Raw genomic sequence first — 72,089 nt, forward strand, 5'->3', positions numbered from 1 at the left:
CCTTTACTGTTCAAAGATTTATCTGTCCTTGCCTTAAAAACATTCAATGAGGTAGCCTCAACTGCTTCACTGGGCAGGGAATTCCACAGATTCACAACCCTTTGTGTGAAGAAGTTCCTCCTCAACTCAGTCCTAAATCTGCTTCCCCTTATTTTGAGGCTATGCCCCCTAGTTCTAGTTTCACCCACCAGTGGAAACAACTTCCCTGCTTCTATCTTATCTATTCCTTTCGTAACCTGATATGTTTCTATAAGATCTCCCCTCATTCTTCTGAATTCCAATGAGTATAGCCCCAGTCTACTCAGTCTCTCCTCATAAGCCAACTCTCTCAACTCCAGAATTAACCTAGTGAATCTCCTGTGCACCCCCTCCAGTGCCAGTATCTCCTTTCTCAAGTAAGGAGACCAAAACTGTACTCAGTTTTCCAGGTGTGGCCTCACCAGCACCTTATACAGCTGCAACATAACCTCGCTGTTTTTAAACTCCATCCCTCTAGCAATGAAGGACAAAATTCCATTTGCCTTCTTAATTACCTGCTGCACCTGCAAGCCAACTCCTTGAGATTCCTGCACAAGGACACCCAGGTCCCTCTGCACAACAGCATGCTGCAATTTTTTACCATTTAAATAATAGTCCATTTTGCTGTTATTCCTACCAAAATGGATGACCTCACATTTACCAACATTGTACTCCATCTGCCAGACCCTCGCCCACTCACTTAGACTATCTATATCCCTTTGCAGACTTTCAGCGTCCTCTGCGCACTTTGCCCTTCCACCCATCTTAGTGTCATCTGCAAATTTTGATACACTACACTTCGTCCCCAACTCCAAATCATCTATGTAAATCGTAAACAATTGCGGTCCCAACACTGATCCCTGAGGCACACCACTAGTCACTGATCGCCAACCAGAAAAACACTCATTCACCCCCACTCTTTGCTTTCTGTTAGTTAACCAATCCTCTATCCATGCTAATACATTACCCGTAACACTGTGCACCTTTATCTTATGTAGCAGTCTTTGGTGCGGCACCTTGTCAAATGCCTTCTGGAAATCCAGATACACCACATCCACAGGTTCCCCATTGTCCACTGCACATGTAATGTTCTCAAAGAATTCCACCAAATTAGTTAAACATGACCTGCCCTTCATGAACCCATGCTGCGTCTTACCAATGGGACAATTTATATCCAGATGTCTCGCTATTTCTTCCTTGATGATAGATTCAAGCATTTTCCCTACTACAGAAGTTAAGCTAACCGGTCTATAGTTACCCGCCTTTTGTCTACCTCCTTTTTTAAACAGTGGCATCACATTTGCTGTTTTCCAATCCCTCTCCCCTCTCTCACATTCTCACACATACTCTCTCAAACTTAATGTTTTGAACATTCTTTCAATCACATGCACACTCACTCACACACACTCACGCACACTCACACTCACATTCACACTCACACTCACATTCACACACATACACACACACATTCACACACATACACACACTCACACACACACACTCACTCATGCACTCACTCACACACACACACACTCACACTCACTCACATACACACTCATTCACACTCACTCATACACACACAGACACACACACGCATTCACATTCACACACACTCACCCACATTCACACAAACACACACACTCACACGAACACACTCTCACACACACACTCACACTCACATAAACACACTCACACATTCACTCACACACACACTCTCATACTCTCACATACACACACACACATACTCACACTCACACACACACTCACACACACGCATACACTCATATACATACACATGCACACACAAACACACTCACACGCACACACTCACACACACATATGCATACATTCACATACACACACTCACACACACACACACTCATACACACTTACACACATATTCATGCACTCCCATACACACACTCATACACATACGCATACACTCACACACACATACATACATACATACACACACACACTCACGCACACATTCACACATACACACTCTCACACACATTCATACACACACTCACACACACCTGCAGGTATGTGGGATAATTTTTCAGAAGATAAGTTGATTAAAGCTCCTTTCCTTTCCACATTACAGCATTAGAAATTCCTAAATGGAAGATAAGGGAGTTTAGATGGACAAACTTCTTGCGTTGGCAGCCTGCTGTCCGGGTTCATTGGGCCTTGGGTGACACGAGCGAGTGAAGCTCCCTAGAATTACAGCACATTTGAATAATAACTCACCAAGTTTATTCTGCTCATGATCCAGGAGAATGAGATACTCATCCTCGTCCTAAAATTTGCTTTCCGTCATATTATAAAAGTTTAAATTTCATTTATTAGTCACAAGTAGATTTACATTAACACTGCAATGAAGTTACTGTGAAAATCCCCTAGTTGCCATACTCCGGCGCCTGTTCGGGTACACTGATGGAGAATTTAGCACGGCCAATGCACCTAACCAGCACGTCTTTCGGACTGTGGGAGGAAACCAGAGCACCTGGAGGGAATCCACGCAGACACAGCGTCTAAACTTCACACAGACAGTGACCCAAGCTGGGAACTGAAGCCAGGTCCCTGGCGCTGTGAGGCGGCAGTGCTAATCACTGTGCCACTGTGCCGCCAGTATTGTAGATGAGTGTGTACAGATCGCACAATGGAACCAGGTCCCTTGTAACCAAGTGAGTAATGAAACAGAACACAACTATGCTTTTTTAAAACAATGAGTCAATTTGTTCTCCAACTTTACAATTGTTTCAAACTCTAAAGGAATAGAAACAGGAAATGGTGGAAATACTCAAGAGATGTGTCAACAGTTCGATAGGGACAGTGTAGAGGGAGCTTTACTCTGTATCTAACCCCGTGCTGTACTTGTCCTGGGAGTGTTTGATGGGGGACAGTGTAGAGGGAGCTTTACTCTGTATCTAACCCCGTGCTGTACTTGTCCTGGGAGTGTTTGATGGGGGCAGTGTAGAGGGAGCTTTACTCTGTATCTAACCCCGTGCTGTCCCTGTCCTGGGAGTGTTTGATGGGGACAGTGCAGAGGGAGCTTTACTCTGTATCTAACTCCGTGCTGTACCTGTCCTGGGAGTGTTTGATGGGGACAGTGCAGAGGGAGCTTTACTCTGTATCTAACCCCATGCTGTACCTGTCCTGGGACTGTTTGATGGGGACAGTGTATAGGGAGCTTTACTCTGTATCTAACCCCATGCTGTACCTGTCCTGGGACTTTGATGGGGACAGTGTATAGGGAGCTTTACTCTGTATCTAACCCCGTGCTGTACCTGTCCTGGGAGTGTTTGATGGGGACAGTGCAGAGGGAGCTTTACTCTGTATCTAACCCCGTGCTGTACCTGTCCTGGGAGTGTTTGATGGGGAACAGTGTAGAGGGAGCTTTACTCTGTATCTAACCCCGTGCTGTACCTCTCCTGGGAGTGTTTGATGGGGACAGTGTAGAGAGAGCTTTACTCTGTATCTAACCCCGTGCTGTACCTCTCCTGGGAATGCTTGATGAGTACAATGTTGAGGGAGTTTTAATCTGTATGTAAATAATGCCTTTCAAGAGGAAACATATGAACATCCTTGATCCTGTTCTGCTGTTCAATGACATAATGAGTGATCCGTTTCTTAACTCCAATGAACTGCCTTGGTCCTATTTCCCTGAACATTGAAGGCGTTATCTAACTGCGGTGTTTAAAATGCATTTGATAAGGCCAAATGAACAAGAAAATTCTGTATTCGAACATGTTGCCTTCAGAGAGATGACCTCAGGAGGACCCAAAGAGTTACACCAGCTGGCGAGTTACCTTTGCCGTAATTTCACTGTTATCAAATAGAAAACACGGTGGCCAGCTGAGGCAAAGCAAGATCCCACAAAGAACAATGCGACATTGACCAGATAAATCTTCTTCCTGATGTGGAGAAATTTACAACCAAAGGGGAACGATTTTAAAATGAGAACTTGTCCGTTTAGGAGTGGCATCAGGCAGAGGTTTACCTGCAGCCAGCACAGTGCTGAATCCCTCTGTGGAGGTGGATGATAATTAGAGGAATGACAGCCGTTTGTAACATTGAAGGCTGCAGGTAATGAGATCAGTTTAAAGATCTTGACGCAGACACTGCACTGTCCCCGGGGGAACGCTCCTCATTCACTTCTCAGCCACTCACTCATCTGATCTTAAGAAAATAACATTGCTGAAGAGAGCAGATGTGTGAACACCGTCAGAGAAACACACTCCAGTCCATCCAGCCTCTCCCACAATACTCTGACATTTGCTGCCACAGCTGTATGTTTGATTTGATTCGATTTGATTTATTATCATCACATAGAATCATAGAACCCCTACAGTGCAGAAGGAGGCCATTCAGCCCATCGAGTCTGCACCGACAACAATCCCACCCAGGCCCTATCCCTGTAACCCCACGTATTTACTCTAGCTCGTCCCCCTGACACACTAAGGGCCAATTTAGCATGGCCAATCGACCCAACCCACACATCTTCGGAGTTTGAGAGGAAACCGGAGCACCCGGAGGAAACCCACACAGGCACGGGGAGAACGTGCAGACTCTGCACAGACAGTGACCCGAGGCCAACTTATTAAAAGGTAAGAAGTCCATTCAAAGGTCTGATGACAGCAGGGAAGAAGCCGTTCTTGAGTCAGTTGGTACGTGATCTCAGACTTTTGTATCTTTTTCCCGACAGAAGGTGGAAGAAAGAATGTCCGTGGTGCATGGGGTCCTTGATTATGCTTTTCTGAGGCAGCGGGAAGTGTAGACAGTCAATGGGTGGGAGGCTGGTTTGTGTGATGGACTGGGGTTCGCTCTCAACCCTTTGGAGTTTCTTGCTCTGAAGCCACCAATGGAAGCCATGGGAGAAGCAATAAAACACATGAAAATCTGGAAGAATAAAATGTTTTGTGAGATTCCTCTCCGTACCCTTTGGGTGATCGAAACGAGTCCAGGGAAACATTTTGCACTGATCATTCTAATCTGCACCATTGTCCAGTGCAAGGCGATATTTGCCAGCTAGTTATTTAATTTGCCACGAGCTAGTGTGAGGAGCTGGCCAGTTAGGGAGATTAGAAGGGTAAATATTAAGGGTTACGGGGTTGAGGTCTGGTTGAGATGCTCTATCAGAGAGTCGGTACAGACTCGATGGGCTGAATGGCCTCCTTCTGCACTGTAGGGCTTCCATCATTTCAAACTGGGACGAAGAGAGATTCCTTCTCTCAAGTGATTGTGAATCTTTGGGATTTTCTCCCCCGGAGAGATGTGGTTGCTCAGTTAATGAATATATTTAAGATAGAGGTCGATTAATTTTTGGACACCGATAGACCTAAACCTTGAACCAAGCTTCTGGTCAGCTGTCCCAGCACCTCCTCAAGTGGCTCAGTGTTTGAGAAAACCCGACTGCGAAACTCCCGGGGGCACTTTGCTATGTTAAAGGTGCTATATAAATGTAAGTTGTTGCAATTGAAAGGGAGATGGAAATGGACGTACAGGGGAGAATTTCAAAAAGTGCAGATGATGAAATGTAAACAATGAGGAGGTAAGTCGCAACGTTGAGGAGAACATGGAATGGTGAAATGGACAAACATGTGGCAGGTGACATTTGTTGCAGTGAAGTGTGAAGTGAAACGTTTTGGTCAGAAGAATAAAGAGGTACTGATACCATTTTTTGATTTCCATAGAATGCATAGAATCTCTACAGTGCAGAACAAGGCCACTCTGCCCATCGAGTCTGCACCGACCACAATTCCACCTAGGCCCTATTCCCTATTCCTATTTGATTTGATTTATTATTGTCACATGTATTAGTATACAGTGAAAAGTATTGTTTCTTGCGCGCTATACAGACAAAGCATACCATTCATAAAGAAGGAAAGGAGAGAGTGCAGAATGTAGTGTTGAGAAAGATCAACTTAGTGCAAGGTAGATCCATTCAAAGGTCTGATGGCAACAGGGGAGAAGCTGTTCTTGAGTCGATTGGTACATGACCTTTTGTATCATTTTCCCGAAGGAAGAAGGTAGAAGAGAGAATGTCCGGGGTGCGTGGGGTCCTTGATTATGCTGGCTGCTTTTCCGAGGCAGCGGGAAGTGTAGACAGAGACAATGGATGGGAGGCTGGTTTGCGTGATGGACTGGGCTTCGTTCATGACCCTTTGTAGTTTTTTGCGGTCATGGGCGGAGCAGGAGCCACACCAAGCTGTGATACAACCAGAAAGAATGCTTTCTATGGTGCATCTGTAAAAGTTGGTGAGACTCGTAGCTGACATGAGAAAGTAGAGGCGTTGGTGGGTTTCTTAACTATAGTGTTGGCACGGGGGGACCTGGACAGGTTGTTGGTCAGCTGGACAGCTAGAAACTTGAAGCTCTCGACCATTTCCACTTCATCCCCGTTGATGTTCTCCACTACGCTTCCTGAAGTCGATGACTATTTCCTTCATTTTGTTGGCATTGAGGGAGAGATTATTGTTGCCGCACCACTTCACCAGATTCTCTATCTCATTCCTGTACTCTGTCTCATCATTGTTTGAGATCCGACCCACTATGGTGGTGTCATCAGCAAACTTGAAAATCGAATTGGAGGGGAATTTGGCCACACAGACATAGGTGTATAAGGAGTATAGGAGGGAGCTAAGAACACAGCCTTGTGGAGCACCAGTGTTGGGGATGATCATGGAGGAGGTGTTGTTGTCTATCCTTACTGATTGTGGTCTGTGAGTTAGGAAGTTCAGGATCCAGTCACAGAGGGAGGTGCCGAAGCCCACGCCACGGAGTGGTGAGGGTAGTGGATGAGGAGCCAATCAAACGGGCTGCTTTGTCCTGGATGGTGTTGAGCTTCTTAAGTGTTGTTGGAGCTGAACCCATCCAGGCAAGTGGAGAGAATTCCATCACACTCCTGACTTGATGGATGGGCTTTCAGGAGTCAGGAGGTGAGTTATTCACTTCAGGACTCCCAGCTTCTGAACTGCACTTATAGCCACGGTATTTATATGACTAGCCCAGTTCAGTTTTCTTGTCAATGGTAACCCTCAGGATGTTGATAGTGGGGAATCAGTGATGGTAATGCCATTGAATGGATGGTTGAATTCTCTCGAAGCTAGTCACTGGCACATGTGTGGTGTGAATGTTAGTTGCCACTTCTCAGCCCAAGCCTGGACATACCAGTGGGGAGCCGCAGTGAGAGGATCTCCAGCACTGTGTCCGTCTCTGTGGCTCGGGAGGAAAAGGGGGAGAGCGGGAGGGCGATAGTTATTGGGGACTCGTTAGTTAGAGGGATAGATAGGAGGTTCTGTGGCAGCAAAAGAGACTCACGGATGGTATGTTGCCTACCGGATGCCAAGGTCCGTGATGTCTCAGACCGTGTTTTCCAGATTCTGAAGGGGGAGGGGAAACAGTCACAAGTCGTGGTGCACATTGGTACCAATGACATAGGTAAGAGAAGGGACGGGGATTTAAAGCAGGAATTTCTGGAGCTGGGCTGGAAGCTGAGAGCCAAGACGAAACATGTGGTCATCTCTGGTACGTTGCCGGTACCACGTGATAGCGAGTTGAGGAACAGGGAGAGAGTGCAGTTAAATATGTGGTTGCAGGGATGGTGTAGGAGGGAGGGTTTCAGATACGTGGATAATTGGAACACGTTCTGGGGAAGGTGGGACCTGTACAAACAGGACGGGGTGCACCTGAACCAGAGGGGCACCAATATCCTCGGAGGGAAATTTGTTACGGCTCTTCAGGGGGGTTTAAACTAATTTGTCAGGGGAGTGGGAAAGGGAGTTGTAGTCCAGAAGTCAGTGAGGGTGGTGAGGTATTGGGGAAGGTATCAGGGTCAAGGGTGGGTACTGGTAGACAGGAAGGTGAGTTGAAGTGTGTCTACTTCAATGCAAGGAGCATCCGGAACAAGGTAGATGAACTTGGGGCGTGGATTGGTACTTGGGACTACGATGTTGTGGCCATTACGGAGACGTGGGTAGAACAAGGACAGGAATGGTTGTTGGACGTTCCGGGGTATAGATGTTTCACTAAGTGTAGGGAAGCTGGTAAAAGAGGTGGAGGAGTGGCATTGTTAATCAAGGATAGTTTAACGGTTGCGGAAAGGCACTTCGTGGGGGATCTGCACACTGAGGTAATATGGGCTGAAGTTAGAAATAGGAAAGGAGCGGTCACGTTGCTAGGAGTTTACTATAGGCCCCCAAATAGTAATAGAGATGTGGAGGAAGAAATTGCTAAGCAGATTATGGATATGTGTGGGGGTCACAGGGTAGTTGTCATGGGGGACTTTAACTTTCCAAATATTGATTGGAACCTTTGTAGGTCAAATAGTTTGGATGGGGCAGTTTTTGTGCAGTGTGTGCGGGAGGGTTTCCTGACACAATATGTGGATGGGCCGACTAGAGGTGAGGCCACATTGGATTTGGTACTGGGAAATGAACCGGGCCAAGTGTTAGATTTGGTTGTGGGAGAGCAATTTGGAGATAGTGACCACAATTCGGTGTCTTTTGTTATTGCAATGGAGAGGGATAGGGCCGTACGGCAGGGCAAGGTTTACAATTGGGGGAGGGGTAATTATGATGCGATTAGGCAAGAATTAGGGGGCATAAGTTGGGAACAGAAACTGTCAGAGAAAGGAACTAATGAAAAGTGGAACTTTTTCAAGGAACAAATACTGGATGTCCTTGATAGGTATGTTCCTGTCAGGCAGGGAGGAAATGGCCGAGTGAGGGAACCATGGTTCACGAAAGAGGTGGAATTTCTTGTGAAAAAGAAGAGGGAAGCTTATGTAGGGATGAGGAAACAAGGTTCAGATGGCTCGATTGAGGGTTACAAGTTAGCAAGGAATGAGCTGAAAAAGGGGCTTAGGAGAGCTAGGAGGGGACATGAGAAGGCCTTGGCGGGTCGGATCAAGGAAAACCCCAAGGCTTTTTACTCTTATGTGAGGAATAAAAGAATGACCAGGGTGAGGTTAGGGCCGGTCAAGGACAGTAGTGGGAACTTGTGTATGGAGTCAGTAGAGATAGGCGAGGTGATGAATGAATACTTTTCTTCAGTGTTCACCAAGGAGAGGGGCCATGTTTTTGAGGAAGAGAAGGTGTTACAGGCTAATAGGCTGGAGGAAATAGATGTTCGGAGGGAGGATGTCTTGGCAGTTTTGAATAAACTGAAGGTCGATAAGTCCCCTGGGCCTGATGAAATGTATCCTAGGATTCTGTGGGAGGCAAGGGATGAGATTGCAGAGCCTTTGGCGTTGATCTTTGGGTCCTCGCTGTCCACGGGGATGGTGCCAGAGGACTGGAGAATGGCGAATGTTGTTCCTCTGTTTAAGAAAGGGAATAGAAATGACCCTGGTAATTATAGGCCGGTTAGTCTTACTTCGGTGGTTGGTAAATTGATGGAAAGGGTCCTTAGGGATGGGATTTACGACCATTTAGAAAGATGCGGATTAATCCGAGATAGTCAGCACGGATTCGTGAAGGGGAAGTCGTGCCTCACAAATTTGATAGAATTTTTTGAGGAGGTAACTAAGTGTGTTGATGAAGGTAGGGCAGTTGATGTCATATACATGGATTTAGTAAGGCGTTTGATAAGGTCCCCCATGGTCGGCTTATGATGAAAGTGAAGAGGTGTGGGATAGAGGGAAAGTTGGCCGATTGGATAGGTAACTGGCTGTCTGACCGAAGACAGAGGGTGGTGGTCGATGGAAAATTTTCGGATTGGAGGCAGGTTGCTAGCGGTGTGCCGCAGGGATCAGTGCTTGGTCCTCTGCTCTTTGTGATTTTTATTAATGACTTAGAGGAGGGGGCTGAAGGGTGGACCAGTAAATTTGCTGATGACACCAAGATTGGTGGAGTAGTGGATGAGGTGGAGGGCTGTTGTAGGCTGCAAAGAGACATAGATAGGATGCAAAGCTGGGCTGAAAAATGGCAAATGGAGTTTAACCCTGATAAATGTGAGGTGATTCATTTTGGTAGGACTAATTTAAATGTGGATTACAGGGTCAAAGGTAGGGTTCTGAAGACTGTGGAGGAACAGAGAGATCTTGGGGTCCATATCCACAGATCTCTAAAGGTTGCCACTCAAGTGGATAGAGCTGTGAAGAAGGCCTATAGTGTGTTAGCTTTTATTAACAGGGGGTTGGAGTTTAAGAGCCGTGGGGTTATGCTGCAACTGTACAGGACCTTGGTGAGACCACATTTGGAATATTGTGTGCAGTTCTGGTCACCTCACTATAAGAAGGATGTGGAAGCGCTGGAAAGAGTGCAGAGGAGATTTACCAGGATGCTGCCTGGTTTGGAGGGTAGGTCATATGAGGAAAGGTTGAGGGAGCTAGGGCTGTTCTCTCTGGAGCGGAGGAGGCTGAGGGGAGACTTAATAGAGGTGTATAAAATGATGAAGGGGATAGATAGAGTGAACGTTCAAAGACTATTTCCTCGGGTGGATGGAGCTATTACAAGGGGGCATAACTATAGGGTTCGTGGTGGGAGATACAGGACGGATATCAGAGGTAGGTTCTTTACGCAGAGAGTGGTTGGGGTGTGGAATGGACTGCCTGCAGTGATAGTGGAGTCAGACACTTTAGGAACATTTAAGCGGTTATTGGATAGGCACATGGAGCACACCAGGATGATAGGGAGTGGGATAGCTTGATCTTGGTTTCAGATAAAGCTCGGCACAACATCGTGGGCCGAAGGGCCTGTTCTGTGCTGTACTGTTCTATGTTCTATGTTGTCCAATTCTTGTTGGGTTTGAACACAGGCTGCTTCGATGTCTGAGGAGTTGTGAATGGTGCTGAACATTTGTGCAATCATTGGTGAACATCCCCACTTCTGATCTTACGATGGAGGGAAGGTCATTGATGAAGCAGCTGAAGATGATTGGGCTTCGGACACTCCCCTGAGGATCTCCTGCAGTGATGTCCTGGAGCTGAGATGATTGACCTCCAATCACCACAACCATCTTCCCTTGTGCCGGGTATGACTCTAACCAGCAGAGGGCCATGGGGCCATAGAAATCATAGAAACCCTACAGCACAGAAAGAGGCCAAAATCGGGGATCACCAAGGGGCCAGAACTGGATGAGTGGAGGTTATCCAGAGGGGTGTGGGACTGGAGGGGATTCATAGATAATTCATAGAACCCTACAGTGCAGAAAGAGGCTATTTGGCCCATCAAGTCTGCACCGACCACAATCCCACCCAGGCCCTACCCCCATATCCCTACATATTTTACCCGCTAATCCCTCTAACCTACGCATCTCAGGACACGAAGGGGCAATTTTAGCATAGCCAATCAACCTAACCCGCACATCTTTGGACTGTGGGAGGAAACCGGAGCACCCAGAGGAAACCCACGCTGACACAAGGAGAATGTGCAAACTCCGCACAGTGACCCGAGCTGGGAATCGAACCCAGGTCCCTGGAGCTGTGAAGCAGCAGTGCTAACCACTGTGCTACCGTGCCGCCCATTAAATATCAATCCAGTGCACTCATATCACTCTGTCCAGCCCACCTGTCTGTACCAGACCGTGTAGTGTGTCAGCAACCCCGAGGGAAAAGGTTAACCAGCTCAAGAAGCAATCTGTTCCTCTATTCAACTCCTCCCCCGCCCCACACCCACCCCCCCTCCCCGAGCCCATCACCACATTATTAATCCAGAAACTCAGCTAATGTTCTGGGGACCCGGGTTCGAATCCCGCCACAGCAGATGGTGGAATTTGAATTCAATAAAAAATATCTGGAATTAAGAATCTACTGATGACCAAGAAACCATTGTCCCATCTGGTTCACTAATGTCCTTTAGGGAAGGAAATCTGCCATCCTTACCCGGTCTGGCCTACATGTGACTCTGAACAAGGACAACTAGGGATGGGCAATAAATGCTGGCCAACCAGCAACACCCATGTCCCACGAATAAATTTTTAAAAATGATTTTACACTGGTGGGTTTCTGATATTTTGGCTCCCACTGGATTAATCGTGCCCACGTGCCACCCAACCCACTGTGGACCGGATGGGAGAATTCCACCCTGAGTGACAGTGAGTGGGTTCTATATTCAGATGGCGCACTGGGTCCAATTTTATCCATCAGCCTTTCGGAAAGACAAGGGATGGGATTTTCCGGCCGTGCTCACCCCAAAACCAGAAAATCCCGCCCGATGTCAACGGACCTTCGCATGATCCCGTCCTGATCGCTACGATTCCCATGGCGGGTGGGACAGGAAGTTCCACCCCTAGGTGTTGGAGACAGTGCCAAGAATTGCAATTGTACCAGTGATATGGGACTTTATTGAACATGCAGAGACTGCAGAATTTGAGGTTGTTTTCCTTCAAACACAGGGGTTTAGGGGAAATTCGATAAAGATGTTTGAAATCAGGAAGGGTTTTGATAGAGTAAATAAGGAGAAACTGTTCCCAGTCGTGGGAAGATCGGTAACCAGCGGAGAAAAGAATTGGAGGCAACAGAAGGGAAGATTTTTTTGCACAGTGCGTTGTTGTGATCTGGATGGCACAGTCCAAAAGGAAGATGGAAGCAGATTCACGTTTAAAATGGAAATGGATAAATATGGGAAGGGAAAAATATTTGCACGTCTAGGGCGGCACGGTAGCACAGTGGTTAGCACTGCTGCTTCACAGCTCCAGGGACCTGGGTTCGATTCCTTGCTCGGGTCACTGTCTGTGTGGAGTTTGTACGTTCTCCTCGCGTCTGCGTGGGTTTCCTCCGGGTGCTCCGGTTTCCTCCCACAGTCCAAAGATGTGCGGGTTAGGTTGATTGGCCAGGTTAAAAATTGCCCCTTCGAGTCCTGAGATGCGTAGTTTCGAGGGATTAGTGGGTAAATATGTGGGGGTAGGGCCTGGGTGGGATTGTGGTCGGTGCAGACTCGATGGGCCGAATGGCCGCCTTCTGCACTGTAGGGTTTCTATGGTCTGTGGCGAGAGGGGAGGGGGCAGTGGGTCCCATTGAACAAAGAGCTGGTACAGGTCCAATGGGCCAAATGGCCTCCTTTCTTGCGGTCTGATTCTATGTTGAATTGACAAAAACATTCAGCTCCTCTGCTGATGCGTAGCAAAGAGTCCGCACTACTGACTCAAACAGAGGAAATAAAACTTTATCTGTGAGCATCAATTGTGCTTATTGTAAAACCATTACAGGCCATATTCAGGAAATATTATTTGTGCTTCTGATCCGCTGCTATTTATAACACTTGCATAGGAAACAATCGTACTGCAATGTGCTCATATGTAGAGTTTCAGCTTGATTGGTTTGTTCAGAGTAGATAACTGCCACTCTTTCATGATCAGTGTTACCACACTGCAAACCACAGCGACTCGACATTCGATGGAAATGACCAGGCTTTTGGTGCTAGATGGGCCAGTTAAAAGAGTTTTTGTGACTCATTTTGTATGCATTCTTACTTCACTGAAGATGCGAGCATGTCATCTTCTTTTGGTACTGGGTGGGGCTGCTCAGCACATGAAGTATTTCCTGCAGAAAGCCATTCACTTCCGGTTCCTACTCTCTGAAATCACAGCCAGTCGGGGATTCGGTTGTGAAAACGCAGGTGGTAGAGCGCAGAGGGGAACTTAGTTTTGATTCTATAAACAGCCCTGACCGTCTGAGAGAAGAGGAGGTCACATCAGAGACTTTACAATATTGGAGGTGTGGCCTCCGGGACCTTTGAAAGGTTTCTGAATGTTATCTGTTCAAAGCACCGCTGGAAAAGAGAAGACTTGCATTTCTATAGCGCCCTTCATGACTTCAGAACATCACAACACATGATACAGCCAATGAAATACTTTTGCAAAGCAGGAAGTGCAGCAGCTAATTTGTACACAGCAAGCTCCCACAGACAGCAATGTGATAAATGACCAGATAGTGTGCTTTTAGTGATATTGTTAGATGGATAAATATTAGCCCATGACACCAGGGAGGACTCTCCCCTGCGCATCTTTGAATTATTGGCCGTATCATCTTTTACTCCCGCATGAGAGGGGAGAAGAGGCCTCAGTTTCACAGCTCATTCAAAAAACGACATATCCAATTGTGTGGAGCTGCCCGCAGTGTCTCAGCAATCCTCAGGGCGACATGGTGGCACACTGGTTGGCATTGCCGTTCACAGCGCCAGGGTTTGATTCCCGGCCTCGTGTCTCCCCGTGTCTGCGTGTGTTTCCTCCGGGTGCTCCGGTTTCCTCCCACAGTCCGAAAGATGTGCACTGACCATGTTAAATTCTCCCTCAGTGTTACCCGAACAGGCGCCGGTCTGTGGCGACAAGGGGATTTTCACAGTAACTTCATTGCACTGTTAATGTAAGCCTACTCGTGACCAATAAATAAAATGAAAAATAAATAACAGGACTATTTGACTATTCCTGCTTTACATTTCAAAAGCACTTTCATTGGCTGTGAGGTGCTTTGGGACATCCTGAGGTGGTACTAGGCGCTATAGAAATGCAAGCTTGTTGAAGTTTTGACGTTCTCCCTGTCAAATATTTTAGTCACTTTTCCTGGAATGTCTATGTAACACATGTTCCGCTTGTTGCAACTCTCTCTTAATGGCCAGCTAGTTCCTCCTTTTGCAAAAACGTGTAAATTTCTCAAATCACCCTGCCCAATGAGAAAGGACCAACATTTTTATATGTTTTTATATTCCTCATCTCAGCCTCAAAGAGAGAGAGAAGACTAAAACGGGTCCCTAAATTGACACTGGGAGGACACAAATCAAGGTGGGGTGTTAGATTTGTGCTTTACCTTTTGATATAAATATTAAATAACTCAGCAGAAATCACAGAAACAAAATGTCAGAGAGTGGTCGCAGGACGGATGGGACAGGATCACACAGGGTTTGGACCTGTTGGCAATTTCCAAAATTCCTTGGAATGACAATCCCTTCAAAAGGTTTGTGGATCATCTGGCAGATGGAATTCTTCCTCATTAAACACCACCCTCCCCACCCCCCAACCCCACCTGTACTCACTTTCCTCTCCATCTCCAGGTTTGATACCCTTGCTGAGGGAGCCCTGAGCACAGTCTTTACCCAGTGACCTTTATACCCCTGTGAGCCCAGGCACTGAGTGGCAAAAACCTATCACATCCCAAAACAAGGCTCAGCTGCATGAAGTGAGCAGCAGAGGGAGGCCATTCAGCCCAGTTCTGCCATTTTGCACCTCAACTCCATTTACCCATCTATTCTCCCTATCCCCTGATAATTTTACCCAACAAACATGTAGCAATCTCAGCCCCAAAGGTTCTCAGCATTCACAGACTTTTGAGGGAAGGATTCCCACATTTTCCTGACTCCCCAAATCCTGTCCACCATCTACAAGGCACGAGTAAGGAGTGTAATGGACTCTCCCCTTGTCTGGATGGGTGCAGCTCCAAAAACACTCAAGAAGTTCAACACCATCCAGGACAAAGCAGCCCCGCTTGATTGGCACCCCATCCACAAACATCCACTCCCTCCACCACCGACGCTCAGTAGCAGCAGTGTGTACCATCTACAAGGTGCACTGCAGCAACTCACCAAGGTTCCTTCAACAGCACCTTCCAAGCTCACAACCCCCATCATTTAGAAGGACAAGGGCAGCAGTCACATGGGAACACCACCACCTGGAGGTTCCCCTTCAGACCACTCACCATCCTGACTTGGAAATATATCGCCATTCCTTCATTGTCACTGGGTCAAAATTCTGGAACTCCCTTCCTAACAGCACTGTAGATGTACCTACACCTCAGTAACTGCAATGATTCAAGAAGGCAGCTCACCACCACCTTCTCATTTAGCACAGTGGAACGAGGGAGGGTATCCTCAATGTGAAGACAGGACTTTGTCTCCACAGGGGCTGTGCGGTGGTCAATCCTACCAATACTGTCATAGACAGATATATCTGTGGCAGGTAGGTTGGTGAAGATAAGGACAAGTATGTTTTCCCCTCTTATTGGTTCCTTCACCACCTGTCACAGTCCCAGTGTAGCAGCGATATCCTTTAGGACCCGGCCATCTCAGTCTGTGATGGTGCTACCAAGCCACTCTTGCCGATGGACATTGAAGTCCCCACCCAGAGTACATTCTATGCCCTTACCACCGTCAGTGCTTCCTCCAAGTAGTGTTCAACATGGAGGAGTATTGATTCATCAGCTGAGGGGGAACGGTATGTGGTAATCAGCAAGAGGTTTCCTTGTTCATGTTTGACTTGATGCCATGAGATTTTAAGGACTCCCAGGGCAACTCCCTCCTGACTGTATACCACTGTGCCACCACTTCTGTTGGTGGGACAGGACAAACCAGGGATGGTGATGGTGGTGTCTGGCACATTATCTGTAAAATATGATTCCGTCAGTATGACTATGTCAGGCTGTTGCTTGATTAGTCTGTGAGACACCTCTCCCAATTCTGGCACATGCCCCAGGGTCAACAAGGCTGTTGCTGTTTCTGGTGTCTAGGTCAGTGTTGGGTGGTGTATCCAGTTCCATTCATTTTTAATGGCTTTGTATCAGTTTGTTACAACTGAGTGTCTCACTCGGCCATTTCAGAGGGCATTTAAGAGTTAACCACACTGCTGTGGGTCTGGAGTCGCATGTAGGTCAGACCAGGTAAGGATGGCAGATTTCCTTCCCTAAAGAACATGAGTGAACCAGATGGGTTTTTACAACAATTGACAATGGTTTCTTCTGCCGTGATGGGATTCGAACCCGGGTCCCTAGAGCATTACACTGGGTCTCTGGATTATTAGTCTCCAATACCACTCTGCAACCACCTCCCCATCTCTATAATACCTGCTGACTCCAAGCTCCATCCCGACTTCCTTTGTTATTGAGAAGGAGTCACAAAGCAACAATATAAAGCTATTAAATGTGTTCAGAAAAGGGGGATGCAGAGTTACTCTGGGCCCTAATTCTCAGTTACTCTGGAGATTTACACATTTACAATCTGGAGACAATCAACTGGATCATTCTTTCACGAGATTTCTACCGAACTCCCAATTATCTGCGGAGATTTCACAGCACCTGTGTCAGCTACGGAACTTCAAACAACGGAATTAAAATGTAAAGTGACAAGATTTAAGAATAGAACAATGCAGCGTGCACTGAATAGACAGCTGTTAAACTTTGAACTCTGTAGAAAGACCTAATCCAATGACCATAATGTTATTTTACTCTGCTGTATCATTTCTGTATTTTAATATTTTATTGAAGAGAAATTATTGATTGTAAAATTTTCCTCAATTCAGAAATCTAAATTAACTCCTGGGCCTCAGTGGCCCCTCCTCAGCAAGCTGAGATTCAACGGCTATACTCCATTCTCCACAAACTCTACATCTACATGAAACAGAGCTTAGCCACCTCTGCTCACAAAATACACCTACAAATATAACAAAATAGGAGCAGGAGTAGGCCATTCAGCCCCTCAGGTCTGGCCCAGCATTCAGTGAAATCATGCTGATCTTCTACATCAACTGTCACCTTCCTGCACTATCGCTATACCCCTTCATTCCTTTAGTGTCCAAATCTCCTTATCCATCGCAGTCTTGAATACACTCAACAAGTTAGCATCCAAAACATAAAAGCATAAAAACTGGAATCAGGAGTAGGCCATTCGGCCCTTCAAGCCTGCTCCGTCATTCACATTGATCATGGCTGATCATCGAATTCAATATCCTGATCCCCTCTTCCCCCCACATCCCTTGATCCCTTTAGCCCCTAATTTCTCCTTGAAATCAGACAACGTTTTGGCCTCAACTACATTCAGTGGTAGTGAATTCCACACATCCCTCACCCTCAGGGTAAAGAAATTTCATCTCACCTCAGTTCTAAAAGGTTACCCCTTATCCTCAAACTATGACTCCTGGTTATGGACTCCCCCAGCATTGGGAATATTCTTTCTGAATCTACCCTGTCTAACCCTGTTAGAATTTTATAAGTTTCTATGAGATCCCCTCTCACTCTTCTGAACTCCAGTGAATATAATCCTAATTGACTTAGTCTCTCCTTATATGAGAGACCTGCCATCCCAGGAATCTGCCTGGTAAACCTTCGCTGTACTCCCTCTATAGCAAGGACACCCTTCCTCAGATAAGGACACCAAAACTGCACACAATACTCCAGGTGTGACCTCACCAATGCCCGATACAATTGTAGGAAAACATCCCTATTCCTATACTCAAATCCTCTCGCTATGAAAGCCAACATACCATTTGCCTTCTTTACTGCCTGCTGTACCTGCGCGCTTACTTTCACCGACTGATGCACGAGGACACCAAGGTCTCGCTGAGAATCCACCTCTCTCAATTTACACCCATTCAAGTAATAATCTGCCTTCCTATTATTGCTACCAAAGTGGATAACCTCACATTTATCCACATTATACAGCATCTGCCATGCAGATACCCACACACTCAGCCCGTCCAATCACGCTGAAGCATTTCTGCAACCTCCTCACAGCTCACCCTCCCACCTAATCTTCCAAATTATTCATATATAATGTGAACATTTGGGTCCCAGCACAGATCCCTACGGTAACCCCATTAGTCACTGACTGCCAATCAGAAAAAGACCTATTTATGCCAACTCTTTGCTATGGGATAGTGATCCTATGGGATAGTAAATTCCAAACACTAACCAGTCTCTGAGTGAAGACATTTCCCATCATCTCAGTTTCAAATGCTGACCCCTTATTCTCATACTCTGAAACTCCCTCCAGTCTGCTGCTAACTGATGCCTTGGGCACATCTCTACAATTATTGCTCCTTGCGCGTGTTCCTCACACATTTCATAACTTGCACACTCCCAGTCACCACCTTGGCTGCCAAATAACAGGCTCAAATTTGGCAATTTCCTGACATACACCCACAAAGGAACCTTGCAAGGTCAAATGAAGGCATATACCTTTGTTTTACTCTGTATCAAACCCAGTGCATGAGAGTGGGAGTGTTTGATGGGGACAGTGGAGAGGGAGCTTTACTCTGTATCTAACCCCATGCTGTACCTGTCCTGGGAGTGTTTGTTGGGGACAGTGTAGAGGGAGCTTTACTCTGTATCTAACCCCATGCTGTACCTGTCCTGGGAATGTTTGATGGGGACAGTGCAGAGGGAGCTTTACTCTGTATCTAACCCTGTGCTGTACCTGTCCTGGGAATGTTTGATGGGGACAGTGCAGAGGGAGCTTTACTCTGTATCTAACCCTGTGCTGTACCTGTCCTGAGAATGTTTGATGGGGACAGTGCAGAGGGAGCTTTACCCTTTAGCTGTACCTCTTACTCAGTGAAAAAACTGACAAACACCAAACACCAAATAAGTTAAATAATCGTTGCTAAAAACAAATATTGGTTGCCAAAAAAAAGTGTTTTAATCATTTTTTTATTATTACTTTTAGCAATGTTCATGAGGAGTAATGATGATAACATACACATTTATACAGATAATTATATAAACATGTTGTACATATTTAACCAATAACTTAATCTACCAACAAAACTAAAACAAGGAAAAGAATGTAAATACTGCAAGAAAACAAAGTATGTTTATGGTGATAGATACAAAATAATTTAAAAATCTTCACTGCTGAAAAGACTACACTGCAGTGAGTGACAATATATTGCACCTTGTCCTCTTACTCTGATTTTAGTTTTAGTTTTTTTTCTTAAAAAATATTTTTGTCAGTAACTTTCACCTGCCTCAACATTCCCAGAAGAAAAAAAAAGAAATCAGCTTCCTTTCAAATTAATATCCCCTGTACCATATTTAAAATAACACACACCAGGCCTCAACTCACTCGACAAGAGAGAAAAAAATTGTTTTGTTTTTAAATTGTATCTCACACGTGACGATGGTCGCCCTTCCTCTCTCCCACCCCCTCCAATATTATATATAACCTGTACAAAGTGCAGCTAAGTATGCTGAGTGCCACTAGCAAACCATCCTATAAACATTTAAAGCGGGTTTTTAATATGGCTGTTCAGTCCTTGAGAAATATCCATGAAATATTTTTATCAACCCGATTTATTATTTATGAAGTCGAAAAGAACAATGATGCGATTACCACTTGAAATTAAAATTTGCTGTCTCCCCCTACGTCCACTTTATACCGTCCCAATGAAAACCCCACACCGCCCAAGCATTGAATTTGTTTATAGCTGTTTTTTTCTCCAGATGCCGCTTGCCTGTATTATATCTCAGACATGTTCACGGGTGAGGTGGAATAGAAGATCAAACTTGCATTTATATCTTGCCTTTGCCAAGTCCCGAAGCAAAGCCTCACAACAAGAGAGCTGCAGCTCGGTTGTTGTGGAATCAAACGCTGGAATATTGGACCGTGCATTTAATTTCCAGTTGCTATTTTCGATGGGATGCCCAGAGCAGAAAATATTTCAGGATTCAGGAGGAGAAAAGATGCTCATCGATTGTAACCCCTGTGAGCTTTTACTGTGAGAGCTACTTGGATCGCCATCCCATTTCCCCACTGTCCTCCTATCCCCCCCAAAGAATCACTGAATATTACAGTGCAAAAGAGGCCCTTCAGCCCATCGAGTCTGCACCAAAGGTCCTGACCTGCCCCCGAATCACACTTGCCAGCATTTGGCCCATAGCTTTGAATGTTATGACATGTCAAGTGCTCATCCAGATACTTTTTAAAGGATGTGAGGCATCCCGCCTCCACCACCCTCCCAGGCAGCGCATTCCAGACCATCACCACCCTCTGGATAAAAAAAGTTTTTCCTCACATCCCCCCTAAACCTCCCACCCCTCACTTTTAACTTGTGTCCCCTCATAACTGCCCCTTCAGCTAAGGGGAACAGCTGCTCCTTATCCACCCTGTCCATGCCCCTCATAATCTTGTACATCTCAATCAGGTTGCCCTGTCCTGGGAATGTTTGATGGGGACAGTGCAGAGGGAGCTTTACTCTGACACTGCATAACCGTCAGGTCTCAAGAACATGGACAGAAATATGTAGAAACCATGTAGAAACTCAACACTGTTCAAACACAAGTGTCGGAGTAATGGATAAAATACTTAATGGGACATTTTTTCCCTTTCCTTCCTCCTGTGTCCAGTTCAACTTCGCACAATGCACACTTCCTTGATTTAATTTGGCAAATAATCAAAGTGAATTGGGCTGGTGTGAGGGGAGGAGAATGGAATTGTTTGCAAAAACATATTTTCAAAGAGTTACAACTGGACATTTAAAGTAGTGATGAACCCTCTTCTACGAGATTATATCCATTTCCAGCTCCTGGGTTACAGTGTAGCAAGGATAGATTAATTTAAACCGCACACTGCCTTTGAAAGTTGATGGTGCAGAAACTCAAAGCAAATGACCATCATAAAACAAGCATGGTTCGCAAAGCAAATGACAGTAAAATCCACGTAATAAACTCCTTCCTCTCAAATCATTCCCTCCTTTAACATGCTCTTCACCAAACTTTTGGTCACCTGTCCTCAAGTCTCCTTATGTGACTCCATGTCAAACTGTGCGATTTATGCTCTCTTGACACGTTGTGAGATGTTTCTCTGTATTAAAGGCGCTATATAAATGCAAATTGTTGCTGTTGTTTAATTTGGTGGCATGTTCTTAGGCCCAGGCTGCTGGGTTAAAGTGTTCCGGAATACAGTAAATAGTGTTGCAACTGGCTCACAGCCTCTCAGCAATGTTCTTGGATATTGGGCCTTTTATTTGCTGAATAATCAAAGGCACAATGTCCCTTTTTTTTGTGAGTCTAAAGTGGAAGCAGCTGTATGATACATTAAATTAAAATAAGATTAAGATGGCAAACTTTCTGAAGAATTCATGTGTATCTGTTAGCTTGTGAAGTATTAATAATAATGTACAACAATTAATTATCTACATTGAAATCTCTTCACTTATAAAGTTGGTGTGTGTCTGACACTGAGAACTGACTTTGAAGGTAGAGGCTGATTGGTTAATAGGTGCAGGTTCCAACTGTTCCCACAACACAGCCTGTCCATCCCCTTGCTTTTGTTAGGATTATTCCCAGTGGGTTCCGGGCACCCTCCCCCGATCCTCCTTGGGCATGTCTGCTAACCGACCTTTTTTTCACCCAAGCCCACAAATAAATAGCTATTCGGCCATGGAGCTCATCACACCAGGCCCTATCTTATCTTTACTCCACCCAGAGCTGCCAGATGGCAACAGGAACCTTGGTTATCCCAACCCCCTTCGCCAACACTGTAAGTGGGGTTTGGGAAGTGCCAGAACTAAGCCTAGTGCCTCTAGCAGTTACCTGACCCACCTTACACTGGACATAGAGATGTGACTGAACCCAGGGATCACCAATGGCCACATTAGAACCCCACACCAGACAGTATACCTACCTCACTGCCACTCCTATTAACCCAGGATCTGCCTCCTTCCCTGCCCTGTAAACTGCCACGTCACAGAATCAGCACAAAACCTTCCTCGCAACAAAAAATCAAATGTCTGCACAACATGAAATAAGTAAAGCAAGACAAACAGAAAGAAATATACTTCAAAAGTTAAGTGGCTTTGCTTATTTTTTGTGTGTTTTTTTATGTTTTTTTTAAACAACTGAAAAAAAGAATCCAGCATCAGCTATTAGGTCTTAGCAATCAATTTATCCCGAATTCTCAGATTTACAATATTCACATCGATAACAAGGACGACAGTCCTTTATACTTTTCTGACATGATCCTCCCTCTGTGTCTTTCAAATCAGTCTTGACCAGAGCAATGCCAGTACCGCAGCCCCTCCGGTGTGTCCGTGGAAGAGGCTACAGTAAAACGCTTATTTAATTTGACTGCAACTCTCCCAACCAAAAGTCTTGCAAAGACAACCGGTCAAACATTGGGGTATCGCTGCCCCTCAAACTTTGCAATGTTTCCAAACAACACATTGTCTGTGATTTTTCTTTTCCTTTTTTGTTAGAAAAAAGATAAAGGCAAAAACCTTGTGTACTGTTTGTATCTCTCTTGTCTTTCTCTCTCTCTCTCTTCCTCTGAGGGAGTCCCGCTCCTCCTAGCCCATGGCAGTCACCATGCTGGAAGGGTGGGGATGGGCGAATGAGAGGCTGGACGATGGGTGAATGGGGGTAGGCGTGGGCAGCATGTGACCTGCGTGGCTGAATTGAGGAAGGTGGGCCATGTGCTGCATGTGACCTGCCAAGTTGAAAGATGACGCCTTGTCTTGCATGCACTTAGACAGCTCCTCAAAACCATCCGACATCCTCTTGCTCTTCTTTGACTTGCTGGACATCTTCCGGTTCCGGGTCTGAATCCCTTCCTTCTTCATCGTCAGGGGACGGTTCACCTAAACAGGGCAAAATGCAAAATAAAACTCAGGTCAACAGATTTCACCGAATGATAAAAGCAAAATACTGCAGATCCTGGAATCTGAAACAAAAACAGATACTCCTGGAAAATCTCAGCTGGTCTGACAGCATCTGTGGAGAGAGAATAGAGCCAACGTTTCGAGTCAGGACGATCTTTGTCAGAACTGCATTCTCTCTCTACAGATGCTGTCAGAGAGGCTGGGTTTTTCCAGTACTTTCTGTTTTTGTTTCACACAATGATACATGGATTGAAAGGGTTAAATTATAAGGCCAGTATTCACATGCTAGACTTGTAATCCCTGGAATGCATAGAATTCTAGAATGACACTGCTCCAAGGAGGCCATTCAGCCCATCAAATCACTGCTGGCTCTCTGCAAATTCGCCAAGTCCCACCTGGATTTTTTTTCTCTTCGGATTATTATTCAATTCCACTGTTGAAAACCATGATTGTTCCTGTCTCCACCACACTCTCAGACAGTGCATTCCAGATCCTAACCACTCACTGTGTGAATCTGTCTCCACCACACTCTCAGACAGTGCATTCCAGATCCTAACCACTCGCTGTGTGAATCTGTCTCCACCACACTCTCAGACAGTGCATTCCAGATCCTAACCACTCGCTGTGTGAATCTGTCTCCACCACACTCTCAGACAGTGCATTCCAGATCCTAACCACTCGCTGTGTGAATCTGTCTCCACCACACTCTCAGACAGTGCATTCCAGATCCTAACCACTCGCTGCGTGAATCTGTCTCCACCACACTCTCAGACAGTGCATTCCAGATCCTAACCACTCGCTGTGTGAATCTGTCTCCACCACACTCTCAGACAGTGCATTCCAGATCCTAACCACTCGCTGTGTGAATCTGTCTCCACCACACTCTCAGACAGTGCATTCCAGATCCTAACCACTCGCTGTGTGAATCTGTCTCCACCACACTCTCAGACAGTGCATTCCAGATCCTAACCACTCGCTGTGTGAATCTGTCTCCACCACACTCTCAGACAGTGCATTCCAGATCCTAACCACTCGCTGTGTGAATCTGTCTCCACCACACTCTCAGACAGTGCATTCCAGATCCTAACCACTCGCTGTGTGAATCTGTCTCCACCACACTCTCAGACAGTACATTCCAGATCCTAACCACTCACTGTGTGAATCTGTCTCCACCACACTCTCAGACAGTGCATTCCAGATCCTAACCACTCGCTGTGTGAATCTGTCTCCACCACACTCTCAGACAGTGCATTCCAGATCCTAACCACTCGCTGTGTGAATCTATCTCCACCACACTCTCAGACAGTGCATTCCAGAGCCTAACCACTCGCTGTGTGAATCTGTCTCCACCACACTCTCAGACAGTGCATTCCAGATCCTAACCACTCGCTGTGTGAATCTGTCTCCACCACACTCTCAGACAGTGCATTCCAGATCCTAACCACTCGCTGTGTGAATCTATCTCCACCACACTCTCAGACAATGCATTCCAGATCCTAACCACCCGCTGTATGAATCTGTCTCCACCACACTCTCAGACAGTGCATTCCAGATCCTAACCACTCACTGTGTGAATCTGTCTCCACCACACTCTCACACAGTACATTCCAGATCCTAACCACTCACTGTGTGAATCTGTCTCCACCACACTCTCAGACAGTGCATTCCAGATCCTAACCACTCACTGTGTGAATCTATCTCCACCACACTCTCAGACAGTACATTCCAGATCCTAACCACTCGCTGTGTGAATCTGTCTCCACCACACTCTCAGACAGTACATTCCAGATCCTAACCACTCACTGTGTGAATCTATCTCCACCACACTCTCAGACAGTGCATTCCAGATCCTAACCACTCGCTGTGTGAATCTATCTCCACCACACTCTCAGACAGTGCATTCCAGATCCTAACCACTCGCTGTGTGAATCTATCTCCACCACACTCTCAGACAGTGCATTCCAGAGCCTAACCACTCGCTGTGTGAATCTGTCTCCACCACACTCTCACAGTGCATTCCAGATCCTAACCACTCGCTGTGTGAATCTGTCTCCACCACACTCTCAGACAGTGCATTCCAGATCCTAACCACTCGCTGTGTGAATCTATCTCCACCACACTCTCAGACAATGCATTCCAGATCCTAACCACCCGCTGTATGAATCTGTCTCCACCACACTCTCAGACAGTGCATTCCAGATCCTAACCACTCGCTGTGTGAATCTATCTCCACCACACTCTCAGACAGTGCATTCCAGATCCTAACCACTCGCTGTGTGAATCTATCTCCACCACACTCTCAGACAGTGCATTCCAGAGCCTAACCACTCGCTGTGTGAATCTGTCTCCACCACACTCTCACAGTGCATTCCAGATCCTAACCACTCGCTGTGTGAATCTGTCTCCACCACACTCTCAGACAGTGCATTCCAGATCCTAACCACTCGCTGTGTGAATCTATCTCCACCACACTCTCAGACAATGCATTCCAGATCCTAACCACTCACTGTGTGAATCTGTCTCCACCACACTCTCAGACAGTACATTCCAGATCCTAACCACTCGCTGTATGAATCCGTCTCCACCACACTGTCAGACAGTGCATTCCAGATCCTAACCACTCGCTGCATAAAAAAGCTTTTCCTGTCGCCATTGGCTCTTTTTGTCAAACATCCTTTCTTTTTATTCTTTGGCAGGGCCTGGACATTCCTGGCTAGGTCAGCATTTATTGTCCATCCTTAATTGTCCCTGAGAAGGTGGCCTTCTTGAACTGTTGCAGCCCATGTCGTGCAGGTACACCCATAGTGCTGTTAGGGAGGGTGAACGCCTCATATCAGTGTCCTCTCCTTCTCAACCCTTAGGCCAATAGAAACAGTCTCTCCTAATTTACTCTGTCCACACCCCTCATGACTTTGGGACTTTTCTGTGTGGAATCTGAATTGAGGTGATGAAGTTGTTTAAAGGGTTTGGTAAAGGTCGATGGGGAGAAACGATTTGCTCTGGTGGGAGTCAGGCCGTTCAGGGGTGAAGTCAGGAAGCATTTCCTCACACAAAGGTGGAGTTGAAATCTAGAACTCTCTCCCACAAAAAGCTGATGTGGCTGGAAGGTCAATCGAAAATTTCAAAATTGCGATTGATAAGAATTTATTAACATGGATAACAGAACCCAGGGAGGTCGATACAGATTAGCTCAAAGGCCTCCAGCTCTTTCAGTGGCAGATTTTCAGAGTAAGGCTGGCAGTGTAGACAACTAACAATAAGCCAACTGAGTTTGGTCAATGGGTCTGCCCAGTCCTACTCGTCCTTTTTTGGTTCTCCCACATCTCTGATTCTATCCCCAAAGCACTGACTCACTCCGGGTAAGGGGTACATTGCTACCAGCTGCCCTGAGGTAGCACACCCCAAGTGACTAATTCTCTAACTATAGACCCAGACAATAAGTGTCAATATACTGTGAGGCCATTAAAAAGAATGGCATGGAATTACATCAAATTTATAGCACAGAAACAGGCCATTCAGCCCAACCCTGGTGGTCATGCTCCACATCAGCCTCCTCTCTGTGGGGTTCTCCTCAGAGAGCGGTGGAGGCTGGGTCATTCTATAAAATCAAGGCTAAGTTACAGATAGATTTTTGATTGACAAGGAAGCCAAGAGTTACTTATTGGGGGACAGACAGGAGGGTGGAGTTGAGATCGCAACCAGATCAGCCCCGATCGTATTGAACGATGGAGCAGGCTCGAGGGGCTGAATGGTCTACTCCTGCTCCTATTTCTTATTGCAGTCTCATTAAGATCATCCCCCCACTCTTCAGCTTTTCCTTTCTTTTCCTTTTCTTCCTCATGGACGGGACTTTGCAGCTTCGCTCGAGCGAGATCGGAAATTCCCGTCCGAGGTCAGCGAACATTTCCGTTGTCGGACCCTCGCCCGCTCCGATTCCGTGGCGGGCGAGGCGGTAGAATTCCGGCGCACGCGCTTATCCAGTTTTCCTTCAAATGTATATCTGCCAATCACTGAATCTCATGCCTGCCCCGCGTCCAAACGGTGAATGAATTAACCACGGGAATTCTGGCGAATTGTTTTCACCCCAGAGCACTGCCAGTGTTTGAGATATTGGCACTGCCATGAGTTCACTGTGCCAACAGCCAAATGACAATGAACAGACCCCAGATGTATCGATAGTCCATTCTCCATGTCCCTTATCAAGCTGCTGTGAAGCCCCACGGGATGTTTCACTGTGTTAAAGGTGCTAAATAAATGCAAGTTATTACATTAATGGAATTGGTAAGCTATTTAAAGAGTTGACTCTGCAGTAAACGGGTGGACGTGGGAATGTATTAGGATTCAGCCCGTTCATTTCTAGTCACTTATAGACTACCCACTTGTTCCAGCTTGTAACTGCAGCTTACTTGGGTAACTTACACACAGCCTCAGAAATATCACTGCTTAGCCTCAAAGCAGCGGCTCCTGGGAGTGTTTGTTCCCTCTCCTTTTCTATCCCCAAAGGTAGAAATATCATGATATCTGTAAGGAAGGTGCCATCTTGTGCCCTATTCGCCTCGAGACGGGGTTGTTAGAAAGGGGGCTGGTGAAGAAGGGGTTATTGGAGGGGGGGGGCTGTTAGAGAGGGGGTGTTGGTGGAGAAGGGGCAGTTGGGGGGTTGCTGGAGAGGGGACTGTTGGAGAGGGAGTGTTTGGGGGGGGCTGTTGGAGGGGGTGGTGCTGGAGGGGAGGGGGTTGGTGGAGAGGGGGCTGTTAGAGAGGGAGTTGCTGGAGAAGGAGTGTTGGAGGAGGCTCTTAGAGAGGGGCTTTTGGGGGGCTGTTGGGCTCCAGGATTCTTGTCTAACAAAGGAGATTATGTTGCCAGAATCATTGCCAAATCTGCAATGTCTGTTAACCTCCAGCTGCCCTGTAAACCTTTTGTTATCTTTAAGCCAGGATGATGCAAGCTTATCATTGAATTATACAATGCAGATGAAGGCCATTTAGCCCATCACACAGCTCTTTGCAAGAGTTATTTAATCAGTGCAGCTCCTTTCCCTGTGACTCCCCCCTTTGGAAAAGACAGCCCCGCACCCGTCCCATTTTAGTGGATGTGAGACAAGCTGCTGAGGTGGTCCCACAAGGCCCTCTGAAAAAGAATCCCACTGAGGTCAGTAACAGTGATACTGTACACTGCGCACTGATGGACAATGTTGGACCAGGTTTATAAAAGCAAAACACTGCGGATGCTGGAATCTGAAACAAAAACAAGAAATGCTGTAAAATCTCAGGAGGTCTGACAGCATCTATGGGGAGAGAGAATAGAGCCAATGTTTCGAGTTTCAGAGGTTCTGACAAAGGGTCATCCAGACTCGAAACGTTGGCTCCATTCTCTCCCCATAGATGCCGTCAGACCTGCTGAGATTTTCCAGCATTTTCTGTTTTTGGACCAGGTTTACGTCATTCAGGGGAATTATCAGTGTTAAACTGTAACAGTTCTTATTTTATTAACTCATTCACTGGATGTGTGTCCCACTGGCAGGACTGGAGTTAACTGCCCCATCTCTCATTACCCTTGTGAGGGTGATGGTGAGCTGCCTAATTGAATATAACTGAGTTTCTCGCTGGGCCATTGCAGAGGGCAGTTCAGAGTCAACCACATTGCTGTGGCTCTGGAGTCACATGCAGGCAGACAGGGTAAGGACGGCAGATTTCCTTCCCTAAAGGACATTAGTGAACCAGATGGGTTTTTACAAAAATCTGGAAACGTTTTGCCCTCCATTACTGATGCTAACTTTTTAATTCAAGATTTTATTGAATGAAAATTAAACTCCCCAGCAGCAGGGGGTGGGATGTCTCCAAATCATTTGTCTAGGCCTCAGGATTACCAATCGAGTAACATAAGCACTTTGCTATGAACCTCAGTCCGGACAGTGGAGGGAAATCCACTGTTCTGCATTGGAATAGTGCCTGGGATCTTCAACATCTATGTGGGACAGGGCCTTGGTCATCTCAACTAAACGACAGCACCCCCAACAGTACAGCACTCTCTCAGTACTGCACTGGACTCTCAGTTGGGACTTTATGCTCAACTGTCTAGAGATGGGACTTAAACCCCAAAACCTTCTGACTCAAAGGAAGGACATTATCCACAGGGCCACCTCACAGCGGCTATTCAGCACCAGTAAGTAACTGAGTGTGTTGACACATTAAGGATGAGGCAATATCTCAATATTAATTGATGCAAAATATCAATGCAGTTTGTTAACAGAAACAGCTTATGGCCTTTAAAATAATAAAACAATGCAATATGTTTCACCAGATAAAAATCGACCCCAAGCTAAAAGAGACAATAGGACTGGTGACCAAACAACTCGTCAAAGAGGTAGGCTTGAAGGTTTGACAGAATGCCTGAAAATGACTCCCATTTCCATGTTGGGATAAGGATAATTTTGTATATTGACTTGGTAGAGTGCAGGCAGGGTTTATGCTTTTATCCTCCAATGTTATTCTGTCGTATCAGAGAGGGAGGCAGGGGGAGGGAAATCTTGTCTTGTCTCATTGAACAAGAACATGAAAAGCACACAATGTGTCTTTTGTTGCTGTTAAATCAAATGTTCAAGCCTAAATTCACACAGTTCTGGTGAAAATCTAACGTCAAACTATACAAGGGTGTGTCAACTTCCTGGATTATAATCCCTCAGCCCTCTCTTCCCCCATTCTTGCCTCCCAAGCTCCCCAAAATACTTGTCAAAGCACTACTGTGGCAGCTACATTGTTAACAACTCAGCCAGAATGTTAACCCAAAGAGGGGCAGTACGGTGGCACAGTGGTTAGCACTGCTGCCTCACAGCATCAGGGACCCGGGTTTGATTCCGGCCTCGGGTGACTGTGTGGAGTTTGCACATTCTTCCCATATCTGTGTGGGTTTCTTCTGGGTGCTCCGACTTCCTCCTACAGTCCAACGATGTGCAGGTTAGGTGGATTGACCACACTAAATTGCCCCTTAGTCTCCCAAGACATGTAGGTTAGGGGGATCAGCCGGGTAAATGCATGGGGTTAAGGGAATGGGGTTGGGGGTGGGCCTGGGTAAGATGCTCTGTCGGAGAATCAGTACAGACTCAGTGGACTGAATGGCCTCCTTCTGCACTGCAGGGATTCTGTGGTTCTATGTCCAACTGCCCCTTCAGATTAGTCGACAAGTAAGAAGAACAAAGAACAAAGAAAATTACAGCACAGGAACAGGCCCTTCTGCCCTCCAAGCCTGCACCGACCACGCTGCCCAACTGAACTAAAACCCTCTACCCTTCTGGGGACCATATCCCTCTATTCCCATCCTACTCATGTATTTGTCAAGACGCCCCTTAAAAGTCACTACCGTATCCACTCCCACTACCACCTCCGGCAATGAGTTCCAGACACCCACTACTCTCTGTGTAAAAAATCTGCCTCGTACATCTCCTTTCAACATTGCCCCTCGCACCTTAAACCTGTGCCTCCTAGTAATTGACTCTTCCAGTAGTATCTATGATGAGGCAAAGATATGTGTGCCCATCAGGAAGCCATGCTCCCACACATCTCAAACTGATCGTAAACAAGAGAAAAGCTGCAGCTTTAATGTTCATGGACTTGGTATCCATCAGCCCTTCTGAGACAGCAGCACTACGTCACTTCCCAGCATCACCTCAACAATGGCATCAGTGTGAGGCCAACTGCGACCCAGGATTCAGTGGGGAATGGTGTGCCGCACGATGGGAAGACGGGAGGGCACGGTAAACAAACAAATAGGTGCTGCCACCAGTTTTAAATAAGGCCAGTCGGCAGAGTATTATTTTCCTTAAAAGCTGGATGAGAATAAATAACTTTTGTCAAGTGGGAAACGACACGAGAGTGCAGAGCGGAGAGAAAATCATCTCATCACCCAAGCTTACAAATTGGGAAAAGTAATTGGTTTTGGCAAACTATCTTACACATGGAACACTTAAACAATTTACAGCCTTCTTGCTATGCCCAGCTGCTAGATAACTGGCCCAAATTCTTCCATCTCAAACAGAGTTATCTTTAACATGAGCCGAGAGAAATCAACAAATGGGCTTTCAGTTTGACATTTGTAACAGTGGGAGGGAATAAAAATCGACCTTTAAATCTACTGGAAGTAGGAGAATTGACTTTGATTCCAGTCTCTGATATCCAAATATTGAGATGTTTAACCAAAATATTGCTCATTGACGATAAGGAATAGCAGAAGCCGCGCTGGCAAATGTCAGCTTTTATTTACATTATAATTTATCATCTTTTGAAAGGTTAATTTTATTTATTTTTTTGTCTTTTGGCTCTTGTTGGTTAAGCCCAGGGGTTTGCTTTGTTAATCTTGAGTCTACTCCCATCGATTTAACTGGGTGAGTTTATAATAATGAGCTGCTTGCTTGAGGAAAGGGGGGGGGGGGTATGTAAGTGTGCTGATGTTGAATTAAACCACACCTTCAATCCTGTTCAGAAAACAATGCAAGGTGGATGCACAAAGGGAGAAGTTTTAAATTCATAAACATACGATTTATTAAGGGGCACCAGACGTTAAACAAATCCTCTTTTTAAAAAATCAGTCCCTTGCTTAATTTAAGATGCATTTTGAAACCTAGGAAAGAGGCCAAGGCAGTTAGAGCACAGTGTGAGCAGAAACCCCTTCCAAACTACCGAGACAATACTTATCCAGGCTGAATCGCTGTCCCCACGTCCAAAAATAAAGGACAACTTCTCAGAGGCATGAAGCTGTCTTTGGAATCCATTATATGCCCCCCACCTCCCCGAATAATTCACAATGTTACTCTGCGCGTTGTTAGTCATCTGTTTAGAATGATCACTCACATTGTGTAGTTTGAAGTACAGGCCACAGGCGTTACACACAGGGTCCCCGTTAGCATTCCGTCTCCATAGGGTAGTGGTGCTAGTCTGGCAATTAGCACAAGATGTCCCTGCTCTCCTGGCAGCCGACTGCAATGAAATAAAATGTGGAGATTATATCGCCTGGTGTGGGGAGGGGGGGGGGGGATTCGTTTTTTAATACACCGCGTTTAGAAAAGCAAACTGTATCCATTCGCTGAAGCACTTGGCTCACAGAGTTGGACTGGCAGTAAATAGCATCACATTGGACAGAACACCTTGTGTGAGGGAAGGGGGGGGGGCGGAGCGGGTGGTACAGCCGCAGGTGCCGCCAGAAATGTCGTTTATTCTGACCGATTTAACGGAAAACATTCCGTTTCCCACAGGGACAGAGTTGGTGCATGCTGCCGCAAGGTATCATTGCATTGTAGCGTTAACCCCGTTCCCGCTTTCACTGTGCAGCCAATATCCTCCCGCAGAAACCTTTACAAATCAAACAATAACATTCCCCTGGCCCATCCGTCAGTTAGGTCCCTGAAATAATTGTATTTAAAATAAAAACAAGACAAACTTACTCGGTGTGTTAGGGGAAGGGGGAGGGGGGGAGGCTATTCCAAATCGGCGTTGTGTGTGTTTGTCCTCTAATCGCGGGGTGGGCTGGATTGAATTGGATTAAAGTTCCTGCAACTATTCCAGAATCTCAGGAAATTCTTGTAGGAACCCCCATCAAATTGCCAATGGGGTGGACGGAACACCAAGCCTACGGGGCAATAACTTACTATAAATTCCCCTCCCTGGGCGTTCAAGGGACAGCAACAGAAACCCCCGCTGGAGGTACTGAATCCTGGCAATAATGAAAGAAACGCTAAGTTTGTCTCGATCTTTTTATTTTAAATCTCAAACCCCACCCCCCCCCCCCCTTCCGATTCCAGGGGAAAGATTTGAGAACCCGATTAGCGTTTGCAAAGCTTCTTCAAGGCTTGTAATATTTTACCCAGCCCCCACTTACTGATCCGAGTGGCAATGGTTTTTAACAAACCTGCCCGCTCGATAGAAACTTGAAAATCTCTCTCTCTCTCTCGCTGGTCACGGAACACAACAGCCTAGTTCCTTATCTTGAACAAACAGACATCCGGTTTGGAACCCGCTGTCAGTATTTATAAAAGCTATTTAAAAACCCACTCAAACGAAAGTGCAAATTACTGGCCATTGCCACAAAGAAAACTGTTTTTTTTTAAATAAATATACCTACACTTTGGGAACAGTGTGTGGATAAAGCCAGACTGTCTCAATATGAGTCTGGTATTAAAAAGAAAATAAATACGGAATAAAAATATTATTAAACGAACACAGTGTTATTTTTCACCCGGTTGTTTTGGATCTCCGCTATCACACGGCCCCTTCCGATTGCCAAACTGAAAAAAAAACCTAGCGATTCCACCAACCCGCTTTACTCTCATCTCCTCTGGGACCTCACATTTACCCTCTTTGTTTTCAATATTAAAATTAATTAGCAGCGAATTCCATTTTGAAAAATGGTGCAGAAACAGCGATTGGAACTGGGCTATTCCTGCGCTCACAGCGAATTCCTTTTTTTAACCACTTGTGTTTCGAAGTGGATTGGTTTAAGATGTGGACATTACACAGGTGGCCTTTCCAAAAGGGTTTCCGTATATCCGTCAATGTAATTGATATTTTTATAATAAATGGTCTATTTTTGCACGTATTGTTTTATGGTGCCGACGTTGGAGCTCGCGCTGACTGTGGGAGGCTGTTGAAATGTGCTAGAATAATTAGCAATCTGCTTTGCAAATTGACATGGTCTCTTGGTGAAAATTTTTAATTATAGTTACACCCAAGAAAGTGCATTCACACACAAATATACTCACACAAATATACTCACATACAAGTACACTCACACACAAATATACTCACACACACACAGTTCCCCACCATGCACCTTGTCAATGCCCCAACTGAATAGGTCAGCAATGGTTTAAAAGCACGGTCACCCTTATCCCCACCGCGCCACACATTTGAGAAACTTACCAATCTCCTTTTAGGTTTGATGAGGGGTCTGTTCTGCCCATTCATCTTGTGGTAAAGGCCACAGGCGTTGCACAGGTAATGTCCCGTTCCGTCTCTCCTCCACAGCGGGGTAGAGGTAGCTCCACAATTCACGCACTCCCGACCCTCTGCAATCAGATAGAAATAAAGAGATTAACATCACTTGGGGAGGGGGCTTGGACACCAAGAGCATGTCCATATGTACATCACATCAGCGGGGGCTAAACCCCTCCGCTAAAACCACCCAGTAACGGTGGATGAAAGAAAGGATTGCTCATTTATTTCGGAATAATTTTGTTTCCAATTGTCCAATCTTGCCGAGCGGTTTTCTCTGTGAGGGACCCAATCACAAGGTACATTGTACAGCGACTAAGAACACTCAAACACAGCGTGAGGACTGGAGCTGTTCCCAATCAGGGAACAATCCTCCTGATCCCGGTGATAAAATTCACTTCTTTGTTATTCCACATCCCCCCCAATCCCAATCTACCCCCTTTCCCTCCAATCTTCCCATAAATTCCAAGCCAGATATTGCATTGGGGGGAGGCCTATAGCGGGAATAGCTGAGCAGGTTTCAATGGAAAAGTTCACATTAATCTTTATTTTAGAAACTATGCCTATTCTTGAGCGAATCGTAAGGGTAGGAGTGAGCAGGCTGGATAAGGAATCGCCCTTTCGTGTTCAGCAAATTCCCAGCGATTAGATTGGAAGATTTCACAGTGAAATGTTATTTATTTATCACCCCGAGCACGCACATTCTGACAGGAATGAAAACAAGGCCATGTGGATCGAGGCGAACAGTTACAAGTATTTTTTTAAAGTTATTCACTCGCCAAAGAAGCAGGTTGAATTCCTTCACCCTCCCCCCCCCCCCCCCCTCCAGCTGCAATCCTTCTGTTCTGCAACAATTTGGTGACTCGCTGTGTTCTACCTAAACAACACCAACAACGCACAGGGACAGAGCAAAACTCGGGTCAGCTTCAGAAAAAAATAACAAATCGCAAGATCTGTTTACCCAAAGGCAACTTGATACGGTAGTTAAGACACAGAACGCGAGGCGCTATTCACAGGCTCAAAACCTAGAAATATTATGCGTTATTTACATAACAGATTTAACCGACATGGTGACTCAGCGGAGAAACAGACTCTGGGACCTGACGAGAAAGATTTCGGCAATTTCCAACAACAGTCCAGCGCCATCCCATAATAGTTCCAGCCTGGAACAAGCCTGAGTTAATATTTACTGTGACTAGAACCGCCCCCTCCCCGGGTTCCCCTGCGAAATCACTGACCCAAATTTTAAATCATTTCAATTTCAGAATAAATTAATTCTCCTGCTAACGAGAGAAACAATAAGATAAACTAACACTTCACTCCCAAAATCGAAGGCGGCTTATTTTTTGCTAATGCAGTTTGTTAATGTGCTGATTTTTAAAGGTTAATTGGCCAGGAATAAAACTGGATAATGCGGCCAGAGCGGTTGGATGCTACCTGGACAGATCCATTTTCTTATATCAAATTATTCTTCATTAATATGGCGTTGTGCTGTTTTTGTGCTTGTATTTAATTCCAGACTGACCTTTGCTGTGAGAAACAAGTTGATGATTTATTTTGTAAATCCCCTGAAAGGCCATCAGAGAAAGCGCAACATGAAATCAGCTCAGCAGCTCATTAAAGTGTCTGATTTAAGTGCTAGGTGAAAGTTCCGTCTGATTAAAACTCCCATTAATTCTATTCTCCAGAACAGTGCAAAGCAGACCTCACCACAGATACTGTCCTAAAATAAATCTTTCCAAACAGGTGGTGAAGCAAGCAAGTTTTCAAAGAGTGAACATTTTATTTTCGGGTGATGATTTTTACATTCTAGTCAATGGCTAAACCCCTCCCCCCAATCTCTGACCCATCACCCCCCTTCTATATTTCAAGGTATTTCCAGTGTCCACATTCTCAAAATATACGAGTTGGCAAAATAGGGTGTCTCGTGTGCACATTTGAAAACCACCCTGTGAGTAATAAAGTGTGGCCCTTGTGCGTTAATGAGGGGGGGGGGGTTGTGTAGGGGTTACAGTGAGAATCACCCACCTTCTGGCCTGATTTTTGCCCCATTAAGAGTGGTTTACTCAGGGTCACTCACAACGATGAGGGTGGTGTGGGGGGAGAGAGGGGGTTGGGCAGACACGCTGGCTAGGTTTACATATTGTGTACACACGGGATGTTTGGGGGGGGGGGGGGAGTTGTTCTGAGGCAGGGAGTGGTGAACCGATTAGACACACACAGCTGCGATGGTGGGGGTTGGGTGGGCGTCTCTCAATTATCCAGCCCTGTTCTTAATTATTCCCCCCCAACCCCAACCCCTTGTAAATGTTAAATCTAATGTTCGTGCTCACAGACAGAGGGACTTTTTATTAAGATTGAGGCCTGTGATGATGGGACAAAAAAATGAACGGTTCTTACAATCCATTCATAATAATTTGATTAGTTTAAAAGATTATTTACAGTTAAACTGCTCCGATACAAGAGGAAAACTTTAAATAAGAATTAATATATTCCGTTTCAACTTTCCTCTGAAAATTCATTTCCGTAAAACTACTTTATAGAAATAGATTTTTAAAATAGAAACACATTTTTATTTATCTATAAATGTCTTTAAAAATAAACTATAGTATTTTTGGTTTTTTTTCGCGGTACAAGCTTAGCTTTCGAAATAAATCGTTATGAAGGAAGCGAGTTAATCCGGTGTAATATTAAATCGGTAGGAGACAATATAATAATTATAACTGGGGAGGACAAAGGGGTTTTTTGTTGTAAATATATATCGAAAAATTAAACCGTGACAGTGGGTAAAAGTAATTTAAACGAAGTTTTATGTTAAGATATAATTGTTTTTAATTATTGTTTTTTTATTTAAAAGTTTAGTTGCTTACCGGCACATGACCGTGCTTTGCTCCTGGGTTTATTGAAACTAGAAGCACCGGGCAACAAGCCGCTGGGATGGAACAGGCTGCTGCTGTACTCGTGAGCACCGTGCACATAAGGATAGGTAGGTATAGGGTGGTGGGTGGATGGTGCACTTGTTCCAAGCGATGGTATAGAGGTCCTAGAACATTCCAATTTCATACTCTCAGCCAAAGATACATGATACTTAATGGATTCCTTATCATCCTGCCGACCTGCTGCTGCTGCCGCCGCCGAGTTGGAGGGAGACACCGAGCTGTGGCCTCCCAGGTCCGGGGACACGTCCTTGGGCGGAGTAGGTGGGAAGCTGAAGAGATGGTGGGAGCCGGAGTGAGCCGCCGCCGCCGCGGCCGCCGCCGCCTGCGACAGGGAGGAGGCCGGGCTGCTGCCGGGATACACGGTGATGCCGCTGGCTCCGCCCGGGTGCAGGGCTCCTTTGCTGAACGGGTTGACGGTCCACGCCGTGGCGTTATGGTGATGGTGATGAGCCGAGAGCGCCTTGCCGCTGTCCAGCCACGAGATGGTGGGGCTGTGCAGGAGATGGGGTCGGCACACTTGGCTGCCAGTCAGGCGGGCTGTGAACAATTTGTGAGACATTGCCTTTTGTTTAATAACTCGCAATCAACTGTAGTATATTTATATATACACTTCCCCTTCCTTTGCTGTCAATGCCACATCAAACACTTTTAAAAGTTACCCAATTTCCAAACTGTGAGCCCAGGAGCTGAGAGACAGAGGTCAGAGTGAGGAAGTCAGCCTCTGACTTTCCCCACACTGAGATACCCTCAATTACTCGCTAACTACAAAAATTACCATTTCTATAAGTTTTGATTTCATATCCGGGAAGTAGACGGGTTTGTTAGCTCTCTCCCCCCTCTCTCTCTCTCTCTGCATTTCTAAACCAATTTCGCCAAATGTGGGGAGGTTTATAAATTTAAAAAAACCTCTCGCACGCTCCCCTTCCCCTTTATTTATCAATGAGGAATCCAGAACGAAGTGAAACTTCTAGAGGAAGTGTAGCGCCTTGTTTTTGTCCAAACACCCAAATTGCTCATGTTAATTTCAAGAGAGAAATTGCGCATGGGGTTATTTCAGGGGGTGGGTGGGTGTGTGTGGGAGGGGGGGGGGGGTGAGAGAGTGGAACTCACCGTGAGCCTGCCGGTACGATACGGTGGCACGGGCGTGAGGAGAGTTGCTGTAATACGGGGACACCGGGTTGCCCTGACCGTCCAAGTGGTTAAAAAAGACATCGACCTCATCCGGGGGCAGGAGTTGAGTGGGTTCCATGTAGTTGTGAGGCAGACTCGGGTGATGAGAGTCTGGGTGCTGGCTGTTCAGAACGGCGTGGTGAGTCATCCAGCGAGGCTGCTCGGCTGTAACCTCCATGATCTTTCCCAGTGGGGAGGGGGTGGTATTTCAGAGAGGGGTGGGGGGTGGTTATTTGGAATTCAAAGCAAAAGTTTAAAAGTCTTGTCCCGTCTGGCGAATGGATTCGGGGAGTTGTGCTGGCGTCCCGGGCTGCTTCACCGTCCGCCTCACACCTGCACCCAGAGAGAGAGAGATCATTTATTTCAAAACAATAACTTTCCACAAACATACATACTCTTTTAAAAAAACAGAGACCGCGCTGCTTCCAACTCTCCCAAAGCCAATCAGCAAACTCACAATACAACTCCAAAAAATAATACTCACAAGTCTGTTTTTTTTTTAAAGTTCAGCACAATTCCCGAAGAGATTAAAAAATCATCTATAATTATATTCTCGGAGCTAGTTTACGCTTCCATTTGATTGTTGCGGTTGGTTTAATACAATCCACCGCACGGGCGAGATATAGAGAGAGAGAAATGCGTTAAAGGGCACTGGACGGAAGGTTGGTAAAAATGCAAAGCATCAGTGGTTTTGTGTTAGTGGAACCATCCCATGTCTATCCTGGCGCCAGGCTGCCCACACTCTATTCAGTAGACATGAACTGGGCGACGCATGCACTAATAATGACATTCAGCCAATCAGAGAGCGAGGGCTGACGGCCGCCAGCTCACCACCTCATTGGCTGTTTTTGAAAGAGTGAGACACACACAAATACAATATATATTTACAACTTCTTAATTTAAGACATCTTCCACAGGCCTTCATGGAAAAATATCAAACCGACTGCAACCCAGTCCCACAACCTGACAATTCCACCATTCTCTTTCTCAAATGTTTCTCTCTCTCTCTTATTTAAATATTTTTTAATGTGAGAATAGGGGCAATAGGGGCAATAGGGGTTTATAAATGTTATACCTATACTCTCAGGAATTCACTAAATGTGCATTTAGCAGGATTTGGAAATTAGATTTGACGAGGCTTCTCACAGGACTTTTTGAGGGTTTTTTTTTAATTGTATTTTTTTTTGTTTCCCAGGTTTGGGTTGAATTAACTCGTCAACAAAGTGCACACACTTTGAGGACAGAGTTGGTCCCGAATGCCCCCCGGGTTTGTGCCTCCCTCTCTCTGGAGCTGCTAGTGTTTTTTCTCTGTGAGGTTTGTTAAGGACTAGGGGGGGATAAGGCGGTGTGTAATTGGGTAAAGGGAGCACTGAGTTTGATACACAACTCGACACAGTCGCATACCCAGCCACTCTGACGCCGGGGGCCTGACGTCACCAATCTTGCAAAAATGTAACCAGGAAATGAAGTTCTCTCCCTCCCTCCCTCCCCCCCCCTGCACAGAAAGGATTCGCCAGTTCCACTCGAGAGAAAGGAATAAATAAAACCAAGCGGCGGGAATTTGGGAGCACAATAAAGGCAAACTCGTTTTTCTTTTAAATTTTGGTACCAAACTCGGCGGCAGTGAAGATTGAATAACTTGTGGGACTTTGTGCCGATATCAACCATTGTGTGGGTTTTTACAGGCAGTTTTCCATGGAACTGTAATAGGGACATACACGGTTCTGCATCTTAACACAACGGTACAGGCTTAGGAAAGCACATAGATCCCGGAAAATAACCCCCTCGCTGAATAACCCCTGCCGTTTCACTGAATGTTTTATACATACATATGTATGCGGGGCTAAATGTTTTCCAATAAATTTATACGTTCAAGTTGGGAGTTGCGAATTGTGCCATTTCCAATGCTTAACTCCAAGTGTTGGGAATTACATCACAGAATAAAGGAATGATTAACGTCGATTAATTCGCAGCTTTCAATTCCACCCTCTCGATTTCAGTAACCGATCCAAGTTAATTTCTGCAGCATTTTCCGAGGGAGAGAGGCAGGAGTGGCAGCCTCTGTAGATACTGCAAGTTAAATCTTACCCCATCTCCCTCCACATCTGGCTCAATTGCACTTTGTCAGTGCCGGGAATCCAGTAGATCCCGAAACATTGCTCTAATTCAGTTTAAAAAGTCTGCTCACACCTGGGACAGTGTGACCATCTCTCAATGTCACAATTCCCACACCACCCTAGATCTCCTCGGATGCGTGACCATTCGTGTGTTGTTTTAAAGAGGAAAATAAGGAATTTAAAAGAGTCCCCCCCCCCCTCCCCCCGTATGGGCTGGAGAACGAAAGGATAAGAAATGGGTTTCAATTCACAAGTCAGATCGCAACTTTTTAACTTTGAATCCGTTTTCCTGAAGTTTTCTCAAGCGGGAGAGATTAAAAAAGAAGACGGCACAGTGATCCCACTGCAGAGTTCAATCCTCCTTCCTCAACTCGCTGGGACTAAAGTGATTCCAAATCTGCAAAGACTGAGCGGGAGTGATGGCAGGAGGGACACAGGTTGAATGTGGCTGAGGAAAGAGTCAGAGGGAGAGAGAGGCGGAGGACATTCTTGATTTTTATTCAGTGAGTTGTAGTGATCTGGGAGGTTCTGTCTGACAGAGAGCTGGAGGCAAATTCAACAAGAACTTTCTAAACGGGGCGAGAATTTACAGGGTTATCGGGAAAGAAGCGAAGAGTGGGGCTATTTGGGACAACCCTTTCACGGAACCTGAACAGACACAATGGGCCGAACGGCCTCCTCTTGTTGCTGCATCATTTGCTGATTCTATCCCCCCTCCCCGCTCCTTTTAACTCCAAAAGGTATCCCGCGAAGCGAAGTCCAGTCTGTTATAATCCAAAGCGGCAGTTCAGACGCAGATAAAACCTTCCCAAATGTTGAATATTTTCCTTCTCCCCGGGAAAGTTCAATTCTGAACTCCATGGATAGTTAACAGAGTGAAATGGGTAACTAGAGAAGACATTCTAATTAAACTGACACTTCATCCAATTCCGCACACACAAAACATCACTTCCCCTCTTAATTGCTAATCAATAAATTTCAGTACATCTGGCTAAAAAAGGTCATATTTATTTACTAGTGTTTGTTGCACATTTCTCATTTGCTGAATGCCGGCTACAGGCTTGAGCAGTGGAGACAAGACAAGCTACAGGTCTGGTCAAAATAATCTACCTGTCAGGGGGTAGATGACACCATTCCACCCACCCTGACCCCCTGCTCTTGAACTGAAACTACCCCCGTGTCAAAACAGCAAAAAAAAAACCCCAATCTCCTAAAGGCATAACTCCACAATGCACCTCCCACCCCCAGAATACTTCAACTCAATCTGGACATTTACCCCCTTCTGCCCCTGCAACATGCACCTTGGTCAATCCCCCTTAAATTAATTTCTAATCGTTTTACGAACGAGTCGGTTCCTTTTGCAAAACAAAAAGCTGGAAACACTCGGCGGCCGAGCGCACGGCGGATAATCCAATACAATTCTGGCCCATCCTGTAGATTCTACAAAAGCGACTTGTAACAATTATTTAAAGGAAGGTTGACATGTTTAAAGTGGTGCAGAGTGATAGGGACTGGGATATATTTGGAATAAAGGTTTGTGATCTGTTACAGAATGGGGAGCAGTGGAACAGGGAGGCTGGGGGTGAGGTTTGAGAGTGGGGAGGGGGGGGGGGGTTGCTATGGTACAATCTTATCCCTAATGACCTCGCTGTGACCTTCAGGATTTGTGGGAAAAAGAACACGGATTATCCCAGCCCCCCCCCCCCCCCCCCCCCCCACACACATATTTCCCTTAAATCCCAAAACATCGCTGCGATTTCAGAGGAGGAGGAAGAGGGATTTTAACTGATTTCCCATTCATTACCAGCCGATCTCCCGGCTCCTTAAACCGTGACCCGTTTCGATATCCCCTCCCCTCGCCCCCCCGCTTTACACCGGGAGAACTGGAAGACAAGCTGCCACCGCACAGCACAGAACCCGCATCGTCTCCGGGGTTCTGGAGTTCAGCCTCCGCCAAATTCATGTCAGCGGCAAGTCAATTTCATTCAGTAAAAGTAGAAAACATGTAACAGGTAATGTTCACATAACTTCAATCTACAGCAATTAAACTGGGATTAAATTCGCTGTTCCCCCTCCGGGGGGGGGGGGGGGGGAGCGGGGGGGGGGGTGAAAGGAAAACAGAAATTGTGAAAGATCCTGTTGCAGGAGGGGGTGCGAGAGAGAGAGACTGAACGGCAGCTGCACATTTATGTCCAGTTTATACGAGGACTGAGGACCTCTTTGGAGTAACAATATTATCAAGTTCAACTTTTTAAAAAAGACTTAAAAAGGAACCCGAGGCTGATGGTTCGGAATCCAGATTTATTCCTTAAATTGAAAACTAACTCCAGTGTTAGAAAGATGGATTGTTTTATTAATAACGAGATTAATTTAAAAAACGGCTTTTATCCATTCCAATCCCGGCGTTTTAAATTGTGGAAAGCACTGACAATTTTCACCAGGTTAAATTAGAGACTCCCCTGTGGCGATGATCAATAATTATCGCCATGCATTAATTGTCTGATAGTTAATATTTTTATATTTTTTCCATTAATGATAAACGAACAGTAAATGAGCGACAAAGTTAAGCTGCAAGGTGGGGGCACTCGCAACTAAAGGGGATATTGAGAGTTTAAACTATATTCACTGGGAGGAATTACACGAGGAATTCCGAGTCTTCACATTGCCAGTGAAGATGCCATTTGTTAACCCCGACCTCTAAATTCGTCCCAATTTTAACCCGTGTGTAAGATACACCCCATCACCCCAACGCAATGCTTCCTCCCCGAGCGCGAAAGTAAAATGAGTTAAAATCTCACCCTCCCATCAGCAGAGTTTTAACTTGTGAAAAGTCACCTTTTCCAACACATTCTGAAATGAGTGACTGACCTTTTTTTGTCTTGGAGCCGGGGAGAGGCGGGTTGAGGGAGTCGCGGTCGGTGTGCAGCCTCTGTGAGTCTGATGGTGGAGTTGTATAATGCACACTGCTCCTCCCGGCCTGGGGGGAGTTTGAGGGATTAACGCCGCCGCGGGCCCCAGCGCTGCCTCAACTCCCGTCACTCTGACCAATGAGCTGGAGATTCAGGTAACCAAAATTCAGACACGTACCACTCTGCTCACAGCAGCTCTTCCGGGTTAGGCTGCAATACACACACAAAACCTTCAGGTGAAATACGTCCTGTAACGCGTGCAGTACAACCATTTCTGCAATAGATTCCAACAAAAAAGGCTCAAACATTTCTACAGTATTGTATAATACCTTACAACACCCAGGCAAAGCAACATGTCACTATCATATGCCAGCTCCACAGCGGGCAATTACCCTGTAATACAGACTGTGCATCTTTACAATATAACACACATTTACTGTGTTCACAACACCAATCTAATGCATACACTACCCCACACAACACAAAACCATACAGGCAGTCCGTAATACACAGTGAGTACAGAGACACAGGCTGCCGACAACACTGGATTCGTTAGAGCATAGTACGAGAGAGTGCTGAGCCCGTTATTAAAACGATAGATCGGACATTTACCGAGAAAGTTAATTACATGTCATTCAAAACTCAACAAGTACAAACTTCCAGAATGCCTTCTATGTGCGTATTTTTATGATGTACACATACTCACACACACTCTCACACATACATAGACACATAGTCACATACACATTTACACATACACACACAGACACAGTCACACACACACATTCATACATACACGCACTCACACACATATACACAGCCACATACATACACAGACACATACACACGTGTGTGTGTGACACATTCATACATACACGCACTCACACACATATACACAGCCACACACACACACATACATACACGCACTCACACACATATACACAGCCACAGGCACACACACATACATATACAGTCACACATAGACATACACCCTCACACATAGACATACACACACATGCACTAAGACTTACTCACACACAGTCACACATGTCCTCAGTCATATAAAGGCACATAAACAGTCTTTCTCTCACACACAGGCTCTTACACAGGAATTACACACTGACACGCATAGATTCAGACATATATTCATACACAGACTCATACATGCAATAACACACGCTGTCATACACAATAGACATTATTATAAAACTTTGAGGCAATACAGTTCTCTGTGTATCTGTATTTTTAAACAGATGTAAAACACGCGAGATACATACTATGAAAGAATATTCATTATTATTGATATGTTAAAAGGCAATGGAAGGTAACTGGGATAAATATACCTGGCAAATAAACTATCCCCCTTTCCCCCCTCATGTCCCCGCTTTCTGCAAGTTAAGATTTATTTCTAATGCAGACGGGGAGAATGGTGGGGTCATTATAGCAATCCTTTCACTAGATTAGAATACCGGTTAGGGTGAGTCGGCTGATAAATCCTTTATGACCTTGTCACGTCCATTAATTAAATAAAACTCTGCAAAATGTCTAATTTGGCTGAAGGGGAAGGTAAAGAGGACTGTCAGATTCAACAGCAGCCGGTTCCAGACTGCCTGATACAGCTTCTGGAGTTCTTATCAGTCCCGGGAAATCACTCTGGAGAGAGGAGAGATGGATGGATCTACTTACAATTTTTAACAAAAATGATCCAAAAATATTGTCCCCTGGTGACGGTTTGTGGTGTATAGAATAATTACATTTCATATCTTTTTTTAGAAAGATAGAGATATTAGGGGTGTCCCGGCGCCGGTCTCTCTGACTTTAACCATCCAAATATTCATACCTTAAGATGTTTTTTCCCCTGTAACTTATTGTCTCGCATTTTATACCGTCTCCTCTCAAATAATCACCCATTTTCGATCGCTCACTTCCCCCGTTTTTCAGACTAACCGCCCCCCCCCCCCCCCCCCAAAATCTGAACTACAATTAAACCCAAAAAGCTGCAAAAACTCAGCCGGTCCGGCAGTTCCCGGGGACACAGATCTGAGCCCAATTTAATCTCTCTCAGAACTCTGAACTGGGGGGTAGTTTCCAGATTTTAAACGGCGGACAGGTGGGATTTGTTTTGATTTTTCGTTCCTTCGCCAAAACAGAAACGGGGACAGGAGAGCGGCGGGGAGGGTGGGGAGTGAGATGCAAGCTCTGAGGAACAGGGGCTCCGCAGGAGATGGCTGCATTCAGAGAGGGTAACCGTGTGCCGGCTTCAATTAAACACTGCCCCTTTCCAAACCTCCTTCCTATCCCTTTCTGCGGGATAGTTCGCCCCAGACCCTGGGTTTATTTGTCGAAGTCGTTTATTAATTATTTCTATAATTTACCTGCGCAGAGGGAGAGGAAGGTGAATATTGCTGAGAGAGAGGTGGAGGAAAGTGTGTGTGTGTGTAGCGCTGTCCTCTCTCCCCATTCACTGCACCGTCACAGTGCCCCTGTTAGACAGATTTACATCAAAGAGACAGGGAGGAAAATATAAAGATTAAACATCACAAGCCAGAATTAGAGTTCCGTTTGCAATGTGAGATCTGCTCGCCGTTTTAGCGATTATGATGTCTGGGGGGCAATTCAGATGGCCGCCTCTCCTCCTGGTGTTACATTAAGCTGTTTAAATCTTTCGCCTTGTTTGGATCAAGAGGTTCGGGACTGGTTGCCATTACAAAGATCTTCATCCTGACACCGGGCAGACTGTAGCAGTGAAACACATCCCCTTACTTAAAATAAACCGAATCTGTTTTTTTTTTCTCCCTGTATTATTTTGTGCGCGTCCCTTTTGTTTTAGGGTTGGCAGTGGGCAGTAAGCTTACACTGTGGACAAGGGGGAGGAAAAAAACCTGGAGTCAGTTTGCAACAAAAGAATTCTCATTTTCATGAGCTTGAAAGAAAAAAATGTTAGTTGGAAATGCAAAGCTGTGTAAATCTGAGGCACGGGACTGGGCGGTGGAGGGTTCGCAGTTGCAAGCAGGTGCAGAACGGCACAAGCCCAACACCAGCCAGAGAATAAATTACACTTCTATATCGTTTGCTGCTGGGGGTGGAGGGGGGGGGGGGGTTATCTATATATAGAAAGCTGCTCTTTACCCACTCCACAACTCCCTCCCAACAGACGAAGGGGTTGACACGGACACAGACACAGTAACCCTGACTTTCTTTCATTAAAAAAATGAAATAGAACCTGAGATTTCGGTTTGAAAATAAAAGTGTTCTGTGTGAGTTGGGATTTTTTTTAAATTTTGGGGTCACTCTCGGTCCCCCCCACACACACACACACACACCCACACACAACTCAACAGTAGACTGGATCCGGTCATTGAAATTTTTTATAAATATGTAACTGTCGCATCAAGCGGTGCAGAACCAAACACATTGGAGGGAATTGTTAGAATTCACAGATCGCCCCATGTCCTCGGCAATAACTCCCCATCCCCTTCGCTTTGAACTGCGAAACATTAAAGGACAAATATTTAACACACAGTAAGATGGAAAACACAAACTGGCTCTGACAAGTTCAAATCATCTGAAATCCTGCATTGGTTTTGCACAGGTGTGTTTTTAAATAATTAGATAGAATTTCATCGCCCATGTTGAAACAATTATCTATCTATCTATCTAACTATCTTCATATCTTTGCCCCTTTCTTTCGCGCTATTTAGCGAAACTTGGAGAAAATAATCATTTATATATATATTCAGTTTATTTCCCGAGTTTTGCCAGCCTGCGATTGTGTAAATACGTCTGCTTGCTATGAGTTTGGTTACATGTATGAAGCATTATGTTCAGTCTGTCTATATCTCCTGTCTATTGTCTGAATGATTTTATGAATATATTTATGGATAAATATCTGTATCCATTTATCTAATAAACCGTTTCTATTGTGTTTTACAATCATTGAGAAAACTGAAACATGCTGTTTATTTACCATGTTTTTATATCTAGGTCTTTATCTGTTTTTCTATAATTTCTGATATTTCTCATATAAAGAGATAGTAATAATTCTATATAAAAATTCTATATAAAAATATGGTGCTTATTTCTAGGGGTCTTGTCATTTTCAAATCAGATTAAATGCCCTCCAGGGGGTTCTGTAACTGCCCCGATTTCCAATCGCACCCATTTATTGTCAGTAATTATTGGCCAGGATTAAAACTGAGATCTTTCCTTTCGCTCAGGGTAACAGCGACTGATCCGGCAGGGGCCCCAGTCTTTGGGCTCTCAGCTGTCCGGTACTGAGGGTGAGAGTCCGGTAAAGTCCGACCCAGCATCTCTAACTGCTGCCCAGCGAGCCGCCTGAATACACATCGACTCAGCGAGTTGCCAAGGGACCAGTATAGACCCTGGCAATAATTCCACACTCCTGTTTGCAGGCTTTCCCCTCTCCTCCTCCCCCCCCCCCCCCCCTTTCTCTGTTTCTAATTCAAAGATGTTATTTTATTAAAAGAAACAGAGACACAGAGAGCGAGCGAATTGAGCACAATCCGCCCAGGCAGTCATTTACATTATGACAGTACAATGTGTACAAGCTCTGCCCATTGTCGCTCCTTTTACAGCTTTTGTTAATCTTCTGTCACTCTCTGCGCCATTTGACTTTTCATATCTCAGGATGAATTTGTAAACGCGGCGGAAGAGAAATCTGAGTGTCGCTCTGGCTGTTCCCCCCTCCATTTACCACCGAAACTCCGGCTAAAGTGTTGCAAATAAACAACAAATACATACAAGCTGTACACAGCCAGGTACACACAGCCTGTCACACACAGCTTGTCTCATAGCCCAGCAGACAGGCATGTTACACAGTTTGGTACACAGTCCATTGCACAGCTTGGTACATACCCCGTACCCGCAGCCTGGTATACATCGCAGGTTATGTATACCAGGCTGCGGTACACAGAGCATGATACATAGGTACACACATTATACAAACAGCCATGTGTATACTGTGTTATTACGGAGATGTAGGATCTCCATATATTATACATATACCTTTAACACATAGCTTCAAGTACACAGTCAGTCCCGCATACAGTCTAGTACATGCAGATTGGTACACACGGCCCCAGTGCACACAACCCAATTCAAACAGGCCGGTAGATAGCCCAGTGCGCAGCCCTGTACACACAGCTGGGTACACAATCCGGTACACACGCCCTGGCCACATATATTGCCTACACATTATTCTGAAACATATACTATATGTATGGTATATGAATCCATAAAATACACCCGTAAATGGATGTCTTATGTCAGAACATCACTAACAAATACAATTGCTTCACATTCAATAATGCGGATACAAGCGTGCGGATTATAACAAATAAACCGTATATAAACATTGTATATTAAATGTACACTCACTGAATCTTATGTCTAAATGTATCACATGTTCTATATATCATTTTCTGTTAATTGAAGCGCATGCGGCCATCATCCCGTTAGTTTAAATATGCATCGAGAATTGTCATCACTGTACCTGCTGAAGACAAACCAATTCCAGCGACTTCACTTCAAATCTAAATAAATACAGCCAGATTAAACAGTGAGGAAAGGGAGCCAGCCAGACAAGTCTCCACATCCCATTCATCTAATATCTGAGTTAAGTTTAAATGGATATTCCTCAGATTCCCTGCGAATTTATGGAAATTAAAAATTGCATAGCAGTGGGCGGTCCCAAAACTCAGGGAGGTGTGTGTGTGTGTGTGTGTAAGAAAACTGAGGTACAAAATGGGATTTAAAAATATATTAACGGTATTAACATCAGAATAGACCAGAGTCAGAAAATAAATATTAATCACAGATCAGGGAGTGGAATTGATAATAAAAGTGGCCTTTGTAATGTTATAATTCCTGCCTGTCTTTAGACCAGGGGACTGGAAAAAGCTTCTTGATGCTTCTGAGATAGGTGTTATCACTAACTCGCAGTCACACGCCAACAGTCCATACAACAAGACTTTAATTAATCTCAAATCTCAGAGCAGAGAGTTGCGCGTGATTAATATGGAACGGTAGCAATCTTCAACACAAATAAAATAGCCCAAGAGCGGCCGAGACCCCAGTAAATCTGGAGTTTAAATCTCACAATTTTTAGGATTAGAATTTATAAACTTGACAATTTAACCAGATGAAATGCTTTTAAAAAAGAATACTCACCGGCCTGGTATCAAACCTTAAATATATTTATATTAAACTGCACAACAATTCGAAGTAGAATACAATTAATAATTTTAAAATGTGCTGTTTTAAATAAAGTAATATTCCTCTGTTCAAGAAGTAACTGCGTTTTATAAAAAATATTTTACTATGGAGGCATTTTCATTAAAAGAAGGAAACCAGGTTATTTTTTTAAAAATAGATGATTAATGAGGAATATTCTCACTGAAAAATATTTAATTTGCCTTCAAATATTAGATGGTTTTTGAATGAAATATTATTCGGCTATTTAATCGGCAGGAATCTATTTGTAAATATCAGATTAGTATATATATATTTATATATATATGAAAAATCGACAACTCGATTTGATTTCGATCGATAATGAACTGAAATCCACCTCCCCCCCCACCCCCCCCCCCCCCCCCACTTCCACCTCTCCCCCATCTCCCTGGGATCTTTCTATTCCTCGATCTATCTCTAGCCATTTAATCAGACAGTATAATTTCTATTCTATTCCCATTGCTCTCCCGGGCTGACCAGAGAGGGGGTGGAGGGCGGGGGGGGATTATGTCTTTAAAAAAATAACTCCAAAATACATATCCACTGCAGCAATCATATCCCGTTTAGACCTGATCCATTCGCTTTAATAAAACACAGACATTTAAACACATTTATCAAAACCCTTAGATATATTTTAATATATTTTCAGGCAAACTCTCGCCTTATTAAATACAGAGCAATCTTTCACTCCCAAAAAACTCATCATTTTTTATTTTCCTATTTGTTTCCCTGGGAAGGGAACGGGCGGGTAATAAATAGTCGATTCCTTATCTCGCCAATTCACTGCGCTGGGATGAGAAGGGCTGATTAAGCGGGGAAGTCAAAACTAAATTGGCTGCAATCTGATGAGAGAATAAATGTCTCCTTATCTCGCACTCGCAGATTATCAACCTTTCAATTTGCCAGCGTGCGTTTTGCCCCCTTTCGCTCCCCGACAATTTAAATATCCCATACATCAACTAAACTGCCCCCTCCCCCGCCAGCACCACCGCCGACAGGTAAATTGGACAATTCCTCCTCTTGGAAAATCAACCCCAGCAGCAAATAGACGCAGTAATGACACTCAAGATCCGTCCTCTGATTCCCATCTGAATATAATCCCAGGCCGCGCGTGGAAAACGCTGAATATCTACATTATATTTTATATCCATTTCAAAAAAAATAACCGGATCGGTTTATTCACATTCTCTCTCTCTTCTGTCCGGGGAATTAAGATGTGGAATTGGGTTGAAATGTAAATTCTCCTGCTCCCACAAGACTCCCGCCTTCCTTAATCTTTCACTAAAGTGATTATTATTTTTTTCACTCCGCCGTGTCCCGAACATTTAATCCTCAGCACGCGTCCCTCAGCCCTTTCTGAGCCCAATTCTGGGGTCGCCGTTTGTTTGGCTTTGAGCTGACACGGGGGTGACAGCCGGAGAGGGGGCCATCTTCACGGAGTTTCATCGTCACTAGGCAATCTTATTGGAAGATATAATTATATTTTTTAGACTTTTCTCTGAACCCACGAGAAACGGGCTCAATTTTGAGGGTTCCCTCTTTTCCAAACCGCTTGTTAATTGAATTAAACTCTTAACACCTTCCTCCCCCACCCCCCCAACTCAGTCCCAATTCTCTCTCTCTCTGATTCGCCCCACTGCTCTGCAATTTATTGGACGGATTAATAATAAGTGTTTCTAAACATTTCTTCGATTACAGACAGGTAACTGTCGATTGAAAGATTCAATGATTTTATTAGTCAATTGGAAAAGTGGACAGGCAGTTCACTTACTCACGATCAGATGCACAGATACGACCCAGGCACAACTAGTTAATGATTTAAACCAAACCCAGGTGAAATTTAAACACAGAAATGCCCTCAAGAAAATGCCAGCTACCTGTGTGAGGGAGCGTCCCTGTGACCATTCATACAGACTTCAACAATTTACATTAAACATTGTCCATTCATCCACACACAAATATTCCTCGCCGCCTCAAGCTCAGGGGCAGGAAATGTAGACACTCGGGACCCCCTAAACGATCCCCCCCTCCCCCAGTTTTAGCTGGCCCTTCAACCAACTCCACAAATAAACTGGGACATTTTGCTATCTGCTCCCGGGGGGCGGGTTTATCCACTGACTGGGGAGTTCGCGCCAAAATGTTTACACCTTGGATTTCGTGTTTTGACGCATTTTTTCGAAATGTTTAAATAATTAAAATCTACGGTCGAGTGAAAGCCGTGAATCGATAGAGAGTTATATATTTTTTTAAAATCCTTCACCCGCACTCAATTCAGCAACACACACTAAACACATTTAATAAGCGCTGCTTGTGATTCAGATTGTATCCGTGGTAACTACGATAGGCAACTTACAATCCCCCACATTCTATGTTAAAGTCCATTATCCCAAAGGATTAATTCGCCTCTTTGTAAAGGTCAGTACAATGTCATATAAACAGAGGACATAACACCCATTCTAATTTAAATTGCCCTGACAAAGTTCCGGAAATATATCCCCCAGCCCCGCCTGGGCGAGGGGGAGCCAAGTCGCAGAGTGAAGTAGCTGGAAAAGAGGGATGAACCGGACCAGGTGTGGGTCTGACTCCCGCTTTCAAAGCCATTCCGCATTGACAACTGGGGCTGCCTATGTAAACATGTGAACATGTCACGCTGCAATGGCACTCTCTGGCCGGTGGAGGCGCTGCAGGCAAGGGGTGGCAAATTCCTCCAACAAAGTTGGCGGTTCCAAATTTAAATATCCAGGGCCCAAATTAATTAATAATAAAAGAAAGTGGTCCCAAAGACTGGAGGTGACATAAAAATATGAAGATATGTATTTCAGTGCACGTGTGATTTAATGATCTGGTAAAATGGGGAGAAGGCAGCAGAATTCATTGATTTTAAATGATATCTAAAGTAATGTGCAATCGTGCACATTGTTAGAAGAGGAGATGTGACTGTGTGTGCAGTTTGTTCCAATCCTTGGGGTTTCATTCCCCAGGTTGCTCTCTGGGTCTGGCTCTCATTTGCGGACACCGGGCGCCATCTAGCGGACGCTGCACTCGCTGCTTTATTTTCCACATCACTGGGAGGGGGAGGATTTATTTTTGTGTGTGGCGAATGGTAATTAGTTCATTTCAGGCCCTGTTGTGTGTTCAAACCGTGCGTAGAGAAATCGTTTAGTTGATCTTATTGTTGTTCAGTGATGGAGAGAGTCTCTGAGTCGGGAGGTGGCGCCAACTCGGTGCAAGCACTGACAGATAACAGCCCGGCTGTGTGTCATAGAACAAAGGAACAATATATTTATTTTTTCATTTTATAATTCGTGCTACATTTATGGCGAAACTTTCCAGTAGTGGCCACCCAGGGACCTGCTGCGAATTGGCCTGGGAACTCCCCCCTCCCTGAACACTGTAAAGACATTGAAAGCCAAGGGAGATTTAAACCCTTTCACATTGTGTCAGTAACAACCTGTCACTATAAAATTTGGGCAAACATTCAGAATATATTTTAATTACGTTTCTCTATATCACAGTGAACGGTGTGGCACAGCACTGGGTCACAAAGTGGACTGCAGGTTTATACAGGAACCCGGAGCAGAGCAAAGCTACTTATTCCAGACCAGGCGCACAGCTGGGAGCTGAAATTCACATTTCCCCCAATGAGTTACGACCAGTTTTAGTTAACGAATTGCAACTTATTTCATTTGTGGATGAATCAAAATAGATCGACATGTATACACAATCTCTTTCTCTACACCCTAGCTGTGACTGTAACACTACATTCTGCACCCTCTCCTTTCCTTCTCTATGAATGGTATGCTTTGTCTATATAGCGCGCAAGAAACAATACTTTTCACTGTATGCCAATACAGGCAAGGTGGCAAAAGAGTGTCCCCAGCGTACCCTCTAATTCTAGTTTTTACTCTTGTTCTGTGCTTTTAAAACTGTGATGTGGAGTTGCCAGCGTTGGACTGGGGTGGGCACAGTAAGAAGTCTCACAACACCAGGTTCAAGCCCAACAGGGTTATTCGGTAGCACGCGCTTTCGGAGCGTTGCTTTCTCCATGATCTTTCTCTACACCCTAGCTGTGACTGTAACACGACATTCTGCACCCTCTCCTTTCCTTCTCCCCTATGTACTCCATGAACGGTATGTTTTGTCTGTAGAATGCGCAAGGAACAATACTCTTCACCGTACACCAGTACATGCGACAATAATAAATCAAATCAAAGAATCCGATATAAATAAAGCTATAGGGATATTGGTACAAGCGTATATAATAATGGATAAATGACGCAGAAATTGTAATAGAAATTAAGGGCAGTTACATAACTAGATAAAAGCAAATTACTGCGGATGCTGGAATCCGAAGCCAAAAGAGAAAATGCTGGAAAATCTCAGCGGGTCTGGCAGCAGATGTACGGAGAGAAAAGAACTGACGTTTCGACCCTTTGTCAAAGCTCAAAAGGGTTACCTGGACTGGAAACGCCAGCTGTTTTCTCTCCTTTTCTTGTCTGCCAGACCCGCTGAGATTTTCCAGCATTTTCTCTTTTAGTTACATAACTAAATGGATACAGATGATTGAGATACATTGAGATATTTTCATACATAAATCGCAGTCTCTAACATCGTCCCGGCTATGAATTTCTGCTGCTATTTATTTAGCAATTTTCGATTTTGGCTCTTGGTGTGAGAGTGGATTTCACGCCAGATTCCACTCGGATTCTGGGATCCGGTGTGACAGGTAGCGAGAGAGATGAGCGATCAGTGAACTGACAGAGGGCTGCTGAGGAGGAACAAGATTCTCCTTTTCCAAATATTCTTTTTAAAAATGCTGGCAGTTCTCATCAGCTCTGGCCGCTTCTGCAGGGAGAGAGACAGGGGTTAACTTCTCAAATCCTTAACTTCCCACCTTCCCAGTCCCTCATTTAACCGGAAAAGGAAGATTAGGTTCAGGTTATTGCAGCTATTTTCAGAGGCAAATCTCCGACCTGAAATCATTGCCCAAAGGGACGAGATTTATAAAACATTGCAAAATGACAAGAACGCAGCCTCGAAACAATTCTAACTTCGTGCACTTGGACTTGATGATGCGATGGGGCAAAGTGGGTTTATTTTTAACGGGGAGATAGATCATTTCTCGAAGAGGTTCCATGTTTTGGGATCCTTTCATCTGCTGATCCGACCCTGATATCAAACAGATCCCAACAGATCGGGAATCTGTTCAATGGGCTGATTGGCAATGCGGATCCAAGGACCCAGGGATCAGTTTAAAGGCTGGTACGGTGATATAACAATGAACAGTTTATCAACAAACATTCTCCAATATCGAATGCAGGAGTTTTATTAAAGGAGACACCTTTGAACAACTGCAGGATATTTTACGAAGGAGGTTTCAGCAATTCTCTTGCTTTCTGGGGCGGGGAGAGGGGGGAGGCAGCCGAGATCCGAGCGGAATTTTCTGCAAATATTTATAAATGATTAAACTGTTGTTCTTTTTAGCTGTAGTCATCCAGATGTTTAGCTTTTCCCCCTGTGTTTACTGTCAGGATTTCTGCTTTTGGCACAATGCATGATCCCGCTGAATTTTTTTTTGGACACCAGTTTATTTTTTGGCTGGATAAATCCCAGGAAATTCCAGCAAATTTGAGAAGAAATAAAATAGCCGGCAGGGGGCGCGATCCTTCCCCTTGCTGCAACAGTCCAGAGATGGAAGGGCCGAAGGTTTCCAGGTAAATATCCAGCAGGGTATTAAAGAGCTTTACTGGCATCGATATTAAACAGCTGGGAGACTGGAGACTGCGGCTAAATGTGGCGACTTTGACCGGCATCTTACAGTCTGATGAGTGGTTGAGTCCATATCAGAACATAGAACATACATAGAACATACATAGAACATTACAGCGCAGTACAGGCCCTTCGGCCCTCGATGTTGCGCCGACCTGTGAAACCAATCTAAAGCCCCTCTAACCTACACTATTCCAATATCATCCATATGTTTATCCAATGACCATTTAAATGCCCTTAATGTTGACAAGTCCATTACTGTTGCAGGCAGGGCATTCCACGCCCTTACTACTCTCTGAGTGAAGAACCTACCTCTGACATCTGTCCTATATCTCTCACCCCTCAATTTAAAGCTATGTACCCTCGTGCTAGCCATCACCATCCGGGCTGTACTGAGGGAGTGCTGCACTGTCAGAGGTGCCACTTCCTGGAGCAGATGTTGAACTGAAGGCTCTCTCATGTGGATATAAAAGCTCCTGAAACCCTGCTTGGAAGAAGATTAGGGATCTCTCTCCCTAGTGTCCTCATCAATGTTCATCCCTCAACCAAAGAATCCCCACAGTGCAGAAGGAGGCCACCCACTCACTGACTCCACACCGACAACAATCCCACCCAGGACCCACCCCCACAACCCCACACACCCACCCGCTAATCCTTCCAACCTATACATCCTGGGACACTAAGGGGCAATTTAGCACGGCCAATGCACCTAACCCGTATGTCTTTCAGACTGTGGGAGGAAACCGGAGCACCCGGAGGAAACCCACGCAGACACGGGGAGAATGTGCAAACTCTGCAGATAGTAACCCAAGCTGGAAATCGAACCCAGGTCCCAGGTGCTGTGAGGCAGCAGTGCTGACTGTGCCACCATGCCGCCCCCAATATCATTAAAAAGCATTTGGGAATGAGGGAAGTTTTGGAAACACCCCTAAAAAGACAGGGGGGGATAACAGAGAACCAAGAGGTCCACAGTGCAGAGAGGGTTAAGAGCTTAAGAAATAGGGAACAGGGTTAGACAGTTCAGCCCCTTGCATTCCGCTCCAAATTCAATAAGATCAAGGCTAATCTTATTCCTCAAATCCACTCTCCCTCTCACCTTCCATAGCCCCAATTCCCCCAATATCTATCCACTCCAGTCTTCAATATACTCAGTGACTGAGTCGCCACTGCCCTCAGGTGTCGAGGATGCCACAGGTTCACTTCCCTCTGAGTGAAGAGATCTCTCCTCATCTCAGTTCTAAATGGCCAAAGCCTTGTCCCTAAAGAACTTCTAGCCAGCAGGAAGGAGCCTCTAAGGGGAGCTTTGATAGAGGTGTTCTAAATTGTGTGGGGTTTGGATAGATTCAACAGGGAGAAATTGCATCCAATTTACGAGGGTCGGTAATGATGGGATACAGAGTTGACAAAACAGTCAGAGGTGATTTGAGATGTTTCCATGGAGCCAGTTGTTATGATCTGGAACACTGACAATGATTCAATGGTATTTTTAAAAAGGGAATTGGATAAATACTTGGAAGGGAACATTTACACAGAAACTGCAGGGGTGGATTTAATTGGATCGCTCTTTGAAGAGCTAGCACAGACATGATGGGCCAAATGGCTTATTTCTGTGCTTGAAGACTCTGTGCCCCTTGGCAACAAGCACCAGGCTGGTACAACAGCCTCTGTTCAGCTTGCTTTGGTCTGTGCCAACAGCTTTGCTTTACAATTCACAACTGAACTGACTGTGGGGAGGAGGTGGTGTCGCAGGAGAAACCAAATAAATCCAATTTCTTTTGATCCACGCTGTATAAGAGTAGGAAATGGCCCAGGAAGCCTGGCTGAAACAGCAGGAAGCAATGGGACACAGCGAAGGGGACAAAGGTGAAAGACTTGTAGTGTGTATTGGACCGAGCCAGGACATATCACAGCTTCCTGCCAGATCCTTAGAAAGGCCCAATGTTTTTATTTCAAGCCTGCAGACTGACCTCTTAACAGATTGAAAACAGCAAAATCAAGCTGATAGGTGACTTCACTTGTTAACAAAACCTTTGAATTTTTGTTGGGAGTTGAGTTCCTGCGAGAGTGCTGATTCTTGGTGATTCAGCTGTGTCCCAGTGATTGGTATTCTCTCTCTCTGTCTCTCTGTCTCTCTGTCTGTCTGTCTGTCTATCTATCTACCTCTAGATCTCTCCCTCATGATCTCTCCCTCTCTTTCCCTCTTTCTCTCTTTTTTTCTTTTTTTCTCTCTCTATCTTTCTCTACCCCCCTTTCCCCCTCTGTTTTCTTCTCTCTCTCTATCTCTCTTCCTCTCTCTTTTTTCCCTCTTTCTCTCTCTCTCTTTTTCTCTTGCTCTTTCCCTATCTCTCCCTATCTCTCTCTCTCTCTCTCTCTCCCCCTCCCCCTTTCCTCCTCTCTCTCTCTCTGTTTGCTTTCTCAGAGTAAGAAGTCTATCAACACCAGGTTAAAGTCCAACAGGTTTATTTGGTAGCAAAAGCCACTAGCTTTCGGAACAGGCTGTCCCTTCGTCAGGTGGGTGGGAGTTCTGATCACAAACAGGGTACAAAGACACAAACTCGATTTACATGAATAATGATTGGAATGTGAGTCTTTACAGGTAATCAAGTCTTAAAGGTACAGACAATGTGAGTGGAGGGAGCATTAAGCACAGGTTAAAGAGATTTGTATTGTCTCCAGACAGGACAGCTAGTGAGATGTTGCTCATCCAGGCAGGTTGTGGGGGTTACAGATAGTGTGACATGAACCCAATATCCTGGTTGAGGCCGTCCTCATGTGTGCGGAACCTGGCTATCAGTCTCTGCTCAGCCACTCTGCGCTGTCGTGTGTCGTGAAGGCCGCCTTGGAGAACGCTTACCCGGAGGTCAGAGGCCGAATGCCCGTGACCGCTGAGATACTTTCTCAGACTCAGTCGAAAGTTGTGTGGGGGCTCAGGTTTCTACACCAAAGGCTTGAGCACAAAATCCAGGCTGATGTTCCCAGTTCCATACTGAGGAAGTGCTGCTCTGTCAGAGGTGTCGTCTTTTCAATGAGAGATTAAAGCAAGGCCCCGTCTGCCCTTTCAGGTGGATGTACAAAATCCCACGGCCACTACTGTATCTCAAAGGAAAACAGGGGACTTATCCCCGATGAAAGAATAGAGCCAACATTTCAAGTCAGGATGACCCTTTGTCAGAGCTCTCGGGGACTCTGACAAAGGGTCACCCTGGCTCGAAACATTGGCTCCATTCTCTCTCCACACAGGCTGTCAGACCTGCTGAGATTTTCCAGCATTTTCTGTTTTTGTTTCAGATTCCAGCATCTGCAGTATCTTGCCATTATCTTGAGTTATCTCTGGTGTCCTGCCAAAATGTACCTCCTGACCAGCATCACAAAACCAGATGATCTAGTTTATTCTCTATCATTGTTTGTGGGACCCATTGCAGCCAATCAATTTTGTTCTGATGTGTGGATGTGGTTTATTTAGACTTTCAGAAGGCTTTCGACAAGATCTCACATATCTATGTAAAGTTAAAGTGCATGGGATTGCGGGTAATGTCTTGACATAGGTCGAAAATTAGTTAGCAAATAGGAAGCAAAGAGTTGGCATAAATGGGTCTTTTTCTGATTGGCAGTCAGTGACTAGTGGGATTCTGCAGTGATCTGTGCTAGGACCCCAATGTTCACATTATATATTAATGATTTCGACAAGGGAACTAAATGTATTATCTCCAAATTTGCAGATGATACAAAGTTGGGTGGGAGGGTGAGCTGTGGGGAGGATGCAGAGATGCTTCAGCGTGATTTGGACAGGCTAAGTGAAGAGTCTGTGTGGAGTTTGCGCATTCTCCCCATGTCTGCGTGGGTTTCCTCCAGGTGCTCCGGCTTCCTCCCACAGTCCAAAGACATGCGGGTTAGGTAGATTGACCATGCTAAATTGACCCTAGTGTCAGGGGGTTAGCAGGGTAAATACGTGAGGTTACAGGAATGGGGTCTGGGTGGGATTGTGGTCGGTGCAGACTCGATGAGCCGAGTGGCCTCCTTCTGCGCTGCAGGGATTCTATGATTCTATGAATGGCAGATGCAGCACAATGTGGATAAATGTGAGGTTAACCACTTCAGTAACAATAATAGGAAGGCAGATTATTACTTGAATGGGTGTAAATTGAGAGAGGTGTATACAAAATGAGACCTTGGTGTCCTCGTGCGACAGTCGTTGAAAGTAAGTGCACAGGTACAGCAGGCAGTAAAGAAGGCAAATGGTATATTGGTTTTCATAGCGAGAGGATTTGAGTATAGGGATAGGGATGTTTTGCTGCAATTGCATAGGGCATTGGTGTGGCCACATCTGGAGTATTGTGCAGTTTTAGAACATAGAACATGGAACAGTACAGCACAGAACAGGCCCTTCGGCTCACGATGTTTGGTGTCCTTATCTGAGAAGGGTGTTCTTGCTATAGAGGGAGCACAGCGAAGGTTTACCAGGCTGATTCCTGGGATGGTAGGTCTGTCATATGAGGAAAGATTAAATCGATTAGGATTATATTCACTGGAGTTTAGAAGAGTGAGAGGGGATCTCATAGAAACTTATAAAATTCTAACAGGGTTAGACAGGGTAGATTCAGAAAGAATGTTCCCGATGGTGGGGGGAGTCCAGAACTAGGGATCACAGTTTGAGGGTAAGGGATAAACCTTTTAGAACTGAGTTGAGGAGAAATTTCTTCACCCAGAGGGTGGTGAATGTGTGGAATTCACTCCCACAGAAAGTAGTAGAGGCTAAAATGTTGTCTGATTTCAAGAAGAAATTAGATATAGCTCTTGGGGCTAAAGGGGTCAAGGGATATGGGGGGGGAGGGGGGGATTAGGGTTTGAATTTGATGATCAGCCGTGATCATAATGAATGGTGGAGCAGGCTCGAAGGGCCGAATGGCCTCCTCCTGCCTGTTTCTATGTGTAGTCACTCATTGTAATATTGGAAATGCAGCACCAATTCATGCACAACAAGAACCCACTAAACAGACACTGAATGCCAGCAATATAAACCCAAAGAGGGTCAGTTGTCAGTGTTTGGGGGAAATGGAGGGTTGTGTACCTCATCCACACATTGGGGTCTGGGCTCCTGCCCGGGGCCTGGCCAAACCATAGTTGTTACACAAAGAGAAATTGCTGGAAAAACTCAGCAGGTCTGGCAGCAACTGTGGAGAGAGGACACAGCCTCAAAATAAGGGGGAGTCAGCTTAGGACAGAGTTGAGGAGGAACTTCTTCTCTCAGAGGGTAGTGAATCTCTGGAATTCTCTGCCCATTGAAGCAGTGGAGGCTCCCTCGTTAAATATGTTTAAGTCACAGGTAGATAGATTTCTGATCAATGAGGGAATTAAGGGTTATGGTGAGCGGGCGGGTAAGTGGAACTAAACCACTATCAGATCAGCCATGATCTTATTGAATGGCGGGGCAGGCTCGAGGGGCTAGATGGCCTACTCCTGCTCCTATTTCTTATGTTCTTATGAGAGAAACAGAGTTTCCATTTTGAGTCCGGATGACTCTTCTTCGGAGTTAAAGAGAGGGAGAAATGTGCTGGATTTTATACTGTGTAAAAGGGGGTGGAGCAACTGGAGCCAAGTAGGTCAGTGACTGGTGGGAGCTAGGAGAGATTGTAACAAAGATGTGTGGGTCACAAGACAGAGGAAGTGTTCATGGCAGTGTGAAAAACTAGAGAAGGGGCTAATTGTGGCATAAAGACAAGATCGCTTCTCGTCCTTTTCGCTAAAGTCAAGCGTCAGGTCAAACCAAAGATGGGATGCAATGTCTTATCCTGTCAGCTTGGATCTTGTTTGTCTCTCTTGTGGGGACCATGAATTAGATTGAATTGGAATTTGAATTTGTTTTTTGGAGGAAGTAAGGAATGGATTTGGATTTGCCCGCTCCATTCTGAACATTGGCTTTTGTAACTTTACGAATAGAGTAAAAATTATTTTTAAAAATCAGGATGTGCTAATGGGAGAACAGAGGTCGGTGCTCAGTGAAAGTAAAACTAAGGAACAAGTGACAGGTGGCTCAGTGGGGGAGGGGGTATTTTGCATTGGGATAAAAAAATGTTTTTGAAATTTAAAAAAAGGGTTAATATCGAGGAGAAAGGCCACAGTGTACAGTTGTTGAACTCAGTGTTGAGTCCACAAGGCAGTAAAGTGCCTCCTCTGAAGATGAGATGCGGTTCCTCCAGTTTGGGATTCTTTCCAATATTCTGGAAGCGCCGACAGTGATGGGCTTCTCCGGAATATTGAAACAGGCCGAGGACGAATATATGGGCATGAGAACGAGAGCATAGTGTTTGTGTCAACTGGCTGTGGTCAGGGATCCTGATTCTCGTTATCTACCCTTCCCTGTGTCCCAGAAGCACAAAGGTCATTTACAGTTCAGCAGGTTCTGCCACTTCAGTGGTGATGCTCCCACAGTTCAACAGCTGGCCACTTTCATGTGGTCTAAACTCGCACATGCCACCCCCTCCCCCACCTCCCTGCCTCCCCCACAGCCTCTTGGACAAAGTAGCTGACACAAGGACCCTCACAACAGGGAGGGAGGAAGGAGGAGATACGGCAATGGGAGATCAATTTATCATAAAACTCCGAGGAGGCCTCAAACGAATAGTCCAGTGTAGAATGGCCAATGGGCAGCACGTTCGAGTCTGCTGTTGGCTCACACTGTCACCCAAGACCAATACCAGCACCTGGCAATGGACCCTGAGTTTACCTCCCTGAGTTTATTCACTAAGCCACCCAGCTGCATAAAATCGAGCGTCCAAGAATTTTTTGCAACAGTTGAATGACAGAAAAACAATCAAGGGGAAAATAGAATCCGCAATCACCTGGAACATGGAACATCACTGGGGGCTGCTGCCAGAATAATGGAAGGAATCTCAAACAACAGGAAGGCCACTGTTCAGCTGCCCCTTTCATCTGTTTCAAATGCAATGGAAATCAAAGAGAAAATTGTAACATAAATAGACACAGGGAATCAGGAAAAGTCTCCTTTACACTGCGAGGCTGTTCAACTTCCGACAATGAAAACGGATTAATGTAGTCAGAGTTCGACACCATTGCTTCATTCAATCTCTGCAGACTCTGGGATTGAGTCCCACTGCAGCAACTGGGGCAAATAACCCGAGTAACCAAGCTCAGAGGGAGTGCTGCACTGTCAGAGGGTCAGTACTGAGGGAGTGCCGCACTGTCAGAGGGTCAATGCTGAGGGAGTGCCGCACTGTCAGAGGGTCAGTACTGAGGGAGTGCTGCACTGTCAGAGGGTCAGTACTGAGGGAGTGCTGCACTGTCAGAGGGTCAGTACTGAGGGAGTGCCGCACTGTCAGAGGGTCAGTACTGAGGGAGTGCTGCACTGTCAGAGGGTCAGTAGTGAGGGAGTGCCGCACTGTCAGAGGGTCAGTACTGAGGGAGTGCCGCACTGTCAGAGGGTCAGTACTGAGGGAGTGCTGCACTGTCAGAGGGTCAGTACTGAGGGAGTGCCGCACTGTCAGAGGGTCAGTACTGACGGAGTGCTGCACTGTCAGAGGGTCAGTGCTGAGGGAGTGCCGCACTGTCAGAGGGTCAGTACTGAGGGAGTGCTGCACTGTCAGAGGGTCAGTACTGAGGGAGTGCCGCACTGTCAGAGGGTCAGTGCTGAGGGAGTGCCGCACTGTCAGAGGGTCAGTACTGAGGGAGTGCTGCACTGTCAGAGGGTCAGTACTGAGGGAGTGCTGCACTGTCAGAGGGTCAGTACTGAGGGAGTGCCGCACTGTCAGAGGGTCAGTACTGAGGGAGTGCCGCACTGTTTGAAGAGTTACACTGTCATGTGCTATCTATTGTTTGAGCACTGTCTGTCCTGTCAGTGTAGTTTTCACAGTAAGAGATTTAACAACACCAGGTTAAAGTCCAACAGGTTTATTTGGTAGCAAACACCATCAGTGTAGCTTTCCCCAGTATCTTGGAGAAATGTATCAGATTGTCAAATTGCAGTTGTGGAGGGATTGCTGTGTGCAAATTGGCTGTTATGTTTGCTTCATTGGAACAGTGACTACTAAAGTATTGAATTGACTGGAACACTGGTATCCTGAGTTTGTGGAAGGCGCTATCTAAATGCAAGTTCATTGGGAGACGTAGCTGACATTGATTATTGTACTTCACAAGGTTTTTGGCTGCTTCATGGGTTTATTATATCCTGCAGCATGCTCCTGCAATATTCTCCACATTACCACACTGACTCCACTTTCGGGAAGTACTGCATCATATGTGAAGTTCTTATTAATTGAATTTAAATTCCATCAAATACCGTGGTGGGATTTGAATCCGCGTTCTGAGAGCATTACGCTGGGCCTCTTGCTTATTTATCCAGTGAACATTACCACCAGAGCACCATATTCTTGTGAAGGTTGAACTGGGCTGAATGGCTTCTTTCTGAGTTGTAAACTCTGTGTAATTAGCTGCAGTTATCAGTTTCCCAACCCCTGGCCCTTGCAGTTCCTCAGAAACCCGAAACTGACGCAAAAGCTGCTTTAATTTTATGAGGATTTCTTAAAATAGAGACATTTTAAAAGACTCCTGCTGATAGTTTAGTGTCTCCCTTTCCTCTGTTCCGGGCGGTTCTAGGTTGGGTTACATCGCTGCCCCTGCTAATATATCAGGCCATTTCCTTCTGAACTGTTGGGTTGAATCTCTCTCCCTCTGCCTCTCCCTATCGGTAACCTGCTCTCAGAATATATTAACTCTTTATTTCAAAATTTCATCCTTGTCACTGGCTTGCCAATTTATTGCCCATCCCTAATTGCCCCTTGAGCAGATGGTGGTGAGCTGCCTTCTTGAATCGCTACAGTCCCTGTGGTGTAGGTGCACCCACACTGCTGTTCGGGAGGGAATTCCAGGATTTTGACCCAGCGACAGTGAAGAAACAGCCAATTTATTTCCAAGTCAGGACGCCGAGTGGCTCGGAGGGGAACTTGCAGGCGGACATGTTCCCCATGTATCTGCTGCTCCTTGTCCTTCTAGATGGCAGCAGTCACGGGTTTGGGTTTAAATTTAATCTTTCACATCTCCACCAATTCCTCCAGCCTGTCTGTGCTGTCTTGACACTTGCCTCTACCCTTCTCCAGTTCACAATATTTCCAAGTTTTGTGTTATTTGCAGATTTGAAGTTGTGGCCATGCATACCAAAGGCTAAGACATCAGCATAGATCAAGAAAAGCAGCTCGTCCATCATTCTGAGAGCGACCCCTGCATTAAAACTGTAACTCAGTGCCCCACAGATACCAGTGTTCAATGGTGTGATGAAAATATAACTCAATTATTCATTCAGAGATGCTGAGTTCATTTCCAATTGTCACAGTTCAAACCCAAATTATAAAATAGTCTGGAACATATATAATGATTATTCTAATGACATATTTATCATTAAAACTGACCATCGAACTGTTGGATTATTGTTGAAATCCAACTGGTTCACTAATGTCCCATTCGGAAACCTGCCACTTTTAGCAGTCTGGCTCCATATGTGATTCCAGTCCTACACTAACCCCCTGACAGTGCAGCACTCTCTCAGTACTGACGCTTTGACAGTGCGGCACTCTCTCAGTACTGACCCTCTGAGAGTGCAGCACTCCCTCCGTACTGACCCCCTGACAGTGCAGCACTCCCTCAGTACTGACCCTCTGACAGTGCAGCACTCCCTCAGTACTGACCCCCTGACAGTGCGGCACTCCCTCAGCACTGACCCTCTGACAATGCGGCACTCCCTCAGCACTGACCCTCTGACAGTGCAGCACTCCCTCAGTACTGACCCTCTGACAGTGCAGCACTCCCTCAGCACTGACCCTCTGACAGTGCGGCACTCCCTCAGCACTGACCCTCTGACAGTGCAGCACTCCTTCAGCACTGACCCCCTGACAGTGCGGCACTCCATCAGCACTGACCCTCTGACAGTGCGGCACTCCCTCAGCACTGACCCCCTGACAGTGCAGCACTCCCTCAGCACTGACCCTCTGACAGTGCGGCACTCCCTCAGCACTGACCCCCTGACAGTGCGGCACTCCCTCAGCACTGACCCTCTGACAGTGCGGCACTCCCTCAGCACTGACCCCCTGACAGTGCGGCACTCCCTCAGCACTGGCCCCCTGACAGTGCAGCACTCCCTCAGCACTGGCCCCCTGACAGTGCGGCACTCCCTCAGTACTGACTCTCTGACAGTGCGGCACTCCTTCAGTACTGGCCCTCTGACAGTGCAGCACTCCCTCAGCACTGACCCCCTGACAGTGCGGCACTCCCTCAGCGCTGACCCTCTGACAGTGCGGCACTCCCTCAGCACTGATCCTCTGACAGTGCGGCACTCCCTCAGTACTGATCCCCTGACAGTGCGGCACTCCCTCAGCACTGGCCCCCTGACAGTGCGGCACTCCCTCAGTACTGATCCCCTGACAGTGCGGCACTCCCTCAGCACTGGCCCCCTGACAGTGCTGCACTCCCTCAGCGCTGACCCTCTGACAGTGTGGCACTCCCTCAGCACTGACCCCCTGACAGTGCGGCACTCCCTCAGTACTGACTCTCTGACAGTGCGGCACTCCTTCAGTACTGGCCCTCTGACAGTGCAGCACTCCCTCAGCACTGACCCCCTGACAGTGCGGCACTCCCTCAGCGCTGACCCTCTGACAGTGCGGCACTCCCTCAGCACTGATCCTCTGACAGTGCGGCACTCCCTCAGTACTGATCCCCTGACAGTGCGGCACTCCCTCAGCACTGGCCCCCTGACAGTGCGGCACTCCCTCAGTACTGATCCCCTGACAGTGCGGCACTCCCTCAGCACTGGCCCCCTGACAGTGCTGCACTCCCTCAGCGCTGACCCTCTGACAGTGCGGCACTCCCTCAGCACTGATCCCCTGACAGTGCGGCACTCCCTCAGTACTGACCCTCTGACAGTACGGCACTCCCTCAGCACTGATCCCCTGACAGTGCGGCACTCCCTCAGCACTGACCCTCTGACAATGCGGCACTCCCTCAGTACTGACCCTCTGACAGTGCGGCACTCCCTCAGCACTGACCCTCTGACAGTGCGGCACTCCCTCAGTACTGACCGTCTGACAGTGCGGCACTCCCTCAGCACTGACCCCCTGACAGTGCGGCACTCCCTCAGCACTGATCCCCTGACAGTGCGGCACTCCCTCAGCACTGGCCCCCTGACAGTGCGGCACTCCCCCAGTACTGACCCTCTGACAGTGCGGCACTCCCTCAGCACTGACCCCCTGACAGTGCTGCACTCCCTCAGCGCTGACCCTCTGACAGTGCGGCACTCCCTCAGCGCTGACCCTCTGACAGTGCGGCACTCCCTCAGCACTGACCCCCTGACAGTGCTGCACTCCCTCAGCGCTGACCCTCTGACAGTGCGGCACTCCCTCAGTACTGACCCCCTGACAGTGCGGCACTCCCTCTGTACTGACCCTCTGCCAGTGCGGCACTCCCTCAGCACTGACCCGCTGACATTGTGGCACTCCCTCAGCACTGACCCTCTGACAGTGTGGCACTCCCTCAGCACTGACCCCCTGACAGTGTGGCACTCCCTCAGTACTGACTCTCTGACAGTGCGGCACTCCCTCAGTACTGACTCTCTGACAGTGCGGCACTCCCTCAGTACTGACCCCCTGACAGTGCGGCACTCCCTCTGTACTGACCCTCTGCCAGTGCGGCACTCCCTCAGCACTGACCCGCTGACATTGTGGCACTCCCTCAGCACTGACCCTCTGACAGTGTGGCACTCCCTCAGCACTGACCCCCTGACAGTGTGGCACTCCCTCAGTACTGACTCTCTGACAGTGCGGCACTCCCTCAGTACTGACTCTCTGACAGTGCGGCACTCCCTCAGTACTGACCCTCTGACAGTGCGGCACTCCCTCAGTACTGACTCTCTGACAGTGCGGCACTCCTTCAGTACTGGCCCTCTGACAGTGCAGCACTCCCTCAGCACTGACCCCCTGACAGTGCGGCACTCCCTCAGCGCTGACCCTCTGACAGTGCGGCACTCCCTCAGCACTGATCCTCTGACAGTGCGGCACTCCCTCAGTACTGATCCCCTGACAGTGCGGCACACCCTCAGCACTGGCCCCCTGACAGTGCGGCACTCCCTCAGTACTGATCCCCTGACAGTGCGGCACTCCCTCAGCACTGGCCCCCTGACAGTGCTGCACTCCCTCAGCGCTGACCCTCTGACAGTGTGGCACTCCCTCAGCACTGACCCCCTGACAGTGCAGCACTCCCTCAGTACTGACCCTCTGACAGTGCAGCACTCCCTCAGCACTGACCCTCTGACAGTGCGGCACTCCCTCAGCACTGACCCTCTGACAGTGCAGCACTCCTTCAGCACTGACCCCCTGACAGTGCGGCACTCCATCAGCACTGACCCTCTGACAGTGCGGCACTCCCTCAGCACTGACCCCCTGACAGTGCAGCACTCCCTCAGCACTGACCCTCTGACAGTGCGGCACTCCCTCAGCACTGACCCCCTGACAGTGCGGCACTCCCTCAGCACTGACCCTCTGACAGTGCGGCACTCCCTCAGCACTGACCCCCTGACAGTGCGGCACTCCCTCAGCACTGGCCCCCTGACAGTGCAGCACTCCCTCAGCACTGGCCCCCTGACAGTGCGGCACTCCCTCAGTACTGACTCTCTGACAGTGCGGCACTCCTTCAGTACTGGCCCTCTGACAGTGCAGCACTCCCTCAGCACTGACCCCCTGACAGTGCGGCACTCCCTCAGCGCTGACCCTCTGACAGTGCGGCACTCCCTCAGCACTGATCCTCTGACAGTGCGGCACTCCCTCAGTACTGATCCCCTGACAGTGCGGCACTCCCTCAGCACTGGCCCCCTGACAGTGCGGCACTCCCTCAGTACTGATCCCCTGACAGTGCGGCACTCCCTCAGCACTGGCCCCCTGACAGTGCTGCACTCCCTCAGCGCTGACCCTCTGACAGTGTGGCACTCCCTCAGCACTGACCCCCTGACAGTGCGGCACTCCCTCAGTACTGACTCTCTGACAGTGCGGCACTCCTTCAGTACTGGCCCTCTGACAGTGCAGCACTCCCTCAGCACTGACCCCCTGACAGTGCGGCACTCCCTCAGCGCTGACCCTCTGACAGTGCGGCACTCCCTCAGCACTGATCCTCTGACAGTGCAGCACTCCCTCAGTACTGATCCCCTGACAGTGCGGCACTCCCTCAGCACTGGCCCCCTGACAGTGCGGCACTCCCTCAGTACTGATCCCCTGACAGTGCGGCACTCCCTCAGCACTGGCCCCCTGACAGTGCTGCACTCCCTCAGCGCTGACCCTCTGACAGTGCGGCACTCCCTCAGCACTGATCCCCTGACAGTGCGGCACTCCCTCAGTACTGACCCTCTGACAGTACGGCACTCCCTCAGCACTGATCCCCTGACAGTGCGGCACTCCCTCAGCACTGACCCTCTGACAATGCGGCACTCCCTCAGTACTGACCCTCTGACAGTGCGGCACTCCCTCAGCACTGACCCTCTGACAGTGCGGCACTCCCTCAGTACTGACCGTCTGACAGTGCGGCACTCCCTCAGCACTGACCCCCTGACAGTGCGGCACTCCCTCAGCACTGATCCCCTGACAGTGCGGCACTCCCTCAGCACTGGCCCCCTGACAGTGCGGCACTCCCCCAGTACTGACCCTCTGACAGTGCGGCACTCCCTCAGCACTGACCCCCTGACAGTGCTGCACTCCCTCAGCGCTGACCCTCTGACAGTGCGGCACTCCCTCAGCGCTGACCCTCTGACAGTGCGGCACTCCCTCAGCACTGACCCCCTGACAGTGCTGCACTCCCTCAGCGCTGACCCTCTGACAGTGCGGCACTCCCTCAGTACTGACCCCCTGACAGTGCGGCACTCCCTCTGTACTGACCCTCTGCCAGTGCGGCACTCCCTCAGCACTGACCCGCTGACATTGTGGCACTCCCTCAGCACTGACCCTCTGACAGTGTGGCACTCCCTCAGCACTGACCCTCTGACAGTGTGGCACTCCCTCAGTACTGACTCTCTGACAGTGCGGCACTCCCTCAGTACTGACTCTCTGACAGTGCGGCACTCCCTCAGTACTGACCCTCTGACAGTGCGGCACTCCCTCAGTACTGACTCTCTGACAGTGCGGCACTCCTTCAGTACTGGCCCTCTGACAGTGCAGCACTCCCTCAGCACTGACCCCCTGACAGTGCGGCACTCCCTCAGCGCTGACCCTCTGACAGTGCGGCACTCCCTCAGCACTGATCCTCTGACAGTGCGGCACTCCCTCAGTACTGACCCTCTGACAGTGCGGCACTCCCTCAGTACTGACTCTCTGACAGTGCGGCACTCCTTCAGTACTGGCCCTCTGACAGTGCGGCACACCCTCAGCACTGGCCCCCTGACAGTGCGGCACTCCCTCAGTACTGATCCCCTGACAGTGCGGCACTCCCTCAGCACTGGCCCCCTGACAGTGCTGCACTCCCTCAGCGCTGACCCTCTGACAGTGCGGCACTCCCTCAGCACTGATCCCCTGACAGTGCGGCACTCCCTCAGTACTGACCCTCTGACAGTACGGCACTCCCTCAGCACTGATCCCCTGACAGTGCGGCACTCCCTCAGCACTGACCCTCTGACAATGCGGCACTCCCTCAGCACTGATCCTCTGACAGTGCGGCACTCCCTCAGTACTGATCCCCTGACAGTGCGGCACTCCCTCAGCACTGGCCCCCTGACAGTGCGGCACTCCCTCAGTACTGATCCCCTGACAGTGCGGCACTCCCTCAGCACTGGCCCCCTGACAGTGCTGCACTCCCTCAGCGCTGACCCTCTGACAGTGTGGCACTCCCTCAGCACTGACCCCCTGACAGTGCGGCACTCCCTCAGTACTGACTCTCTGACAGTGCGGCACTCCTTCAGTACTGGCCCTCTGACAGTGCAGCACTCCCTCAGCACTGACCCCCTGACAGTGCGGCACTCCCTCAGCGCTGACCCTCTGACAGTGCGGCACTCCCTCAGCACTGATCCTCTGACAGTGCGGCACTCCCTCAGTACTGATCCCCTGACAGTGCGGCACTCCCTCAGCACTGGCCCCCTGACAGTGCGGCACTCCCTCAGTACTGATCCCCTGACAGTGCGGCACTCCCTCAGCACTGGCCCCCTGACAGTGCTGCACTCCCTCAGCGCTGACCCTCTGACAGTGCGGCACTCCCTCAGCACTGATCCCCTGACAGTGCGGCACTCCCTCAGTACTGACCCTCTGACAGTGCGGCACTCCCTCAGCACTGATCCCCTGACAGTGCGGCACTCCCTCAGCACTGACCCTCTGACAGTGCGGCACTCCCTCAGTACTGACCCTCTGACAGTGCGGCACTCCCTCAGCACTGACCCTCTGACAGTGCGGCACTCCCTCAGTACTGACCGTCTGACAGTGCGGCACTCCCTCAGCACTGACCCCCTGACAGTGCGGCACTCCCTCAGCACTGATCCCCTGACAGTGCGGCACTCCCTCAGCACTGGCCCCCTGACAGTGCGGCACTCCCCCAGTACTGACCCTCTGACAGTGCGGCACTCCCTCAGCACTGACCCCCTGACAGTGCTGCACTCCCTCAGCGCTGACCCTCTGACAGTGCGGCACTCCCTCAGCGCTGACCCTCTGACAGTGCGGCACTCCCTCAGCACTGACCCCCTGACAGTGCTGCACTCCCTCAGCGCTGACCCTCTGACAGTGCGGCACTCCCTCAGTACTGACCCCCTGACAGTGCGGCACTCCCTCAGTACTGACCCTCTGACAGTGCGGCACTCCCTCAGTACTGACCCTCTGACAGTGCGGCACTCCCTCAGCACTGACCCGCTGACATTGTGGCACTCCCTCAGCACTGACCCTCTGACAGTGTGGCACTCCCTCAGCACTGACCCTCTGACAGTGCGGCACTCCCTCAGCACTGACCCCCTGACAGTGTGGCACTCCCTCAGTACTGACTCTCTGACAGTGCGGCACTCCCTCAGTACTGACTCTCTGACAGTGCGGCACTCCCTCAGTACTGACCCTCTGACAGTGCGGCACTCCCTCAGCACTGACCCGCTGACAGTGTGGCACTCCCTCAGCACTGACCCTCTGACAGTGTGGCACTCCCTCAGCACTGACCCTCTGACAGTGCGGCACTCCCTCAGCACTGACCCCCTGACAGTGCGGCACTCCCTCAGTACTGACTCTCTGACAGTGCGGCACTCCTTCAGTACTGGCCCTCTGACAGTGCAGCACTCCCTCAGCACTGACCCCCTGACAGTGCGGCACTCCCTCAGCGCTGACCCTCTGACAGTGCGGCACTCCCTCAGCACTGATCATCTGACAGTGCGGCACTCCCTCAGTACTGATCCCCTGACAGTGCGGCACTCCCTCAGCACTGGCCCCCTGACAGTGCGGCACTCCCTCAGTACTGATCCCCTGACAGTGCGGCACTCCCTCAGCACTGGCCCCCTGACAGTGCTGCACTCCCTCAGCGCTGACCCTCTGACAGTGCGGCACTCCCTCAGTACTGACCCTCTGACAGTGTGGCACTCCCTCAGCGCTGACCCTCTGACAGTGCGGCACTCCCTCAGTACTGACCCTCTGA

General features: G+C 47.1%; 1 protein-coding gene across 2 annotated transcripts; it reads right to left on the reverse strand.

The window, feature by feature from the left end:
- Window positions 1-19,389: 19,389 nt before the first annotated feature.
- Window positions 19,390-39,164, reverse strand: gata2b (GATA binding protein 2b). Of its 2 annotated transcripts, none has more exons than XM_078209992.1 (6): window positions 38,895-39,164; window positions 38,351-38,743; window positions 37,418-37,777; window positions 34,230-34,375; window positions 32,166-32,291; window positions 19,390-23,301 (listed from the first exon to the last, which is right to left on the reverse strand). In XM_078209992.1, exons 2-6 carry the CDS (start codon window positions 38,586-38,588, stop codon window positions 23,011-23,013), a joined length of 1,161 nt encoding a protein of 386 aa, XP_078066118.1. In that variant the 5' UTR covers window positions 38,589-38,743; window positions 38,895-39,164; the 3' UTR covers window positions 19,390-23,010. The 2 variants fall into 2 exon arrangements, with proteins under 2 accessions (XP_078066118.1, XP_078066117.1); XM_078209991.1 differs by having other exon boundaries at window positions 37,172-37,777; window positions 38,895-39,163.
- Between the last annotated feature and the right edge of the window lie 32,925 nt (window positions 39,165-72,089).

Source organism: Mustelus asterias, chromosome 3 (assembly GCF_964213995.1).
Source record: "Mustelus asterias chromosome 3, sMusAst1.hap1.1, whole genome shotgun sequence".
Taxonomy (NCBI): domain Eukaryota; kingdom Metazoa; phylum Chordata; class Chondrichthyes; order Carcharhiniformes; family Triakidae; genus Mustelus; species Mustelus asterias.

What these genes read in the sequence shown, in the direction of transcription:
- gata2b (XM_078209991.1), bottom strand. Translation starts at nt 38,588, where the DNA reads ATGGAGGTTACAGCCGAGCAGCCTCGCTGGATGACTCACCACGCCGTT. An exon ending in ATCGTACCGGCAGGCTCACG is followed by an intron (nt 37,778 to 38,350) that starts GTGAGTTCCACT and finishes AATTGTTCACAG; the next exon opens with CCCGCCTGACTGGCAGCCAA. An exon ending in TGTACTTCAAACTACACAAT is followed by an intron (nt 23,302 to 32,165) that starts GTGAGTGATCAT and finishes TGCCCTGTTTAG; the next exon opens with GTGAACCGTCCCCTGACGAT.